Genomic DNA, 72,089 nt, shown 5'->3' on the forward strand with positions numbered 1-72,089 from the left:
AAGTGGGGTTAAATATTTTGCATTTACAGTGGTTGTATTGCATTTTCTCTTCTTTATATTTCTGTCATCAGAATCTGTGTGTGTGAGTGTGTGTGTGTGTGTGTATATGTGTGTGTGTGTGTGTGTGTGTGTGTGTTTGTGTTAACATGCACGCATCTGGGTATTTATGATCTTTCTGTATGCATTTTGTCACCGGTTCCAAACCTCTTTCCTATTCACAAAGAAAGAGTTTAAGAGTATTGATGAAAAGTTACGTTTTATAGCTAAAAATGTTAAATTTCTCAACATGCCAGATGAGAGTTTGGTTGACCTTTCTTCTTTTGTTTGCACTCCCTGCAGAACTGCTACTGTGGATGGTACCAACCTAAAGACCAAGTAGCTGCAGGATGAAAACATGGCTGCACCCCTTCTTCCTCCAGGACCTGATAGCTTCAAGAAGTTTACTTTGGAATCTTTGGCGACCCTTGAGCAGCGCATCGCTGAGGAGAAGAACAGGAAGCCTCCCAAACAGGACAGCAGCTACCGCGACGACGATGACGAGAACAAGCCCAAGCCCAACAGCGACCTGGAGGCTGGGAAGAGCCTGCCCTACATCTACGGGGACATCCCTAAGGGAATGGTGGCGGTACCACTGGAGGACCTGGACCCATACTACCTGAATTCTCAGAAAGTGAGTTTACAAAGACACACACACACACACACACACACACACACAGACACACACACGATGATACTAGAGATGTTCAAACGAACCGCAATACTTTTTGGTACCATCCTAAATGGGTCCATAGCATCGAAAGAGAAAGTCTACTTTCTTGATCAGATAGTGCCTAATTTAAATAAAAAAACTTACCAGTTCTTGTACGGCAGCTTGTGTTAAGACAACATTTAAGAACACATACCCAATACTACTTAACGTAAGTGTTGGGCATTTTATCGGCACTGGTATCACAGAATTTCAAACGATGCACAGCCCTATTCGCGATTGGTAGTTGTCCCTGTACCTCAGGCATCCAAAATGTCAAATTACGACTGTATGTTGTACCAAACAGCTCTAAAATAACCTCTATAGTGCAATTTGCAAGTTAGAATATGATTACATTGCATCACGTCACAACTCAGCTCTTGTGGCCTGTTTGAAATGCTTTAATTATGACAGTTGGTGGTGTTTCTTTTGAGATTTGGAAATAATTAACATTAATCACACACATGCAGACTGTGTGGCATCTTGACAGGTAACAAATATGTTATTTAGAACATTTTGAGCTCACAATGATTGTGATTTAAATTTGACCGCTACAGGAACATATTTTCATTTTATTGGATTATTTCATTTTCTTGTGCTGCTTTTGAAACTGTGGTAACAAGTAGTTCTGGTGATTTTTTTTGTCCCTAATTGATGAGCATACACTCCACTTTTGATGCTTAGACAGGTAGACTAGGTATATCAGTCGAGCCCAAACATACATACTAATATAGATGAGTATATTGGATGAGTAGCATCATGACGTCAAGATGAGTTGCACGTTATGGCTGGAAATATAAAATATAATAAATATAAATATATAATATACGCAGACAAAGCAGAGACCTGTGGTTTGTGGTGGTTGGCTTCCAGGTGTGCCGTGTTTACAGTTATTTTAATTTCATGATTAGGTTGCTTAATGTAATTGTGTTTTCCTCCTTGAAGACCTTTTGGCGAGTGTGAGAGTCGAGCTCTCGAGCTGTTGAGTGAGCCGTTGCCGTATCTCCGATGTGCTCACAGGGCTTTGGGGAAAAGGTCAGGAGCAGTAACTGTTGAAAGACTGTTGTTCCACATGACAGACTTTCCTAATTGTTTGAAAATTAATCTGTGGCAGGAGAGAAAAGCAGCAGCGGCAGCAGGCTGAGAGGACTCTGGTTGTCTTAAGAGGAGACACGTGTCTCTCTGGGGTTTCTGTCATGTCTGATGCTCAGTGTGACCTTGACAGTGTCTGAATGTCCCCATCATGTGTACCTGTCAACCAAAACTGTTAAAGGAGACTGCATTTATTTCAGATTACTGTGTCTTGCTCTTGTTAGACTAATCAGCCTCTGAATAAAAACAATAAAAGATATTAAAGCCCAGATGTTGATAGGGGGTGAGATGAAGGCTCAGGAAAGTTGAAAACTTCCTTGAAATTTGCAGCCGTTTTGGAAAATCTAAGCCACTGTGTACTGCTCCTGTACTCAGAGACATTGTTTTACATCATGAACCTGCTTATTCCTTTAAAAAGAAGCAAGAATACTTGATTATAAAATGGCCATCTTTACTTAAGCATTAATCGAGGTGCAAAGCACACTTAATGATGGTGTGTTTATAAATTGGACTGAGCAGTGAGGCTAAAATCTTCCACCATGGTAACGTCATTTGTTGTCTATTTTTAACAAAGAATTATGTAACGAAATTGGCATTTATTCGAAATGGTCTCCTCCAATCACATCGTATTTCAAATACAGCTGCACTTTTGACAACAGTGTTGTATAACTCGGTGCCCGTCCACACAGTATACCTTTAAAAGCTGGTCCTACCTGAAAAAGACAAGCGTGTGATAATCTGTTTAGTCATCAGCACCAGCTGAACAGATTTGTTTAGATATTGTGAGTGCGTGTGCATTTAGGTGCACAGTATCTGTCTCTGCGCTCGTCTCTCTCTCTGTCTGTCTCTGTCTCATACCTTCCTGTCTTTAAACCATGCACGCTGACTGTTATGTAACGCACCAGTCCAGTGCACAAGGAGGAGACACGAATCAGATGACACGTGGCAAACATGTCCAGCGATACGTGGGACTGTTGATCAATTCACTCACTAACACGCAGCTCACTTGTATTTTTTTTCTGCACGTCCATGCATTGCTTTCAAAGATGAATACAAGTTGTGCAAGCTTCTTTGTGCTTCTTGTGTTTTGCTTCCCGTCCCTGCGCCTGTCTCCACCGGCGGTCCTGTCAGCTCTCAACTTCAGGCAAATCTAATTATGGCCCTCGATCTAGTCTCGTTCTAATGCCAAAGGGAGCCGACGCTGCTTTGGTTCTGGCAGCTCGAACAGCCGTGACGTCAGATCAGGTGGTGACCTTGATGGAAGAACGCTGCTCTGTATGTCTTTGTCACTGACAGGCGGCAACCTGGTTCTGGATACATTCCTCTCAGGGAGGAGGGGGGTAATGGAGAAACATCCGTAAAGGAAAAGCTGTTCATCTTCTTCATCACAAATCTTCAGTTGTGGCTCTTTTAGATTGTGTCATTGCTGAGACAGAGGGCTGGCAGGTTGTTCTGGGTGATGACGGCCCAGCCCTCCCTGCTTAGCTGGCGGCCAGGGCAGGGCCGTGCCACGCTGAGCTGAGCCCAGCCGAGCCAGGCCAAGTCGAGCTCAGTGTCAATGTACAAGGCCGGCGAAACAGATCATTTCAAGGAGAGGGAAAAGAGGGAGAGAGAGAGAGAGAGAGAGAGAGAGGGAGGGAGGGAGAGATGAAGTGAGGACAGGGATGAAATGGACGACATGTGCAAGGATGCATGAGCACACTTGCTCTCCTTCTTGCTGCAGCTCACTGAAATGTGTTTTGCTGGGGAAGACCTGAAGGTGCAAAAAAAAAGAGAGACAGAGCTTCCCGAGATATTTTTTCATTTGAAGTATCAGGGAAATAAATGCTTTCCCCCACCACACCTGTGTACGTGTATCAGAGAATAGGCAACATCTGCTCGTCTGTCCTCCTTTGTATCGATTAAAGATGAATATTTACAGTATTAACAGACCATGATGTGAGGTACATTTAGTCTTAAAGAACACAATATGTACATCACAATGTAAGGAACACGTCAGCGTGTCTCCAGATCATTTGCACATTCATTGAAAATCATTTTCTGTCCCATCAAGAAAACCGGTTTTCCTTTAAGAACGTACACATATTTTTTTGGGGATATAAAATGGCAGTAACAGGGAAAAGGCATGGCAAGGAATACATGAGCAGGTTAGCACCTAGCATGGCAGCTGAGCCCAACGCCATTGTTGTATTAATGTGTGTGTGTGTGTGTGTGTGTGAGGCTCTCGGGCTATAGGACCCATAAATCGCAGTCCATTTACCATTTACCACAAGGGTTGAAGGAAGGGGGCTCTTTGAATGGCTTCTGCGGCCCCCGTGGATGCAGATGCTGCAGCCCTGCCTGATGGCTCGAGCTTCTGTGTTGAAGCCGCTCGCTCTCTCTGTCTCCCGCCCATCCCCCCTCCTCCTCCTCCTCCTCCTCCTCCTCCCTTCCTCTTCTCCGTCTTCTGCCCAGCTCCCTCGCTCTGGCTCCCTCCGCCCTGCTTCTCTTCAGCCTGCTGCTGCTACAGTTGCTGCCTGCCTGCCTGCCTCACCCGCTCTCCATCTCCCCAGTTTTCTGCCTCTCCTCTTTGCTCAGCTCTGGATTATGAAATTTTCAGTAGCTTTGCAGCAGTTTAGTCATGCGTTACAAAAAAAAGACTCCCTACATATATAGCAGTCATGTGTGTGCGTGCGTGTGTGTGTGGATGACGACCTTGGTTGCTCATTTCTGAGCTTTGTGCATGCTGGTATGTGTGCACGTCTTGTGCATTAGTTTATGTATATCGGTCATGCATGTGCACACAATGTGCCTGATGGTTGTATTCAACAGAAATGTCATGCTACCAGCAACTTGGACGCTTTCATGTGTGTCATTAAGGCTGACCTTAAAGCTGACTGGGGATGTTTACACTATATATGAGAGTATTAACACTCAGGCGAGAGGCTGCTGCTCTGACCCATGACAGAACTGCGTCTCGTCCTCCGGGCAGAAAGGCTCTTCACTTTGGTTCCATGTTCCTCCTAGAGATGTTTACGTTTCTTGTTAACAATATAATAATACAGATTACATGCAGTCATGTGACACCACCATGAGGCCTTTTACTGTAAGTTTCCCCTCCCATTCTTCCTCCTCCTCCTCCTCCTCCTCTCCCTCCTTTCTGACTCCACTGTCTCCAGCCTGCAGCTCTGAGATCTGCAGGGCTTAATGTAGTGAGGGATGCCTTGTTAAAAGCACAAGGGCTCATATCACTTGTGCAAATGCACAGAGTCTCATTAAAGTTTCATGCAAATCGCCATATTTTATTTAAACAATTATGAGGTTATCCACAGAAAGAGGCTTGCCCGCCCCTCTCGGTTTTTGCTCGTTTCCTTCCTCTTGAAACCACCAAAGCCGTGATGTGCAGGACGGCACTGAGTGACTGGGACAACATACCAACATTAGAAACATCCGGGCAGCCATTTTCACTCTGTTCAAATGTGTTTCAGTTCATTTTATGTGACAGAAGTACAAGTACAACTTACCACTTTATGAGCAAATGCACTTTTACATATTACATATCTACATACAGTACATATATGATTAATGTATACTGAGATATATATATGCATGCTCGCAATACATGAAATAGGATGATGTTTTTGTGTCAAATTCAGCTGCTTTTGGTAAATGTTTTTAAGGATCTATACTATTGTGCATTTACTGAAATATGTGTATTTTTATGCAATTAATTGATTAATATTCTCTCCCTCTCTGTTTTTTTCTCTCCACAGACATTTATAGTGCTAAATAAAGGGAAGACAATCTTCCGTTTTAGTGCCACACCTGCCTTGTACTTCATAAGTCCTTTTAATCTGGTTAGGCGAATAGCTATTAAAATTTTGATACATTCATATCCTTTGAAATGGTGTCTTAACAGCAGAGACAAAAGGGTTTTCTGTTCGTGTGTTTTATTCATGATGATATGTTCTGTATTTCTGTTCGTATTGCTGTTGATGCTTCCTGCGACTGTTACTACAGAAGATGGTCATGTTTTAGACATGGATGTCTTTGCATGGAGGAACATACAGGAAGCCATTTTATCATTGTCAGCGAAGGCTAGCACAAATGATGAGTCATCCTTAACAGTAAACCAGGATCTCCTCAATAAGCCTATTATGGTTTAACACGGTGCCATCCATTTCAGTACCCAGACAGGAGATTTGAAGGTTGTGCCCTTGTTTGTATAGAGAGCTGTCAAATGAAGACTCGGATTTAGACAAAAAAACTGCAGCCGATCAAAGCAATATTTCCATAAAGTAGGTCAAACCACGTGGTGAAACTAGATCCCTGATTGATACTGGAACCCATCCAGCAAATGTCCACTAGCTACAGTTATTAGATATTTGACCAACAACCAACAAACCCAAAAGAGGTTACAATACACAGACACGAGCCTAAAAGAGTGCTCCACCAATTTTGCACTGCATTCCTGTAACAGTGTCGAACTCGCAATGGAGGTATCAAAATTGGTGCAGCAGAACCAGAGATATCTTTTGTATTCCATTCTTCCTTGGTAAAACATGGCGCCTACATTACCCACAATGCAATTTGAACGCTAACAGTTAAGTAGCAGATGCAGGTGTGTTATGCTAGTAATGGCTAATGTAGCCTTGAGCTGCTAGCTTCAAGAAGATGATTTATACAACTTTTTTCCACATGTGCAGTAATACTTCTAATAAGATCTGTAAACAGACTTTGATGTGAAAAATCTGCAAAGTTCCCCTCAACGTTACGTATTGTCTACAGCTCAAAATATCATTATTGTCTCTAATATCAAGTCTTACGGCTCCCATTTTTAAATTAATGATAACACATCTCCTTTTACCACAAACCATCACAACTTGAGATGTTAAAGTCACAGTAAAACAGCAGTTAGGGTTTTTAACGTCCGTTATCTGACACATTTATGAGTGAAATAGAAAATATGTGCGAGGTTTAATTAATGAGAGGGATTTGTTGGCCTCTGGCCACACCTCCCCCGCCGGGGTTGTCAGATTAAGAGGAGGACAAGGAAGAAACACACACCTCCGTCTATGATATCGCTCTGTTAGCAGCTATGGCCAAGCTATTTGATAGGATAGATTTATGTCAACGTTTCAGTAAAACACCAAAAGGAAATTTGACTTATTCTAATTTTGAATTCTTCTGTAACTCAAATATTAATTTGATGTGCTTTATGTTCTAATACAAAGCCATTATCTTATCAAGGTTACTTTATTTCAGCTGGGGGGCCTTTTCCCATTTGTGACTGATCAGATAAAGCAATACTGGAAACAAAAACTTAACTAACCCTTTTTTATTCTGAACAATATTGATTATTGTTCTGTCCCTACATTTACCCCATTTCCTCCCTTCTTGGCCACAAGCCACAGCTATTACTGATCTCTGGCTGCCTTTAAAGCTAATTCTGAGGTTGTCCTTGTTTCCTTTGAGAGTAGACCTCTCTCCAGCTTTAAAACATACTATTGTTTTGGTCATTCCACTGTATTTCCACTAAATATATACCATTTCAATATTTAATGGGTAAACTAATGGCCTTTGTGGTAGTGAGCACACATAACCACCTCCTGTAAAGTGCTAACAGTAGGTTTTAACCCTTTACATGTTGAGGGCTGTTAAGGCTGCCTGGACCACAGAAATCACATTAGATGCATATTTTAGTTGCTATAGATGTTTTTATTGCTATGTTTTACATTTCAGTGAGCTTTATGATGTTTATGATGTTTGTGATGTTGATGATGTTTGTGATGTTGATGATGTTTGTGATTGCCTCTATAATCCATATTTTCCTTAACCTGCTCCTCACTCTTTTCAGCATGATCATTATGTGTACTATTTTGACCAACTGTATATTCATGACCTTTAGTGATCCTCCCGAGTGGTCAAAACAAGTAGAGTAAGTACACTTTTAATATATTCACTCACTAGTATAAATGCATGTTAACCGCTAGTTTAACCCCAGTTTGTGCCTCTGTATTACCATCACATTGCAGCACAGGGCTAAGCATCTGATTTTCCGAAAAATGAATGACTTTGAAAATCCCAGAAGTTCATTTAAAACTTTAAACATTTAAAAAATGTCTGAAGGTATTTCCTGAATCCTGAAAGTATTTTGTCCCTTACACAAAATGTTGAACTTCTTTCTCAAGTTGTTTTCTAATCCAGTGAACCAGAAATTATATTTTTTTAATATACTTTTTGTAAAACACAAGCCAAATTTAAGCACATTTTTTCTATGAAAATATGAAATATTGGAATATATGCCAATTTTTGGTTCACATTTTACAAATTGAGCAAGGACAAATTACCTTTTTGGCTTTCAGTCTACCATCTTTGTTTGGATTTGGAAATACAGCTGCAACAATGGGACCATCCTTTTTATTGTGCAATATTTTTTCATCCACATGGTTAGACGAATCTTTGAGCGGTGAGTTTTGTTAACCGACCTTCTGGGCTTTTTAGCCTTGCTATTGTTATGACATTTTGTGCAATCGTGGTTCCCAGGAGTTGAATCCTAATGCCTTTGGTGATCCCTGATCCCTAAGCAATGAAATTGGGTGCAGACATTTATGTCCCCCCTCAGGATGAATTGTAATAACTTTGGTGACCCCTAAACTTTTTTAATCTAGCGCCACCATCAGGTCAAAGTTTAAATTCGTCCAATACTTTATTCTATGACCAAATACCTGCAAGCAATACCATGGTTGTAGACTCTTAGTCTTGTTCAAAGATTGCTGTGTATTTATTTTTCGTAAAATCAGATGCTAAGTCAGCTTTGTGACTCGAATGTAATGATAATACATGAGAGGCACAAACTGAGGCCGGCTAACTAAATAAACTATCATCTCAATGGGATCAACCCATGGGCTTATTTAAAAACAATATATTTAACAATTTACCTGACTTAATCCAAATGTATCCTGTGCCCTGCTCTCAACCTTGTAATTTCCTGTGTGTTTCAACAGCTAACAAGGGTGCAGACACTTAGATATGAGTGAGGTTTGATCCAGCTCGGTGAGCTGATTCTGTCAACGCTTTTTTTCCTTTCAGGTACACATTCACAGGAATTTATACATTTGAGTCACTTGTAAAAATCTGCGCGCGAGGATTCTGTATAGACGGGTTTACATTCCTTAGAGATCCATGGAACTGGCTGGATTTCATGGTCATTTCGATGGCGTAAGTATTTTTCTCGTGATTCAGACTGTCCGTGAGTGATGAAATTAAATCTTGCACAAATACTGCCATTGTTTTGTTAAAGAGGGTGGGTAAAGAAAGTGAGCTTTCAGCACTACAGATGACTGTTCATCTTTACGTCTTTCTTACTTTTTTTCTTTCTTTCTGTCTGATAACCCATCTTCTGTGTTTCCCCCATCGATCTGAGACTTCCCCTGGTCTTTATCTTTGGGAATTGAAGGTTTCCATCCGACACTCTGCGGCCTCCCTGACAACACCCACACCTCAGTCCCCATTCATCCGATGTATCTTCCTCTTGTCATGTAACTTCTCATTCACCCTTTTCTCTCTCAACCTGCCGAAGTCTGCAACATTCAATTTAAGGCCCAGTGTCCTCCTGTCGACTACATGTCACCCAGTGGTTTATACTACAGATTAACCTGCTTCTACATGAGCAAATACATACCCAAAAAATACATCTTCATTGTCTGTAGAGCTGTCCCATAGCCCGTCTGTGTGTGAACTTATCTTTTCACCTCATATATGCACGTAAATAACGAGCTGTTGTAACTGTGGTTTGATCCTGCAGGTATATAACAGAGTTTGTAAACCTAGGCAATGTCTCAGCTCTGCGCACGTTCAGGGTGTTGAGGGCATTGAAAACTATTTCTGTAATTCCAGGTAAGACAGGATGGGGCGGGGGACGGTGGGGCGGGGTCGGTGTTAGGTGTGTGTGTCTTTCTTTCCTTTTACCTTCCACCCTTCTCCTCAGTGGACAGGCTCTGTGAGTGGCGTCGTTTTCCTCCTGGTTCGGTGGTGTTGTGCTCTTGGCGTGTGTGGTTTTTGTCATCGTGTTTGTTCTGTGTGTGATCCTTCCCCTATTTCAGATATATAACAGAGTTTGTGGACCTGGGCAATGTATCTGCGCTGAGAACATTCAGAGTTCTCCGAGCATTGAAAACTATCTCTGTCATTCCAGGTGAGACTCAGTTTAAACACTAAGGCTGATCCTCTCACCCTTTCTTTTCTACTCACTATTATTATGATTACAATTATGATTTAAGCAACAACAAAAGAATTGGAGACAACCATTTTTTGATTTATTTTTCCTCCAAAATTATCAAAAATGGTACTAATACATTTTTGATAGGCTTTGCAGTCTCCTCTAGGGCCCCCCCCCCCCCCAAGTGTCTGCACTCTCTTCTGCCCCAGTAGCACTCTCATTATGAGGCTTGTTTCCAAGGCAGCTGTGTTTCTCTTCAGAAATAGCTTTAACCCACTCCTTTCTCACCAGCTTTCAGAACAAGCAAATGCCTTGTTCTATAGAAAAGAACATTTCTGATAGCATAAAAAACGATCAGGTGATTGTATATGGTATTTATCAGCTAAGTATAGATCATAGCTTCTCAAATTTGCCAGAAATCCATCTAGTAGTTCTATTACAAAAAAGTGAAATTAAAAGATCAATAACTTTGTTGCACATTTACAACTGGAGATTGAATTGGAAAAAGAGGATTCCATGTTTTTTGGGATCAAAAACAAACCTTTGCAGATGATGTTCATATGAGAAATGGCATAGCTCTTAGAGAGATCCCACAGTATACACCTATTATTTATGTATGAAGACTGCCAAGCCTAGTTTGTGAACATATCTCTTATGCTGCATGATGCTTTCAGTCACTTGCTTTTACAATATAAGCCTACCTAAGAGCTTGGCTGACAAATGGCATTGGAAGTTTGATTTGCCCTCTTTTGTTTTTTAGTTTGATTATTGATTTTTTCTTTTCTCTCTGTTTTTACAACCTACTTGAATGGTATACCGCACAGAGAAAGAAACAGTGTGCTCACATTGTAGAGGTTGGGGATGCAGATGGGGATGGTTGAATGACCTCTTGACCTTTTTGAGTGACAGCGACCGCACATCCATCTATCTGTCTATTGATAGAGGATGTAGAACAGATGTTGCGCTCACTCAAAAGAACCACCATGGATGGCTTTTTTAAACAACACATTTGTTTGGAAATGTGAAAAAGGAAATCAAGTGCAAACAAAAAGGGATCATATTGTAATTTAAACTATATTTAAAAGGAATTGTTTGACATTTTGTGAAATACGCTTATTCGCTTTCTGGCAGAGTTAGATGAGAAGATCGATACCACTCTTATGCCTGGACGGTAAATACAAAGCTACCCGGAGTAGACAGTTAGCTTATTTTAGCACAAAGACTGAATACAGGGGGAAACAGCCAGCCTGTCTCTGTCCAAAGGTAACAAAATCCACCTACCAGCACTTTTTAAGTTCACTAATCAACATGTTATATCTCATTTGTTTAATTCGTACAAAAACAAAAAGTGTAAAAATGTCAGTTTGCCTTTTTTACGAGGGAGTTATGTGCCAGATGTTTCTTGGCAGTTGCCTGGCAACCGGTGGACACTCCAGAAAATGACTGGTCCCAGCCAATTATAGTCCGGCTCGTAATGCCCCGTAAAACAGCAAACTTTACATTTCTGTGTTTGTACGGATTAAATAAACAAGATGTAGCGTGTTGGCTCATGAGCTTTAGAGATGCTGTTGGCTGTTAGCTTTGGACAGAGCCAAGCTACCCCTGCCAGGAAGTGAATTAAAGTAATTCAATAACAATAATTTATCAAGGCCTGTAGGACTGGAGTGGAGAAAATAGTTTTTATGGTGTAGTTTAATCCAGCTGACAATATTTCATGTGCAGTGGATGGCATGATTTCAGAAGATAGTTATGTGGGTATTTTAATATAATACCCAATTACAATTGATATTTTAACACATTTTGTTAGTTTAATTTGCTTCATGAGATCTTGTCATGTACTTCAAGATAAGACAAGTTGTTTTGATTTAACCTCCTAAGACCTGGCATCCACATGCGTGGACATCACATTTTGGGTTATACCATAATACTTAATTCTGCTTATATTGAAATTCAAAATTGTCCCCGTATGTGGAACTACATCATGTCAACAGATGATGCTTAGTTTTTATACTTATCAGGTCCCAATAAGCCCAAATAGCAAAGAGAAATTAAGATAGAGCTTGGGTCTTAGGAGGTTAAAGTTCTTCTTAATTGACTCTGCCAAGCTAGTGGAGCTTTTACTAAGATTGTCCGAGTGTGTAAGCTTAAATTTAGACTATATTTTACAAGAAGATACAGTATGTACAGCTGGAAAAGCGCACTGTACCTGTAGAGACCAAACAGAAAAGGGAGGCCATCCTGCTTCCATGTTTGTACCATGAACGCTGCCAGAGGATGCCTGTCCGGAAGGTAAACCCGAATTTTGTCTTTAGTGACAGTGTGGATGAGACAGACTGCAGGGTCACTGTATGGGGAGTCAGTGCTTTTCCTAATGACACCTTATACAAGACAGTTCAAGAAAGTGCCCACCCTGGCACTGGCATTGAATTGCTCCTGTTCAGCCTTGGAGTTTAAATGACCTGCATGTGGTTTCCAGCCCCCCTGCCTGTGCCTCTGTTCTTCTCATGGCCCCTCTTTGTGCTGCTGTGCTCTCTTCCTTATGGATTTCCTCTCACTTTTCTACAGCCTTCCCCCTCTTTATCACTTTGTCCATCATTGGTAATGAAATGCAAATTCCTTCTATTAAAAATCCAGTTGTTTTGATTTTTGATTAGATTTCTGTTGCAATGTCTTCTGTCTGGATGAATATGAGAAGAGTGGGAAGGCTCCTAAATATTTCCTGTTTGTTTTGTTTCTAGAGATGTCATGTATGTAATCTGTCAGTTTTGTCCAAAATGTATTACTACCTAAATCCAAAATTTTAGAAAATATTCTCCAGTTTAAGTTTCATTCATATAAATCCACCCCTTTGTTGGGGTGTTCAGCACAGGAAGTCATTAAAATATCTCATATTAACCGTATTATAACATTTATAATTTAATATTAAAAAAAATATTTCCTTAAGTAGTTTAAATACATTTAATACGAAAACACTGCCACTCCCAGTTTTTTTTACCTAAATCCAGTCAAAACTGGATATTTCCCTAAAAGGGATTAGCATATTAACAGTATTAGTTATAAAATAATTTGTAGTAAAAGTAGACACTCCAAAGATTTGTACCATCAGCATCTCCTGCATCTCCTGCGTGGTTTATGAACGTGTGTGCGTGGCTGCCCTCCAGGCCTGAAGACCATTGTGGGCGCCCTGATCCAGTCTGTGAAGAAGCTTTCGGATGTGATGATCCTCACCGTCTTCTGCCTGAGCGTCTTTGCCCTCATCGGTCTCCAGCTCTTCATGGGCAACCTGCGCCACAAGTGCGTGATCTGGCCAATCAACAGCACCGAGAACTACCTGGCCAACGGCAGCAAGGGCTTCGACTGGAACGAGTACATCATGAACGACAGTAAGTAGAGGCAAGGCTTCGCAAACGGTGAGCTGGCAGCGATCTAGGAGTATGAGTCAGCCCATATGCTGGAGCGACAAAACAATATGTCATTTTGGCACCGGGCAGACAAAAGGAATTGGTTTGAAATGAACTGCACGGAATTGAAAATGCACAAGCAAATTGAAGTCAGAAACTGGTCTGGATGGGTCTACAGACCGTTGCAGAATAAATGACTATAGCTACGACAGAATTAGAGCGAAGTTACTCATTATGGCTGTTTGTTTTTTTCTTTCAGCCAACTTCTACTTCCTGCCCGGCCAGGTGGACGCTCTTCTCTGTGGGAACAGCTCCGACTCTGGGTGAGTTGCCTTTTCTGCTGCTGATCTTACCAAGACCTGCTCTAGCTCTTCTATCTGCCTGAAGTCTGATTCCATTGTAAGTAAATAGTGCTGAGTCATTTTCGGGGCGGGTGCCCCGTTCTCTCTCTCTCTCTCTCTCTCTCTCTCTCTCTCTCTCTCTCGTTCCACCCCTCAGCCGCTGCCCGGAGGGCTACACATGCATGAAAGCTGGGAGGAATCCAAACTACGGCTACACCAGTTTTGACAGCTTCGGCTGGGCCTTCCTGGCTCTCTTCCGACTCATGACGCAGGACTTCTGGGAAAACCTTTACATGCTGGTAAAGCTGATGTGTCAACAAGTTCAGCTTGTTTAATAGGAGGCATATACCCCATATATAAGTTCTCAATTACTACTGCCTATAAACAGTAAAACTGCTTAGTGCTGCTGATTAATTGATTGGTCGATTGGTAGAAAAGCGACATTTCCCGGTTCCAGCACCTCAAATGTGAATATTTGATGCTTTTCTCAGATTTACATCTTCATAAATTGAATATATGCTGGTCAGACTAGAGTAAATGTAAAATTGTTAAATTATAGATAGGTCATCTAATATTTTAATGTCATGCATGCTGTGGGTTAAACCCCAAGCCAAAAGGGACATTACAAAGAGTAGCAGATCCCCTGCAAAAAAGATGTGATATGATATCAGCTCCTGCGTGTCGTCATGTCCACAGTTTATGTGCATGCTGTAACTCCGCCTCTCAGACAGAAGATGGTTGATCATTCTGCCTCTAGTTTTTCCCTCGTTCCCACTTTAACTCTCCTCATTTGCGTACTGTAGCCGGGCCACGTCTGTCCTGTCTGTCAGCCTTTTCCATACAAAGCCTGTGGAGACGCTCCTGCCTCCACATACAGAGGCCGAGTGGAAGGAAGGAAGTATGAAATATTAACAGCTCAGGATTACAGTACGGCCAATGAGGGAGATGAGATCTGATGGGAGCATTCCAGCTCATACTCTTTGAAATTCAGCTGTGTACTGGTGTCTTTAGAATAAATGATAATGCAGCCATGTTTAGGTCTAATGTTGAATATTCTTTGTCAGATGTTCAAAAACGAGATCTTACTATTTGTACATCATCCCCAGTGTTGCCAGTGAGATTTTATTTTTACCTGCCCACATGAGATTTAGTGATGTGTGGGACTAAAAGGCGAAGATTTGGCCTCCTAATCAGCTTGTGCTTCTCTTGTTGGAAATGTTGTGTCACATACACTTCCCAGCACTACATGTCAACTGCATTCATAATTGATGTGTGAGGGAATTTCCTTTCACTATACCAGGAAAGGTTTTTGCTCCCTGAAGACAATAGTTCGCTTTTAGGAGAAACCAAAGGAGGCTATTGACGGAGAACACTTTAATTCACATTTGGGGTCCCTCTGTTACACTAAGAACCTCTTAAAAACCTCTGTGAACAAAACAAAATAAGAAACGTGTCTCTTTGCTTGTAGATTTATCAAAACCCTGGACTAAACCTGTGTTAAAATGAAGGTAGCCATGATGTACAAACATTTTTTCAAGATTTATTTTTTCCCCAGAACGTTCTCATTTGTTCTGCCGTGCTTATGCAGCTCAGGCTCCTCACTTCCCATCTCCAGTGGGGATAACATCCCCATCCATAGACATTGTTTGGCTGGTATAGTGTCCACAGAAAAGTAGGTCAAAATGCACATCTCATGGCTCTCCCAGATGAAAAACATCAACCTTGGGCTCATGCTGATAACCTTAAGGAGCACAGGGTAGGAGGTTATTCCTGTGCAGACCAAGAATAGCTGGTTGTGTATCAATGACAATTACGCTGAGTTGATTTTTTTGCAACCAGAAATGCCCAATCAGGCCAATGTGCCTCTTTTTCCCCACCAACAGCTGACTCTGTTTATTTCTGATGAGTCATTGTGGGAGACGAGCAGTGAGGTCGGTTGAGGTTATGTATCAGATGTCATGAGTGTCATGAGTGACTGTTTAACTCCTCTCTCTGAATGTCAGACACTCAGGAAGAGACTGGAATCCGTATCTGTATCTACCTCACCTGTTCATACACCACCTCACTATTTATTCAAAATGTTTAAGTGCAATACATATATAGTCACACACTTTAGTGCAACACATACATACATATACATTGTTATTGTATATATTTTTACCTCATTTCACTTAAATACTGTAAATGTGTATATTTTGTATTTTCATTTCATTTTTCATTTCACCTCATTTCACTTAAATACTGTAAATGTGTATATTTTGTATTTTGTATTTCTTATTTTTATATTTTGTACAAACTTTTAGTTCTAAATTATGCTACTTTCTACTCTTGAATGGGAGCACCGGTACTGTACAATTTCCCCCCGGGGATCAATAAAGTATTTCTGATTCTGATTCTGATTCTGATGGTCTCTGCCCCCCCCTCCCACCTCCTCTGCACTGCCTCCCAACAGACCCTGAGGGCGGCGGGGAAGACCTACATGATCTTCTTTGTGTTGGTGATCTTTGTGGGTTCGTTCTACTTGGTGAATCTGATCTTGGCTGTGGTGGCCATGGCCTATGAGGAGCAGAATCAGGCCACCATGGAGGAGGCCCAGCAGAAGGAGGAGGAATTCAAGGCCATGCTGGAGCAGCTCAAGAAGCAGCAGGAAGATGCCCAGGTCACCCCTCTGCAGGATGGAGCTTGAAATTATTCCTGAGTCATGTTAGGTCATTGTTCTGACTTCATTCGTGTGTTTGTGTATTTACAGGCTGCTGCCATGGCAACCTCTGCGGGCACAGTTTCGGAGGATGCAGTGGAGGACGACGGAGGAGGGCGTCTGTCGTGCAGCTCCTCTGAGATGTCAAAGCTCAGCTCCAAGAGCGCCAAAGAGCGGCGCAATCGCAAGAAGAAGTGGCGGCAGAAGGAGCAGGAGAAGGAGAAAGGCGACAGCGAGAAGTTTGTCAAGTCAGAGTCGGACGACGGCAGCAAGAGGAGCCGCTTCCGTTTCCCTGATAATCGCCTGGGTCGAAAGTCTTCCATTATGAACCAGGTGAGGAGAACAAGGATAATGTCTGGGCGTGTTTCGCCATTTCTCAGCATTGCTATGTTTTGTTTAGTTTTTGTAATTCAGCATAATTTAAAGGGTCAGCTATTCTATAATTTTGTTGTGCAGATGATTTAAGATTTCTGCCTCTGAATCTTGGTGACAGCGAGATTTATGGATCATCCTGAGTCACCAGGACATTGTCCCCGGAAATTCACGTTGCTTTTAAGTTTTTCAGTGTAAGGTTTGAATGCTTTGAGCTCCACACATAAAATCCTACTTACCTCCATTGTACTTGGTTGGTGGCAGAAATCTCACAGACAAAAACTCAAACCGACCTTTTTTAAAGCTTTTTAAAGCTCAGTGATAATTATTAGTGTCAAACACGAAGAGACCAAACAAGACCATAACATCACAGAACTACAATAGAGATGCTTGTTATCTCTATAAATAGAATATAGATGTCAGTGAATATTGTGTTTTTTCCCCTATTTTTTGACTGTCAGGTGAGGAATATTTCAAATTGAGAGTGCTGCTATACTGTACAGTGTGGTGTTGCACCAGCTCTTATGCAGAGGAGCATATAGTGGCCTGAGATATAGAAACATACGTCCAGGTCCTGAATTATTCACAGTGATTACATGAATGTTTCAAAGGGAGCAGTCCTGCCGCTTTGTTTAGGCCTCTCTCGGGCTCCACTGGCTCTTATAAGGCGTTTTGTAGTGTAGAATTTGCCAAATAGGGTAAGGAACACTGGCCTTATGTAACACTTTAAAATCACTTGTTTGATGTTTTTTACTTTACATTCACCATCTGCACAGGCAGAGGATTGTTGTCAAACAATGTGATTTCAGTTGAGCTACCATACTCTGTGTGCAACTGATGTAGCAGCTAGTAATATTCGGATCAATACTACTGTAGCAGCAGCCCAGATTGATGTTTGTCATGACTCATGCACCTCTCCATGTTGTTTCAGCTGCCTGTATATCTGTCCTGTGTGTGAGTGTGTGTGTGTGTGTGTGTGACCTCGACAGTGTATGATATCACTGACCTGATTATGTATTTCCCTTTTGTTTATGAAGTCACATGATTGCTCCAGCAGAGTATGTCTCCTCAGGGAAAAGCATCCTGGTTGCATTAGAATTCCCACTCCCCACAGATGTTGCCTTTCATCGTGACCTCCAGAACTGATGACAAACTGCCTAAAAATGATGGTGCAAATGTCTCCTTTCCTCATCCCTCTTCCCCCTCCAGTCCCTCCTCAGTATACCCGGCTCGCCTTTCCTGTCCCGCCACAACAGCAAGAGCAGCATCTTCAGCTTCAAGGGCCGCAGCAAGGATGTGGGCTCGGAGAATGAATTTGCCGACGACGAACACAGCACGGTGGAGGAGTGCGAGGAGCGTCGGGGCTCCCTGTTCAGCCCGTATCGGCGGAACAGCTACAGCGGCTTCCATGGGAAGAGGAACAGCACGGTGGATTGCAACGGCGTGGTGTCGCTCATCGGCCCTGGGCCCGGTGGACGCCTTCTGCCTGAGGTGAAAATAGATAAGGCAGCTACTGACGACAGTGTAAGGAAGTCAATGAGTAGACCTATCTAGGCATGGCCCCCCTCTCGTCCGTTCCTTTTCTTTCTTGCTCTCTATCCTCTACTCTGTCATCTTTGCAAGTCTGTATGTATCTCTTGGCTAAGCGCTCGCGCCTCCCCTCCCCCAGCCCCTGCAGTGTATGCTGCCCTCCGACAGTAGGCAAAGGATGGAGAAATAATTCAATTTTACAGTGAATATACTATAGCCAACCCTGCATTTGATAGGTTAGTGAAACTGGATCTATCAGTGACTTCCAGGCAATTTTGTTGTTAGATTTGAACGATGAATGTCAATGTTTTGAATGTTCATTTCAAATTATTTACTTATACATGCACCATACTCATACTCTCATGCAGGCACTAATCAAACAGACACAATTCTATTATTCTCCTGCGTCCCCATTGGCCCATAAGACTTTGTCACATATATCAAAAGCCTGATTAATATTTGATACACAACTTAATGTGTGGGATGTCATCAAGTTCCTGTTTAACACACTCTAGTAATAAAATACCACTTTTTCCACACAAACAGCATATAATGATGAGTTAACATGCTCAAGTGTGTTGATGTGTTCCTCCTCCAGGCGTCCAGGTCCTCTGCTAGCCTGTGTGGGTAGATCTACAGTAGGAGGCCGAGGAAACAGAGGGGACCAGCACTATAGAGCCCCAGACATTTTTATCTGCTGCCCTAATACACTGTTAATATCCCTGAGCAGATACACAAGTAACACACACACTATCCTATCAGGCATTAATCATATAATTTAAGAAAAAAAATGGAGGGCTGCTGTCCTTGTCTGTCTTTACCTTTCTCTGTTTTCCAAACTCTCCCTGGTCAACATTAGTGAGTTAGTTGTGTCTCATTCTAGTTAGCATGGTAGATTTAAACCCTAAATTAAAACAAGCATGACATAGTAGACTAGTAGAACAATGGCTATGGTGTCTGTAATTTCCTCTCCTTCTCTTTGACTTGGAGCATGCTCATGCATGACAACTGGATGGATCCGAACTACCTGCCTCCATATGATCTCTTTACAATGCTCTTGACTTGATGGTTGCAATATAAGTTGTATGGTTTCAAAGTAGGAAGATACGATAGCACCAATTATTTGCAAGTAAAAATGGCCAGATTTGGGAGACATTTTGTAAAATAACCTAATGATTATATTGCAATGGCAGCAAAGCCTCCATTATTGCATGACAGGACTGAAAATGCATTCATGCAGAAGCAGTTCTTGCACAATATCTCACAATCCATTTATTATTTAATCGGGATGAGATAATTACATTCAAACACAATTAGGTCAAGTAGCCCTAGACCACTGCTCCCACTTTGGCTGAGACCTGCATGCATTTACAGCATACACACATCTTCCTTGAAACCAGCATTGAGATAGAAAAGAATGAAACATTGATCTGCCCCCACCCCACAAATCTGACCCTCGACTACTTTTTCCTGCCAATGCTGTTGTGCACTTCCCTCCGCCGGCCACCGGTGGTGATGTGGGATGGTGTTCATGTCCTCTCCATGGGTGCTTGATTCTTCCTCTCCTCCTGACAGCCGACTACTGAGGTTGAGGTGAAGAAGAAGCTGTCGGGCTCCCTGATGGTGTCTGTGGACCAGCTCAATACCTCCTTTGGGCGGAAAGAGCGGGCCAACAGTGTCATGAGCGTCATTACCAACACACTAGTGGAGGGTACTGCCACTTTAACCCAGCTATTTAACCTGCTATCTCATTATTCTTTAACTAGGGCTGCTCTCATTGGTTGATTAGTTTGACATGAATTTCCTGCTTATCTGCTTTGCATATCCAACAGTACCAGATACATACAATGCATACAATTTTGTCTATCATTTGATACCACTGCATGCGGTATGCTCAAGCACGCAAGTATGTTTGGTTTTGATGTGTGATCCGCGCTATGTCTTCAGAACTGGAGGAGTCTCAGCGCAAGTGTCCGCCATGCTGGTATAAGTTTTCTAACACATTCCTGATCTGGGAGTGCTCCCCCACCTGGATTAAGATCAAGGAGATTATGAACCTGATTGTCATGGACCCCTTCGTGGATTTAGCTATCACCATCTGTATCGTCCTCAACACCCTCTTCATGGCCATGGAGCACTACCCCATGACCCCCGACTTTGAAGACATGCTGTCTGTTGGCAATCTGGTGAGTGGCAAATCTTCTTTGTTCTTTTATTTTCATCTGGTTCGCCGCTTAAGAATCTCCTCCGCTTCTTCTTTGCAGCTCATAGAGACGTGTTATTTTTGGGACTGTAATTGGCAGCTCTTTGATTGCTGATTCAGTGTTGAAAGGAAAAAAAACCCAGCATTCTCAAACCCCCCCCTGCTGTTTCCTTGTATCTGTGCATTTCTCATTTCTTTGCATGCACACACGTGTTCCCTGCCGTCTTCTTCTTCTTCTTCTTCTTCATCTTCTTCATCTTCTTCTTCGTCCATCTCTCTTTCTGTTCTCTGGTTGAGCAGAGCTGCTGTTTGCTTCACTGGGACCAGCCTACCTCTCTGCTGGTTGGCTGACTGGTGGGAGGCCTGCATTAATATTTCATGGAGCCTGATCGATGAGCTGCTCTAAAATGGTGCCTGAATCATGGCTTGGATAACTCAACCGGGCCATTTTCACATTTTTAAGGAAACAGAGTAAATCTGGCACCTTGATTGTTGTTTTACTTTTCAGTATCATATGTTGTGTCAGCGTCCTAAAACGTGATGTGTCTCAAATGACGCAGGCACAAGTCTTGCTATTGCAATGATGAACCACTCACTGTATGTGTGTATGTGTGTGTGTGTGTGTATACAGAAATATGGACAGGTATTCATTTCCAATTCAAACAGCACAGAGTTGTGTTATTTACCACTTCCAATCTGGTATTTACCACAATAATTTACCAGAAAATGCCAATGGGTGGTACAGGTGGACATTTCTAGGTCACCTTGATGAGTCATCGCCTTACACACAGTTACACACACAGACAAACCTTACATGTGCTTTATATTGTGCGTTATCAATTATCTGTATGTGGGCTCTATGATTGAGGATGACCCTCAGTGATTTATTAGAGCTGTTACGAGACCACAGAAGTGCCATTTCATCCTTACTGACTACAGAACAGCTGGCACACACACACACACACACACACACACACACACACACACACACACACTAACTAGATGTGCTGCCTCTTTAAATAACTGGATTTATCCAACTAGTAATTCATTAATATGAAGTTACCATAGGGGTAATTTATAACAGGATGGCTTTTTCTTTAACATCTGTAATGCGCAACTCAGATTCAGGTCAGAATAAATATCACAAATGTCACCACCCATCATGCTTCACATTCTCGTGTGTCCTGTGAAACATGGGGTTGAGCCAAATCCATTTGTTCAAAGCTGTTCTCTTTCCTACCTGCTAGGTGTTCACGGGGATCTTTGCAGGGGAGATGCTTTTCAAGCTGGTGGCTATGGATCCGTACTACTATTTCCAGGAGGCCTGGAACTGTTTCGACGGTTTCATTGTGACGCTGAGTTTAGTGGAGCTGGCTCTGGCTGACGTCGAGGGCCTGTCCGTCCTGCGGTCATTCCGATTGGTAAATGCTCACTTTTTATACGAAAACCAAATAGAGATAGCATGTGGAGTTAGCATTTTAGGATTTGGAATATGTTATATATGTTTATACTGTTTTTATTTCACTGAAGTGAAGCAGCATGTTAGTAAAGCCAAAATGTTGTGACTAAATCATATCCCTCCTACTCTTTCCACCTACCTCACTTCAGCTGAGAGTGTTTAAGCTGGCCAAGTCATGGCCCACCCTCAACATGCTGATCAAGATTATTGGTAACTCGGTGGGAGCCTTGGGGAACCTGACCCTGGTGCTGGCCATCATCGTCTTTATCTTTGCTGTGGTGGGCATGCAGCTGTTTGGCAAGAGCTACAAAGACTGTGTGTGTAAAATCGCTGCTGACTGTGAGCTGCCCCGCTGGCACATGAATGACTTCTTCCACTCCTTCCTGATCGTCTTCCGGGTGCTGTGCGGTGAGTGGATCGAGACCATGTGGGACTGCATGGAGGTGGCGGGCCAGGGCATGTGCCTCATCGTCTTCATGATGGTCATGGTCATTGGTAACCTGGTGGTGAGTGTCCAGACTGGGAGGGTGTGCAGGGTTTGTTGGCTCTCCAAACCATCTTTAAATAATAATAATGTGGTCAGAGATTGAAAAATTCTGATTCCTTATTCTGTGTCCGAAGGTGTTGAACCTGTTCCTTGCCTTGCTGCTGAGCTCATTCAGCGCTGACAACTTGGCTGCGACGGATGACGACGGTGAGCCCAACAACCTGCAGATTTCCGTCATGCGCATCAAGATAGGCATCGCGTGGATAAAAGCGAAGATGCAGATACTGATGGCCAGTCTGCTGAAGAAACCACCGATGGAGGACGAGCAGAAGCCTTTGGACGACATGTATGACAAGAAGTTGAATTGCATCGCTAACCACACCGGGGTGGACATCAATCGTGACCTGGACTATGCCAAGAATGGTAACGGCACCACCAGCGGTATTGGCAGCAGCATGGGCAAGTATATGATCGACGAGGACCACATGTCATTCATCCACAACCCGAACCTGACCGTCTGCGTGCCCATAGCTGTGGGGGAGTCTGACTTTGAGAACCTCAACACGGAGGATTTCAGCAGCGAGTCGGACAATGAGAACAGCAAAGAGGTCAGTGAGGGGAGTGCATATATTTTATCCACTTCTAATAGTTTATTGCACAAGAATTGAGGCAGGAAATGACAAGCATACATAACAATAAAACCATGTTTTCCAAGCTCTTACAACACAATTTAAATTTAAACTTTTAGAATATCAACATGTAAATATTGTGATGCTCCATGTGTTGTTCTTTTTGTTGTTTATAATCCTCAGATACTCTGTGCAGTTTCCTCCCTCAGCACAGTAAAACCATGTGGCTGGCTGCTCAGCACTGTTCAGACACTAATATAACTCAATTACTCAATGACGAAATGCATTTAGAAGACTTTCAGAGCAGACGATCTGCCATTTGATATTCCATTTCAGTGTTCGTGTGGATGATATGTGATGTTCGCGGTTGTTATGGTGTCCATCTCAATATGGAAAAAAAACCCTGTGGTCAAATAGTACTAATGGTTTTTTTCCTTTTAGAGAGCCAACGCAATTTGGAAATAACATGAAATTCACATTTCCCGAAAGTTCCATGAAGGCTTCATGAGTTCAGCTTTCTCCATAATTAGCGATTCCTTCATGTAAATCCTTTTCCTTGCATGTTTGTTTGCGTGTGTGCGCTCGTGCGTCATGTGTCTCTGCAGCTGGATGACACCAGTTCATCAGAGGGCAGCACCATCGACATCAAGCCAGATGTGGAGGAGGTGGTGGTGGTGGAGACGGTGGAGGAATACATGGAACCGGAAGCCTGTTGGACAGATGGTGAGACCACTGCTCCCATTGCACCCATTACCTCCACTCCACAGCGCAGAGACTCCCCAGGGCTGAGTGGAAATGATAGGGCGGCGGGGTGACGGGCAATTTCATTATGAAGGGTCACTCACCCATGGAGACTCCTTAACTATTTATCAGTCTGTCTGCCAGTCAGTCTGTCTGTGTCTATGATGCTTACACTTATCTATCTATCTATCTATCTATATATATATATATATATATATATATATATATATATATATATATATATATATAAAGCCTGGGTTTAATTCAGTAATAGAAATCATGAATATTGGTAACTTAACACTTAAAGGGAGGATTGTTTTCCTACTTTCCTAATGTCAGACCAACTTGTGGAAGTTATTAAGTATCTGTGTGCAGTTTGGTGATACAGTATGAGCAGTGAACTTAACTTAGCCTAGTTCAGTTCCACTTTGTCAATAGGATCTAGTAGCAGCCCGTCTCAAAAGTAGTAAAATCCACTTTTAAACTTCTCCTGATGCCTGATGACTGGTCAAACTGAATGGAAAATGTAGTTCGAAGCTGTCATTTTTTAGGATTTTTCAGGATTTTGTAGGTCAAGTCTTTGTCGAAACATTTGTCAGGAAAAAGAAATTGAGGCTAACAATACAAAGTATTAAACACTCAGCAGTGGAGAAGGTGTATTGTGGTTCTTCACTATAAAGATGTTAGAGCTACTTGATCCCAGAAGCATCCGGGATTTGAGCTTAGCTTAGCTTAGCTTTCACATTCACGCCAACATTCAGACGTCAGACTGCACACAGAGGCATGAAAATGGAAGAAAATGTTGTCTCTCCTCCTGTGTGTCCTCAGCTTGTGTGGCCAAGTATAAGTGCTGTTACCTTGACATCACTGTGGGCTGGGGGAAGAGCTGGTGGTACCTGAGAAAAACCTGCTACCTGATTGTGGAGCACAACTGGTTTGAGACCCTCATCATCTTCATGATCCTCCTGAGTAGCGGTGCCCTGGTAAGGAGGCATTCTGCATTCTCTGCAAACACAGAAACAGACCGCACAGTTACATAAAGCAACAACAGTTTGAAAAGCTTGAGACCACAAATTATATTATATCTTGAAATGAGACACACATTTTACTGACCGGAGAAAACACAAACTGGATAAAGATTGAATAAAGACGACTCATTAAAAATAACTACTATTTCCTACTTCCCAGGGATCATGTGTGTCTATGTATGGCAGCGAGGAGGTAAAACAAGTCGATCAATGGTGCCGTCAGTTTGGTTGCTCAGTCTCAGAGCTGCTGGGCTGGGGGAGGGGCGAGGGTTGCCTGTGATTAATGGACTGTACCATTTATCAAACAGGGGATCTTTTTCTTGGCATGGAGTGGGGCCTTGTTCTCAAGCATGTCAAACGCTACTAAAATAAGAGCAAAGACTGCTGCAAATGCACATTAGCCGTGGAGCTGTTTGAAATATTTCACGCAGAACAAATTTTTTTTTTCAAATCTAGTAAATCACTGTTGGTGATCAGCAGCGAGCGGGGCTGTAGTGCTGTACACAATTCCATTAGTGGAATCATAAATCATGAGGTGTAATATTTTCCTCGGCCGTGGTTTGATGCATGTTTCCTGTTTCTCTACAGGCCTTTGAGGATGTGTACATCGAGCAGAGGAAGACCATTCGTATTATTTTGGAGTATGCCGACAGGGTTTTCACCTACATCTTCATCCTGGAGATGTTGCTGAAGTGGGTCGCCTACGGTTTTGTCAAGTATTTCACCAACGCCTGGTGTTGGCTGGACTTCTTCATTGTGGATGTAAGTCCGGCTTTTGTTTCCTCTATGGTGTGTAGTAGACTCTGAGCAGTTACTTAGTCCTCAACCACACCCTGGTCCAACAGCAACAAACCGGTATAAAGATGCATACAGTCTATTAAACAGCAGAGCTAATGCTAATTTCTGCTGTTTTGAAGTAATAAATTGTCTTTTGCTTCATTAGATTGTTATGAACCACATCATATGCACTGCATATACTATACAGATACAGGATATGATGTTTTTATAGCTCTATTTAAGTGTTGCCCCTATTGTTGTCTGTTGGGTGTGGTTAGGTTTGAAAGGTCAGGTTATTAATTGAATATCTGCTTCATGGCATGCATTAGATGACAGTGCATGTTGTTTACAGTAAAGATGCCTCTATATTTCATTTACTTTTGCTATAAGGACAGTGTTTTACAAGACTGTATTGCAGTCTGTCCATTTCAGGTGCACACATGCCAGAGTCACCTTATGCAAATCCATCAAGCAACGATCCCTATTTTCTACCTGGTTTATCATTCTGAGATGCTTGAATATGAACAATTATGTGCTTGTGAATTAAAACACTTTTTTTTCTCGGTGTGCCATGAGCAAGAAGTGGTTTCATCTGTTTCCCTATTTTGATGTTTTGGAGACAGAAATGGTTCCAATTTGAACACACAGCTGTTTAAGCATGGATGCTAACACAAATTAGCCAATTTATCAAAAAGCAAGCTCACTGATTACAACCATATTCAAGTCATACTCAGAGCAATGGGACGTGTCAAAGATGTGTCTCTGTAAAGCTGTCTTTGCCCGTGTCTCTGACCTGTAAGATGTTTGATATGTGCCTTTGTCCTTTCTCTCTGTGTACTTCTCTGCTCCTTGTGTCGGTCAAGACTGAAAGATCAGAACAGGGAAAATTCTTCAGTCTATTCTTCGGTAGTCACACGTATTACCACGATTTAATCTTATTTTGTCTATATTTAAGACGACATAACCTTAGATTGTGAGGTTGCAGAGGTGTCTGTGAGGGATTCCAATGAGGGGAAGAAAAGAGGGGATAATTTTAATGACTAGAAGTTTAAAGCATTTGAATTTTACATAAATGCATAAATCAAGGAGTAATCTGCGGTAAGTGGCAGAATCGGATAGAATAAGAATTTCCCAGACTTCTGACTTTCTCCTTGAACTAACCACCTCTCTGCAGTGTCCAACACCTCAGCCAATACCCGTGAATGGACTCCTATCAATGGCCAGAGGTTGCCATGTTGATTCACTATAAGCTCCTGTATCCCAGACAACATGCAGCAAACACACACTTATTACACACCATAAATAATGTACACTTTCTTTTTTTCCCCCTTGCATTCTACATTCATGCATTTATACATTTTAGAGGTTGTATGTCTTAAAATGACACATAAGTATATAAAGACTTCCTAAAGATTCACTATACAGCTATTTTTAAACCCTACTTTCAAGGTTGACACTTACATCACACATAGAGCTTGTCGAAATTGTAACCACGCCACACTGTACTGATTATGGTTATTGCCATTGTAGACTCCTTCCCTGTAGGTGTGTTGTCAAGCCCAACACTTGGGACAGTGCAGGGCGCCACGTTCCCCAAGTTGTGGACATGTCACAAAAAAGTGACATCCCTCCTCCTCGTCTTTCCCCGTCCTCCTTCCGTTCCCTCTTGAAAGTGTAACCTCAGGAATGTGGTGATATTGTGCTGAGATGTAATGATGGTGGGTGACAGGCGGCCGGCGGTAAGTTTGGTCTTCACTAGCTCTCCCCCTCCAAAAAAAAAAGGAAAAAAAAAAGACTTGTGCCTCATGAGTCTGGGTTGTGTTGTGGCCTGACTGTGCCTCTGTGTTGTGGGGTGAAACCATTTCCATGCACTCAGACAGGGGGGGGCACCATCATTAGACCGGCCTGTGTTTTTCTGGATGTGCCTGACTCTTTGTGTGAGTGTGTTCCTCCTCATTTCCCTTGTGTTACTGCATCTTTCTGTTACCCATTTGATTTGTGTCTTCCTGAGTTTCATTATAAGAATGTTTTTGTATTATATTATGTATTTGGGTAAAAATGGCACCGGGCAAGAAATGTAATGTTAGAGAGTTTCGTTAAATCAATTAAGAAATAAACTTTGCAGCATCGTTACTGGAGAACCCGACCAGATATTTGCAATAAGTGAAGAAGCATATTTTTAATATTTTGCCTACATTGTAGGAATAAGAATCAATATCTTATATTAGCTGTTTAAAATGACAGCAAATAGCTAGAAAAGTCAATTCTAGTTTAAAAATGATACCGAGGTGTGTGAGTGTGAGGAGGATAGGTGTCATGCTTCATTCATCTTTCTTTTTCACTCAGATTATTATCATTGTTTTGTTCTGTTTTTTTTCCTTTGTTTTTAGTTTGTTTTATTTCTGTTTGGTTTGTGCTGTCGTCATCATGGGATCACAGCCCCAGATGTCATTGGCCTTGCCTTGCAGAGCTCTGTGAGAAGGACGTTGAGGCGCTGAGGTCACTCCCACACAGCTGGCCCAGCAGGGGGCCAGAGGCCAGGCACCCCAAAGGGGGGCTCTCCAAGGGGTCAGGCTGAAGGTGACAATTACCCCAAACACTGTAGTGTAGATAAAGGCAAAATCTTTATTTTACTGTCTCCCCACCTGAACAGCGGCTAACTTATTCGAGAGACAAGGTTATTGATTTAAATAGGGGCACGACCAAAGAGTAAGAACAGAATCTAAATGAAGGCCCTGTCTGGGACATCCTGGACCTGGTGTTTGAACACGGTCCAACATTCACATGTACAGTAAGAAGTCTGAACCCACGCTGCCACCTTCTCTGCTGTTCTTTCCATAGTTTCGATGCATTCCACCCTTAACTGGTTGAAAAGTTGGTCTCTAGTGATCTATGTTGATAACGCCATCAGTCAAAATGAAGATTTTGCCTGTTACAAACCTCCCTCCGTGACTTTGGTAAGCTTTGGATGTTGTGTACTTCTTGCGGTGAGTTTGACCGGTTGGTGTCGGTGGCTGGTTGGAGGTGCTTTCACATGTGTTCACTGTTGATAATTTTCCTTATTTGTAAGGAACTGGTACTCCCCCTCCCCCCGTTTCAGTCCTTCCAGCATCCAGACCGGGAAAATTGCTGTCAGGAAAAAATAAAAAGACCTCCTGAGGATACGATTCCTGTGATCATGGACAAATTCTTCAACAAATTTCTCTCTATTTGACTGAATTTAATATGTGTTGAGTCTAATTCTAATTCTAGATCTATTCTCATTCAGAATAATCTGCATTCAGCCAAAGAATCCTTCTTTACAAAGCCTCCCTGTGCAGCAGACAGGCCGTCTTAGCACACTTGAGGTGACTTCATCGAGACTAAGCCATTCCTTCACTTCTCACCAGCCCTCAAAGAACATTAGTGCAGCTTATTGACCACAGTCCCCACCGTCCATTTCCTCCGTCGTTAACGATGCAATACTGTATATGTGTCCAGCTATATGACCCAGAGCTATAGGGGATTCACAATTAACAAACCATCACTTGCCTACATTTACATTGATTTAATATGGCGATAAGACTTCTGTACATTTACAATGTTGCTGTGAATGGCTGTATATACAGTTTTGAGGATTTAGCGAGTGTTTTTAACTGATGATAACACCCTATGAAGCATTCTTTGGCTGTAGCAGTGCCTTGGTGGCTGCTGTCGGACGTGAGAGGGGCTGCACCAGTTTCTTTGAGGTTGTGTGCTGTTACTGTTAACCGTTGTTAACTGTGTGTAACTCGACTGTACTCTGTGTATTTTTGTCCTTTCAGTGCCATCCAGTGCTAATAACTATATCCGGTCTGCACCTTAACCTCCATCCCTGTTTCTTGTGCGTGGTTCATGTGACTGTGGCTCTCCTATCTGACTCTAAAATGCTGTGTGACAGTTTGATTTGATGTCTGAGAAAGAAAATGGCAAAATGACACACTTGTACATGTTTACTTGTATTCTTTCTCTTAGGTTCCGTTAGTTTGTCTGTCTTAAATTATATGGGATTTTATGCCTCAGCCCAAGAGCGACAAGGAGAGACAATGTTAGAGGGGCAAGGGTAAGGCTCTCAAGTCTGTTGGGTTTTTATCAGCTTCTACAGGGTAACCTCTCTCCTTCCCTCCCTCCCCAACTCCTCTTCCTCTGCTCTGCCCAGTCCCTTCACTTGTAACTTTACTAAATCATGTAGCACTCTTTTCTGCCTAATTTACCCACTATATGAGTCTTATGTCTCTATCTCCTCTCTTTCTCTCTCAACTACAAATTTCTTTGCAGGTACAAAGGACTTTTCACATCTCGTCAACTGCCCCAAAATAACAGACAAACAATCCCTATGGCCTACTGCTACTAAAAATACTACGCACATAAAACCTATACTAAACATTGACCTTCTCTCTCAGTGTATATACATGTATAAATGCAATATTATACATGCATATACATGCATAGATTTATGTGTGTATGTCAAGCAACTCTCCGCCTATGCCAGGGCCGTCTCTCTTCCCTAGTGAATATTCTCACTTCTAACAGTTTGGAACCTCTTTTGCTTCTCTGTTTTTGTGTAGGTGTCTATAGTCAGCCTTGTAGCTAATGCGCTGGGCTACTCCGATCTAGGGCCCATTAAATCACTCAGGACACTAAGGGCCTTGAGACCCCTCAGAGCCTTGTCACGTTTTGAAGGGATGAGGGTAAGATCCAAAGCTAAGCAGCTGATTATTCCGCATGCCCATTCAACAGTTTAAAGCATGCTAGAACTGATCTAAAAACAAACTAAGAGGACAAAAAAAACCTCTTTTTAAAACCAGGAAATGAAAGCCAAGAAGTCACCTTTCCATGCGCAATCCTGTACCATGCCTTTGTTAGAGCGAAAAGAACAAACAAGTCATGATGCAGCTGGGAGAGTAAAGTAACAGTAAAGTTGTATTGCCAGCAGAACAACATGCATTTCAATTGAATTTCTTAAACAAACAAAAAGAATCTACATACAAATTGATTTGTTTTGTAAGAAAGAAAATTACCCAAAGAGCAACAGAAATATTTTTTCACAAAGCTGCCTCATCACATAAGTGACAAACTAGAAATTCTGACTACTTCATCTTAGAGCATTCAAATCAACAATTAGCTCCTCATTTGGCCTGATTCTCAACCACTGCTTTTAATTGAGAACCCCCCCCCCCCTCCACATGCCCCCCTGTGCTCCCATAACCCCCCCCCCCCCCCCCCCCCCACATACCCCCCTGTGCTCCCATACCCCCCCCCCCCCCCCTTCCTCCCAGCTCACACCATCCCCTTTAATGCATCTGGTATTGAGAACAACCAGCAGCAACCGGGAGCAGCACACCAAAACCTCTGCCCAAACTCTGAATGCAGGGCGGCTGTCAAACAACCACTTAGAGGAATCTGTCCCAATTGACAGTACCTCTGGTTGCTTCAGCCGTCTCTTCCTAAAGTACACAGATCTGATTGGTCGTCTCTATGACTGGTGGTAGCGATAGGTTGCACCTGGTTGTTGTCATCCGTAGTCCCTCCTGTCTCTTTTCTTTCTCTCTCTAAATCTCTTGATCTCATCCTTTTACTACTCACTGCTAATGGACTGGTTGCCTTGTCTTCTAGTCTGAGCTTCTCCTCTTCACCTCAGCCCCTCCCCCCACCTCCTCCTCAGCCCCATGTGTGCAGCACTTTGCAGCACCCCCCCCCCCCCCCCCCCCGTCCTCCTCCACATCCTCCTCACCCCTTTATCCCTCCACTACTCACTCCACCTCGACCCGGTTCAGCTGGGCCGGACCGCTGGAGGGTCACCACACTCTCTCTCCTGCTTGTCCAGGATCTTTCTGCATCAGGGACTGAGACAGAAACCACACACTCACAGTGTTGTGGCTTTGGGAGGAAAATATTTGTTAAGCTTCTGCCAGTGTCAGCACTTTGGGTCGTACCATCTGATCTGCTAACGGTCCATTCTGGTGGCAGGTTATTACTGTAAATTTTAAAGACTTAAAATCATTTTTAGTGCCTTCCTTTGGGAATGCAGGCAGAAGCTTAGCAAATATAGGCTAGGCTGCCATTTCACACAAGGCATTACTGCTGTCATGTCATGGCACCACATACTGTAGCGCATACAGCAGGCCCTGGCTTCCTGTTGCCTTCCACTCCCACAGGAAGTGAAACTGGGAGGCAACAACCTGCCCAGTTGAAACTCTGACTTTGAGTTCTGGGTCCCATAGGTTGACTAGCACCACAGCGTTCGGACAACACTCTCAACCCTAGACAGACAATGTGTCGCCCCTCTTTTAGTACGTCCCAAAAATGACAGACCAGCAGGAGAAGAAGGCCTGTGCAATTATCTAGTGGGTGGATTGATTGTAAATAAATTGTGAGGTCTCATTCATACTAGATATCCAGCGACTAAAATGTGATGCCGTTGCACATGAGCAGACATCAATGCTTTTAGGCCCTGGATAGGCTTTATGGATGTTGTTGTGAATGTTTCACTGAAATTTTATAGGTTTAATTGCTAATTTTGGGATGGGAATAACTCACTAAGATTATGTCATTTTTGGGGATGGAAATCATGGCACATTTGCTTTAGTAGAGTGTATTAATGCTAGTACCAATGCCCCTATGAATGACCTAATTCACTGGGTGTATCTGGTAAGAGAGGTGAGGGTGGCCCAGTAATGCAAAGGGAAACAAACAGAGGACTTTGATCCTGCTGTATCAATTTTTTAATATTATGTCTTTGTTCATCAATTGAGTTACCAGTTAGTTTGAACTGAAAACGGAAATAATTTGAGGTCAAAGCAATAAATAAATGAATAGGGAAGCACATGAATGGAGAGATGACACCGTATGAAAGAGATTCTGGAGAGTTAGAATGATGAGAACTTGAGTGTCACAGCACGATGCATCGCAGAGGCCAACGCAAACCAACGGCGCCGAGCGAGCAGTGCAGCTTCAATTGGACACATTGCACTGCTTAACATGCAATGATTATGGGCTGCTTTGACTATGTACTTTGCTCTCTCTTTCTCTTAATGCTGCTTTGTAATCTCGGTCCTACCTTTTTGAGCAATGCATTGTACAGGAATGACAACATCTTTACCCCAATTTCAGTAAATCCCCTTTTTTTCACCCTTTTTCCTGACGAACCTGCTGAAGTTTAAGTTACAATAATTTTGGTAGTTTTATCTTTGCCAGCTATTAAAGGTATGAATCATCATGGGGCCTTTGGATGTAACCTCTGAACCCCAATCACTTTAACCACCTGTCTTCACTATGAGCAGGCCAACACATATTCCAGACCAACGTTGGTCTCTCAGCTCAGCCATATTGTGCTGTAGATATTTGTCAGACACCCATACAAACCATGTAAAAATCAGAAAGGCTCGTCAGACGCACAAGCAAGCAAAGCTTCAGCCATTATCTCTTTATCCGCTATCTCTCTATCCACACATTTCTCTATTTATTTATTTATTGATTTGAGCAGTTCTTGAGATTGCACAATGCCATGTAACACGCATGTACTATAACTGCCGATGCACATTATGCATTTTTGAAAGCCATTTTCCCTCTTTCTGAGAATGCTTTCCACACAGCATGGCCTAATTCTTTTCTTTTTAAACACTGAATTTTCGAAAGCGGTTCAATTGTACCTCAGATCGAGCAAAGAGTCATTCTCTCAGCGAGTGCAATGGCAACACTGTAGGAGAAAGACTTTAAACTGTGATTTGCTAGTTTTTTAGGCCTGTAATTGTATTTGAAAAATATCCTCCTAAAGCCATTTTACACACACATGAAACACATCATTCTACGTTCAACACGAGTCAGCCTGTGAAGGTCGTGCACACGCTGAGAGAATCCTGCTCTCGAGCTCCTCCCTGTCTGTCTGTAATGAGGAGGGAATATGGCTCCACAAAACGAGTCTGCCAAAGACATGCATGCTCAGCTGTCTGCCTGAGAGCTGCTGGTCGGCCTGCCTAACACTGGTAGTGAGCGGTTCACTATGTGCTGAGCTTATAACTGGCTATGATAAATCTACGGCAAATCAGGTTGGATTGCTAGACAGGCCTAGATTTTGGGGTGGTGGTGGGAATTTTTATACTTTGATTTTTTTTATTCTTACTGCTATTGTATTATATTGCTTGACTTAGTTATGGAAAAGGGCCAGTAAGATTAAGAATATTGACTGTCTGTGGTTGGGGTGGTAAGAGTGGACACTTCATAGTGGTATGGCAAACACTTATGAATCTTTTTTTACTTACATTGTAAGCTTTATAAAGTAAACACGTAGAAACATCTATTTTATCCAAATATTATCAACTGTGTTTCTCACGACACTGTCAAATGCTCCCATTATTATTTCATTTTTATATTGTTTATTTTGGATTTATATTTCTTTAATAAATACATATTTAAATAAAAGGTGGAATAATAACAGGAGCAGTTAACAATTTTGTGATTTTTTGGAGAGATAAACAACCACTGGGAAGCGGCATGTGTGCATATGCCTGAGACTGTGAGTTTAGTGTGTTTGTGTGTGTACAATTGCTACAGTAATTTACAGTACATGAACTCACAATGTCTGTTTTTTCTTATGATTTATAGCAACATATAGCATATTTTCTTCCACATTGTATTAGTTCAGCACCACACTCTACATGTCAATGACAATAATGTCAGGTGCAAAATAATATGTACTGTTCTACCATGTGTAAAACATGAAATAGTAGTCTGCGTTGTACGAAAGTAGCTCTTGAATTCAAGTTTTATATAAAAAGTTTATAAATTGTTCATTTTACATAATAAACATGTGATTCTTATAGATTTTTTATGTTGGTATTTGCCTTGGTGTGTGTGTGTATGTGTGTGTGTGTGCTTGCGTATCCCTTCAGCAGTTCTAGCCGCACGCTTCAACAGATCAAAGAGCATCTCAGAGTCACATCAGTGCTGCTCTAATTAGAACGGGACTGATACAGATCTTCTTTCCCATTAATTCCCCACACTTCAGTATGTATATCACAGTGGTGTGCAGCGCTTACTTTCAGCTACATTATATCATAAGAGCATTGAACTCCTGCTCCTAAAGCCACCTGACACAAAGTGTTGAATAGCTTTTTTAAGTACTTAGTGTAACGCCATAACAGTATGTAGTGTCTTGTCAGAGGGGTTGAATGAGCTGCGTTAGTTTCCTGGTTCTCACTCTGTCATATCCTGTCTTCCCTGGTCTGGTCTAGGTGGTAGTCAACGCCTTGGTGGGTGCCATCCCTTCCATTATGAATGTGTTGCTGGTTTGCCTCATCTTTTGGCTGATTTTCAGTATCATGGGGGTCAACTTGTTTGCGGGCAAGTACTACTACTGTTTCAATGAGACTTCAGAGGAATACTTTCCCGTCGATGTGGTCAACAACAAGACCCAGTGTGAGGCCCTCATGAAACAAAACTGTACCGAGGTCAGGTGGAAGAACGTCAAGATCAACTTTGACAATGTGGGCGCCGGCTACCTGGCCCTGCTGCAAGTGGTGAGAGTGTCACTCCTCCTCTCCTCTCTTTCTGACTCCATTTCTTGTTTCATGCTAACTTGTTTGTTTTATTCGCATTTTCCAATGCACTTTTCTGTTTTTCTTTTCTTTCTGTGCGTCACCTGAGGGTCTGTTGTTGCTTCAAACTTGTTTTCACAGTACTCTGATGCTGTCTATTGTTCATTTTCATTTTGTGTATTTGGTGTTTCTCCATCTACTTTTTTCTTTCCGTGCACAAGCTGTACCACAGGACATGCATCAGTTTCGGTTTGAGTTTGAGTTTCTTTGATTTCAATTTTAGAATGTTCTTGGTATATTACTTGTTTTCTACAAATGTATTTAGTCATGTCTCTCTTTTGAAAGGCCACATTCAAAGGCTGGATGGACATTATGTATGCAGCTGTGGATTCCAGAGAGGTATATTCATTGCTTCTTCAATAAATAAAGTAATGCTGGTAGGCAGTTTTTGTTAGCTGTGGACAGAGCCAGGCTAGCTGTTTCCCCCTGTTTCTAGTCTTTGTGCTAAGCTAAGTAAGCCAGGTGCTGGTGGTAACTTCATATTTACTGTACAGATATGAGAGGGATATCGATCTTTTCATCTAACTCTTGGTGAGAAAGTAAATAAGCATGTTTCCCAAAATGTTGAATTGTTTCTTTAAATTGTGTTAATAAAACACAACATGTCCTTCAACCTCCAAGGTGGAGGACCAGCCCGACTATGAAGTCAACATCTACATGTACATCTACTTTGTCGTTTTCATCATATTTGGCTCCTTCTTCACCCTCAACCTCTTCATTGGTGTGATCATTGACAACTTCAACCAGCAGAAGAAAAAGATAAGACCCGTTTTGTCTCTTTATCCCTTGTTTTGCTTTAGGAGTTTCCATTTTAAAGAATATGATTATAACCATATCTTTGTTTATCCTTTTACTTTGGGGGTCAGGATATCTTTATGACAGAGGAACAGAAAAAGTACTACAATGCCATGAAAAAACTGGGGTCCAAAAAGCCACAAAAACCTATTCCTCGACCACAGGTATGTATTTTCTCAGGGTTACACCTGTTGAGTGTTCAGATTATTCAACATGTGATGCTTTTGGTTGAAACCTCAGCAAATCCCAGCTTCATCCCTCTCTGTGTCCTCTCTCCATTTAGAACAAGATCCAGGGCATGGTTTTTGACTTTGTGACGCAGCAAGTCTTTGACATCTCCATCATGATACTCATCTGCCTCAACATGGTCACCATGATGGTGGAAACAGACGATCAGTCAGATGAAACGGAGCTCGTCCTCTACTGGGTCAACTTCATCTTCATTGTAGTCTTCACCACGGAGTTTCTGCTGAAGCTCTTTGCCCTTCGCCACTATTACTTCACCAATGGCTGGAATATCTTCGACGTGGTGGTGGTCATCCTATCTATTGTCGGTGAGTGAGGGAGGTGGAAGACTGGAGTAATGAAGGAGCAACTTGAGAATGTCACCTCGAAAAGTTTGTTGTATTCTGTAATATTCTCTTCCTTTCTTTTCCCCTTTCCTTTCTCTCAGGCATGTTCCTGGCTGACCTCATTGAGAAGTACTTTGTGTCACCGACCCTGTTCAGGGTGATCAGATTGGCTCGTATTGGTCGTATCCTCCGTCTGATCAAAGGAGCTAAGGGAATCCGGACATTACTCTTTGCTCTGATGATGTCACTGCCAGCCCTGTTCAACATTGGCCTACTGCTCTTCCTGGTCATGTTCATCTTCTCCATCTTCGGCATGTCTAACTTTGGCTACGTAAAACACGGAGCGGGCATTGACGACTTGTACAACTTTGAGACCTTTGGCAACAGCATGATCATTCTGTTCATGATCACCACGTCAGCTGGGTGGGATGGCTTGCTGCTGCCGATCCTCAACTACCCACCAGATTGCGATCCCAAATTGGAAAACCCTGGCACATCCGTGAAGGGCGACTGTGGTAATCCCTCAGTGGGAATCTTCTTTTTTGTCATGTATATTATAATTTCTTTCTTGATTGTGGTCAACATGTACATTGCCATCATCCTGGAGAACTTCAGTGTGGCCACAGAGGAAAGTGCTGATCCACTCAGTGAGGACGACTTTGAGACCTTTTACGAGATCTGGGAGAAGTTTGACCCTACTGCCTCTCAATTCATTACTTTTGCCAAGCTGTCTGACTTTGCCGACGCACTGGAGCACCCACTTCGTGTGCCAAAGCCCAACACTATAGAACTAATTGCCATGGACATGCCCATGGTGAGCGGCGATCGCATTCACTGCCTGGACATCCTGTTTGCCTTCACAAAGCGAGTGCTGGGTGACAGTGGTGAGTTAGACATGCTGAGGCAACAGATGGAGGAGCGTTTTGTGGCAGCCAACCCCTCCAAGGTGTCGTATGAACCCATCACCACCACTCTTCGCCGCAAACAGGAGGATGTCTCTGCCAGAACTATCCAGAACGCCTACCGCATCCACCTCATCAGGCGCGGCATCATCTTCAAGCGCCATACTTTTACTAACAATAAGCTTGAGAACGGCGGGACCAACCAAGAGAAGAAGGAGAGCACACCATCCACAGCCTCTCTCCCCTCTTACGACAGCGTGACCAAACCTGACAAGGAGAAGCAGGACGAAAACAAGGAGGAGTGGGCCAGGAAAGAGAAGGACAAAAACCAAAAAGATGAGTGGGAATCTAAGTGTTAGGGTTCGGTGACTCTCGAAATCCAATAAAACACAGTGAGATGAGACTCTGAGCCCAAACCCAACAAATGTAGAAAAAGTGATCATTTGCAAGTAAGAAAAAAACCCAACAAAAACATACAAAAAAATGTTTACAGACTCAAATACTACTGAGGCAATGTGGTTTCTTATGTCGTCAAAGACAGCTGAACCAAACACAATCAGTTTACCACGGAACTTTGCTGCATAGTGACCATGTTCATATAAATGAGGAACAAATGCAAAATGAAAAACAGTGACTCACAGTGTGCTGGCCAATGACACACATTTCTTTGGGGACCAACTGCCAAGGCACAGAAATCTCTGCTAGATGAAGAATTGCAAAATCCCTGCCACCACCGAGTGTGGACCCCCGCAGCAAAGCTCCAATGCTACGGGACTGGATCATACAGATCCCACTAGAACTGTATTAGCAGTCTAAAGGAGAGTCTGTAACACCGCGTTTACCATCTTTATCAAGAAGAAAACAATAATCAACCAAGCAAGTTTAGCTAGGAAGGAAACACTAGCGAGGGAGGGGGAAACCCAGAACCGTAGACAAAGAATTTTTTGTTTGTTTGTGCTGAGTATACTTGCATCTTTACATTATTTGAGCAGCAAAAAAAGATAACATTTAGCCCATGTCACTAGTCTTTTCATCTCCTATTTGTTATACTGACATTGAAAAAGACATTTTCTACATGGGCTTTCACACTGACCGGGTAGGGGTCATTAGTCATTGTTTTGACTTGGGCTGAAGGAGACTTGCTCAGACCGAGTTCCAGATAAATAATAATTATTTTGCTCGTTCAATGCATAGAAATGACTTGCATGAAGGCATGTTTTGATCAGGAATCATGCATGAGTAATCATAGTCCACAAGACACTAATTCTCAGACCACTGCAGTGGCTTGACTATAGTTCGAGGCTGTCCACTGGGGAAATTACGAGAACTATAACTGGAAAATGAAGATTTTGGATAGTGATTTTGGGGGAATGATAGTCGTATGATCCTGCCCTTCACTAGTTTCGTTTTTCAACTGACAGATCTTTCAATTAAGCCCTTCATTAAAATTTCAGGTGAATGAAGGATGTAAGCACTCAGAGGCAAAGTCTCAGTCGGATCAGCCGACAACACAAAGGAGAAAATGTTTTTTTTGCTGCTCTGAATGTTAGTAGTATAGAAAGAGTGTGGAGTGTATGAGTATTAGGAATCAGAATATCCTCACGTTGAGAATGCACAGATTTTGAGGGCCATGTTAGTTGTTCTGAACCAAATCTGGGGCTTACATGTCTTTGCTTACTTACATCCATCATACGGTCACTTTCCTTACTTATCTGTGGTCCCAGTTATGGTAGTGAGAGCAGGTGATGTTTCACGCCTAGGAATCCATATCTGGCATCAGTAAGTGTCTGGTGTGCTCAAGTGTCAATAGGTATCCCCTCTACTGCTGTAGTTCCTGGAGAAGGGATCAAATTATGTTTTTACTTTTTGTTTTCTTTTGATATTCCTTTTGTTGTTTTGTTTTGGGCTAGTGGAAGAAGTGAAAACCACATTTAGACAGTACTCTTACTGATTCATTCATTTCAAGTTCCTCTTTTGTACTCTGTCAGACCCACATCAGAACTTCCCCCATGAGTGATGTCTTTAGGTAGTGCATTTTCGGACAATTTGAGTTGCCAGCTTTAGAAAAAAAGCCTTGAAGTCCTTCTCTGATGTCCTTGTGATGCAATCATTCTCAGAAAAAGCTTTGATCAGTGAGAGTGACACTGACCACCTGATACAGCAGTGTTAGCCGAGAATTATCACAAGGACATGCCTTGTCGTGCCTAGCATGTATGGGAAGGTGGATGGCCATGAAGGGCTTGTGGTTTGGACTGTCGAATCAAATGCATTTTGTCTTGTATTTCAGGGAGGTGGATAGGTGATGAATAACTCAGTTTAAACGTGGACCAATAAATAGGTAAAGCCCCTCCCTTCAGGGTTTTAGACTGACTGCCATGAGAACAAGAGAGAAACAGGAGAGCAGAAGAAAAGAATAGTGCTTTGGTCTGAGTCGGAGTGCTGAAAGTCCCATGTTTGTCAGTGTATCATTGTGCTTTTGTGGGACCTCTTAAAACACTGTGTGGTGTTGGACCCAGGCTCGCACCATCTATTCACGTACTTGCAGGCTATCAAATACACCCTCTTCAAAAATAATTTGAGATGGGGCCAGAGATGGAGGTGAAAACGTGAAAACTTGATGAAAATTGACATCAGCAGGCCTCACATCGACGCAGCTACGTTGTATAATAAGCTTTGTGGGTGTTTTTCATAAAAAAAAAAAAAAAAAACCTGAGGCTTTGTCAAGTGGTAGACAAAACACAACTGCCTCCTTAGGTGTTCCTGCCATTTTTTTTCTACACAGGAGTGATGGTCCTATTTGTAAGCGGATGACTGGACATAAATCTGGCATCCATCGTCACACCACTAATGCCATTTGGTGTGTTTAACACTGCCTGTACCAGAACCCCCTGTCTGTAACAATAACTGAGGTCTGTTTACAATATGAGGTCTCCGAATCAGTTTGGCTGCTGCACACTAAAAACCAAATACATTCCCAATGAGAACCACAGGAGGAGTGAGTAATGTCATTCAATTTACCCATGTTCATCTTGGATGTAATGTTTTAGAATGATACATTCACACTTGAAAAAAAAAGGGGAAAAAAAGGAGAAAAAAAAGACAAAAAAAGAAAACACAAAAACATATATATGTACAGTGCAGGCTATGATGTAAATGGCACAATCGCTGAAAAAGAACGAACTTTTTGAGAGAAACTATAAATATTGTATTATATTCTTTTATTTTATCCGCATGCTTTGTTGTGTTTTTTTGTAAATACGGAATTTTAAAAATGTTACTACTAATAATCAAAAAATGAATAATAACAATAATATAGAATGGCTTCCAGCTATGCCCTTTGTCACATTTGTTACCTTTTGGATTTTTTGAGACACTTTTCACTTTGTTGACGGAAATTGAATGAAATATAGATATTATATAATACAAAAAGATAAATACATGTATACATATGTGTCTATATGTATATACATAAAAACAGAAGAACACTGTTTGTCACATTTGATTTATGTGCAACACGTTCAGTGGATGTCTAAAACTGGTTGTTTCCAGCACCCTTCTATGTTGGGGAATAGCTCATGTGCGATGTTACTGGAGCTGCTTGCCATGGATTGTAGCCTGATCATGATGAAAGGATAATGTTACCAGCACATTTCTCACTTACTGTCATATCTCTCACCTTCACTGAGTATACAGGACACAAACACACAGTCACGGACACAAATACACACACGAACACAGGTGACTCTCCTCACTGCCCACCAACTTTACCAGTGATCTCTTCCCAGAGGACGTCAGCTGGTGTGACTGACTGCCTCGTACAACCTGAGACGGTACCTACCCCAGGGCCTTTTTTTCCCATACCCACACATCAGTGCCATTACAGCTCAACATGCATACAATCATGTACTTGCTTCTCATCCTCACATTTCTTTCGTTGAATGGTTTGTTTCTAGTGTTCCACTCAATGGCATGTGCCTTTTTTCTGCTTTTTCTGCGAATTTGGATGTTGATGCCACACTGAAAAACAAAACAAAAAAACAAAACAGAAAAAAAAGAAACAAAATATATGTTTCCAACCTGTGGAGGATGGGGGTTTGGAGGGTGGGGGGGTGAGCACAACATTAATCAGGGATGTCGAGTCAGAAATACTGCCGGAGGATCATCCAGACACCCCACTTCATCTTAATATTCAACAGTGTGTGATGTTAACAGAAAAACAGCTAACTCAAAAATGTCCTGTTCTTAGTGCTATGTGTGTCACCCACTTGGCTTGTGAAAAAGCAGCTTGCCTTCTATATTTCTGTTTTATTTCTTCAATATTTCTGTTTCCATCTGAAATTTATTTTTGTATCAATATTTGATTATAGGACTCATTCTTTTTTTAGCATGGTTTATTATGGGCGTTTTTTCCTTTTTCGCTGAAAAATTAAAAAGTGCTTTTCAAACTGTTGTTATCATTTGACACCGTGATAAAAGAGGATATACAGTACAATATGATGGTGTGTTGCACAACCACTTGGACTCTTGGTAAGAATATATGAAAGATTGTCTTCATTTGAGCACGAACCTTTTTATTACCAATAAAGCAGCCTTCCAGTTACAACTTGTGTGTGTTTTTTTTTTTTTATTAAATGTGAAGTTTTGCTAACTAAAGATATTCATTGCTTTTTTGAAAGAGGTGGAGTGCAGGCAGAGCCTCTAGATTTCCTCCTCTACTTTCCTTCAGGCTTATTTCAGATTCATTGTGTCCACTTTAAGTAGTGGTCACCATTTTGTGGGGATTATTTCACTTTTGTGGTGCTGTATGTGGATGCAAGCGGCTTACAAAACATCCTGTGAAATGGAGCTGAGTGGCGCTGTGGTAACGGGGTCGTGAAAGGCAGCCTTTCAAATGTAATGGACTTATTGAATTTGTTAAGAGCCCCGTGTTAACATCCCCCTCACAGGCAGAAGATGGACTATAACCCTATTATTATGCAGTCCATCTGTACTGTGATGCTCTTGTTTGTGGTCCACCGTAAAGTAAATAGCCTATAGGTATGATGTTACAGTCCTCATTCCCCACAACCTCACAACCTCATGAGAACAGGGCAGAAATGGCCATGTTGGGGGGGTGATATTGATCTGTTTGTGCTTCCCCCATTGGTTTGCAGAGGGCGGAGGAGGGTAAGAAACCCTTTTTGGAGAGTAGGCGTAATTGTATGTAAATGATGCATGGAGTTGTCCTCAGACAGTGTAGGCACTGAATAGATGGCAAATTCTCCACAGAGTACCCACCCTTCCTGCTTTCTCTCCTTTCATTCCCTTTTTGTCACATTACAAAATTAGTCTCCCTTGCTCCTTTCCCTCCCTCAAGTCACATGGACTCTTTTCGACTCTCAGCATCTCCCTCCTCCCCCGCCCTTCCTCCATCTCCCTGGATTTTTGGATGATATTGTCAAATCTATGTGTCTCTCTGTTATATATCATCTACACATGTAGGCAATGGGAAGCTGCTCCTTATTGACTATTGATCACCTCTCTTTCTCTCTCTCTCTCCAACTGGTTTCACTGCTATACTCCAGGGTGGCTGTGAGAGAGTGCAGTGAGGTGGGGAGGAGAGAGAGAGAGAACCAGGGAGGGAGGGGGGAGGTAAGGAACAGAGAAGGGGAAGGGAGGTGGCGGAGCACTGCAGTGCAGATAAATGAATGCAGCAGTCGAGGCTGAGTCAGCAGCACACTCCCAGTTTGGCCCAGTGCCTCCATCAGTTTGTGCCCATGCACGGCTGCCTAGGAGACCGGCTCCCACGCTCAAAAGGAAGCACACCAAAAATAAGGACATTTCATCCTAAAATTAGGCTCGTTAACGACATCTGAGAGCGGTAAAAAGCGCCGAAGGCAGCCGAAGGCAGCCGGTGTTGCCGGCGCGCTATGCAGAGGAGCTGTCCTTGGTGCTGGAGGTGCTACCGCGAGGACGAACACGCTCTGCCCGGCTCTGAGGCTCCTTGGGTGGGGTCGCATGGGAGGAGGAGAGCGCTGGTTGGCGTGGAGCTAAACCCAGCCATAAAAATGTGTTTAGTGTGCGGAGGAGCTCGACCTAATTCGGAGACAGCCACACCTACACTCCCCTCTCCTCCTCCTCCTCCTCCTCTGCTCGCTTTCCTCTCATCCCACCTCCCTTCCTCTGTTGCCACATAGCATGTGGTTTCTCTGTGGGTAGACCTGAACGTGGCTAAATATAACGATTAAACGTGTCACAGCATGATTAGCTTTTTATACACGTGATAATGCCACTGAAGATTATTATAGTCCTTTAATCACTAATGAGAATTATTAACAAAGACTCTTCATCCATTGCAATACATTGCTTGGATTATATTATTCATTTCTGTCCTACTCTTGTTCCATTTCCTCTGCCCCATTTTGCTGCAGTCCTGCTGGTAAATGTCAGACAGGCAGTAAGCGTGAATAGCCAGCAGTAAAAGGGGGTTTTCCTACTATCTGATCACATTTCAACCCTTGACTGAGATCAGAGGGTTGTGTTTGTGCTCTGCTAGTGTTCCCGCCCTCCCCTCCTTCTCCCCTCCTACCCTGGTCTCCCTTTCTCCCCGGAGAGTCAGATTGAGGAGGGAGGACGGAGCCCAAAGAGGGAGCTCTCCATCATGGCTATGGCCAGAAGCCAAGAGCCCCCACTACAGCTGCACCCTCACACAACTCACATTTCTCAATGAGAAACGAGGCAGACACATAACTAACCCCCCCCAATCCATTCCCAACACACACACACACACACACACACACACACACACACACACACACACACATAAAAACCTACACCACCACCAGCTAAAGCCAACAGTTTCTCTCCACCAGCCCCTTCTTTCCACTAAATGTTAACTCCATTACTTACTGTATTTTTTTCTGCCTGCCTCATTGCGTAACCTTATTGTGCAACAATGTAAATTTGTGTGAACAAAGTGCGTGCTATATACAGTCTGCACTGCAAAAGGAAACAAAACAGATGCCTTTACACCCACACACTGCCTTTTTTTAAGATTTCCCAAATCAGCCTGAGCTGTTTGGCTGCCTGATCTTTCCAATTTGCTGAACAACAGCACCAACCTCTGGTCAGCCCTGTGTATGTGTGAAATGTGTCCCTTTTTTATACAGCTCACTAAATACTGCCCCATCTATTAATTTCCTTTGGTTAGCATTGTCACAACCTATCATCAGTCTCCAACGTCAATACAAAAACTTTGCCACTTTATGAGATTTTATTCTAAAATCTTAAATAATTTGAAAATACATTTGTGTGCATCACAACATCAAAGGCATCCAGGTGAAATGCATTCAGAATATACATTAAATTGATTATCTGAAGTAATTTTTTTCATCTTGCATCTTAGTTTATTCATAGAGCAGAGAAAATCCAAATTAGACGCAGAAAAAATAAATGAAACCTGCATTCTGAGTGAGACATGGGAATCTGAACATGACAGTGCATTTTCTTCTGAAACGAAAATGAAATAACAGTGAGCCTGTAGATTGACTCTGAAGGAATCAATACTGACATTTCAAAGTAATAATAAGATGAGATAAGTTGAACATGTAAATCTTTTTTTTCACTTTCAGCAAAGTGCAAAATGTACCTTTTATTTGAGAATACTGCAGAACGAACAAAATGACCAATGTTTTCTATGTTGCTGCAGAGGATTCATCTTCTTTCATGCTGCTGGATGATGTAAAGCAGTATCACATGTAATCCGGGCTGTCTTAAACTTCTGCTGCAATGTGGAGCAGGTCTTCATGACATCTGAAAGTAAAATATAAGGCTTTGAAGTCACACAAAACCAAGATACATCCAATGTAAAATACTGACACAACATGTGAACAGTTTATACAGAGAAGTTCAGTCGTTCTACACTACTGGTACAAGAGGAAATATTTGACTAATATGACATCTTAATGAATTTAACTGACAGAACTGCTCTCCTATTGCTCTTCATTTCTATGCAAGCTGCAGTAAAACACACACTGACTTCTGTATTGACCTCCTACAGTCCGATCACACCGTCACCAAAGAAGCAGCTTTGGTATAAGTGTTGCTTTTCAGCTCACCCTTCTCGTTTGGTGCTGGCCAGCCACTCCACAAAATCTTTAGCCTTAATCTTGTCAAGATAGTGGGTGAAGTCGCTGGTGAATGTCCCATCTGAATGCCTTTTGAAGTTTTGGATGATGTTTTGTCCTTTTTCCATCTGATTTGAATGCAATCTGAGAAAAGAAGTGTTGATTGAGAGAAAGTTCTTTCATTTATGGTCAATTTCACTGCTAAACATATTTCACAACAGACTTCAACTATCTCTGACAACAGTATATTTATTTATTTATTTATTTATTTATTTATTTATTTAGCTACACTAAATTTATAGAGACAAATGTATTGAAGCTTTCATTTTATCAAGCCAATATCAAATCATGCCGAAAGAGACTTCACACATACCTTGCCGGTCTGGTTTTATCCACAACCATCTCTTTACTGCTCGAACAGAGAAACAGGAACAACATGCACCACACGAGTAGGCTCATCCTCACCTAGTCAACAAATAACCAAGAACACAAACACAGTGTTTATCCTGCTAAATTACATAAGAAAACAGGTAGGTTTAGATCTTAATGAACAAACTCACCTTGTGGAACCTTGATACGTGTCCAGCGAAGTGCTGTACTTTCTTGTCTGGAGCACATGCAGTGTAATATTGATGAAGCCACAGAGAACAGCACCTTGAAGATAGGCTGGGGGTGGACTAAACTGCAAAGACTGATTATTTCTGACGCTTTATAAAGACAGCAGGTGTCCCAGTGTGACATATTGGTCACAGGTGACCCTCTTCCTCATTACTGTAGTCTGGATCATAACTTATCTGAACTAGGATGGCGTGTGCTCGCCACACAGGTCAAAGGTCAGAGCCCACTCTCACTTTCTCAGACAGTAGCAGGTGTGAAGAAATGTTGTTCTGGTGTCTGACGTCAAGAACACGACTCCTGAACTGTATTGTTCACTTCTTTACTATTTGAAATCTAGGCTATTGAGTGTATTCAGCTGCAGCATTTCAGTCCTCCAGACACTCCATACTAATATTTATTTTATTAATTTTATAGTGTATAGTTGTATTGATGAAATGCAACATATGACTTTTAAAAATACTTTACTCAAAGGCGCTCTAGCCCTTAGGGTAGGGTAGGGCCTGATGTAGGTTTTCTTTTTTTTTTTGCTTCATTATGAGACCAATAGGTAGATTTTTTTCCCTGCATCTGTAAAGTGGTCATCCAGAGGTGCCTCAAGTGGTTTATTGACCCAATAAGGAACATCAATTGTACGAATTCATAGCACAATTTAGATAGAAGATATAAGGCAGGGCAGCAGTTATTGTAGATAATGAAGTCATTACACATGTTTACATTGGTGACAATTTCGGAATGACAATTTTTTTTTTGCACGAATCAATTTCTATGTGTGCAATAAGAAGAGGAGGAACCACCACAGACACATGCAGCTAATTCACATGCTGAAGTGTAGCTATATAAAGCCATTTTACTGGCGATTCCAGCTTACTTGAGTTGTTGGAGAAAACCAAAAGAAGTTGTTTTGAGGTAGGTATGCTTTCTACTGTGTCCGTATCTAAATGCAAAACAATGTTACTAGCAAGCAAATAATGCTACAGCTAGCCAGCAGCACAGTTAACCTCGCCGAACTTTTTATAGCTAGCTAACGTTAGTGTGATACTGTAGCTAATAGCTAGCGTTAATGATGCTAGCTAAGCTAGCTGTTTGTTAAGCTACATGTATGGGGTCTACTTTGTGAGCATTGAAATCTACCCTTAAACCTTAAGAGTAAGGACACCATGGTCTGATCCCCGACGATTCTTTGATCCTGTAACATTTTCACTAAGGCTAGCAAGGTAGCAAACATGTATAAGTTAGCTAGCAAATGTTATAGCTAGCTAATCCTAGTTAAAAGGTTTGATGGCATTAGCTAGTTAAGAAAAGGAGGACCGTACCATCAGATTAATGACAAAGTAATACAGATAACACTTTGGCGTGGATCTGAAAAGATTAGTTGTTCGATTTGCGTTAATTGATTAGTCGATCATTAATGATTGATTAATTGTCCAATGAGAAATGTACTAGTTTTCTCTGTTTTATGCTTATTGTAAAGTTAATATGTGTTTTAGTCAGTTGTTGAACAAACCATCTGAAGACATAACCTTGGGCTCTGGGAAACCGTGACTAAACGATCAAGTGATTAATCGAGAAAATAATCGTCATGTGGTTATTTGCAGCCCTGTTGTGGTCCTGGCAGGTGCCCCTTAATCAGCTCTGTTGGTTGAAGTTATCTAAGTAACCTAGATTCAGTTGGACTTGGTGGGTATGCAGATTTTGTATTTAATAAGTAAGTTACAAATATACTTGTTATAAAAGACAGACTTGACACTGTGTTGATATACAGAATTAATGACACCATCAATTCATACAAGCCAGGATTAGAGTGCTGGTTTATAGATTTGCAAACAACAGAGGAAGTACAAAAATAGGGAAGCAGCTTTTTTCTCAATCAAATCTTCAAACCATCATTGTCTACATCAAAACTCATAAATTGGTGACAAAAACATAACTTAATACTGGGGAAATCAGAATAAATACAAATTAAATAATCCATCTTGCCTTCTCTTCCAGACCTTTGAGACAAAGTTATCAAACTTGAACTTCACCCAAATCACACAGTTCACACAATTGGTTTATCTCCTGAATACTTTTGAATTGACCAGAGGAAGACATATGACATATGATTCAGGACCACACTATTGACCAGAAACATTTTCTGATGCGCAAAAAAGAAGATCTTTAACCTGTTGCTGTTGTATACCTTGTAGGACAGTTTAGGATGATGTTATTTACTTGATATTTTGGTGGTTACAAAATGTTTTAGGCAAAGAACTGGATTCCCCCTCAGATCTGCAGCCTGAGCCCCAGTGAAGATGTTCAGCAGAGTACAGAACTGGGATGACATCCCTTCTCCAGCCACCAAGAGCTTCACTCAACCCAAGCGAACCATGTACCCATGTAAGTACAAACTATTCGCAGTCTTTCCCATTTTGTCTTTGTTTGAGTGCTTTACTTCTTACCCTTCACATTGTTTACATTTAAATCAAAAGACAAAATCAGGCACCAACTTTACTTGCACTTGTACTCATGTAAATGACGATCTCTAGCTCTGGCTGCATCATGTATGATTTGAATTTAACCCATAAGAACCCATGGTGACACCAGTGTAACACACACTTCAAAGGCCCCAGAATCTTCTTTATACAGCTTTGTGCTTGATCTTAACTCATTAAGTCCCTAAGCCACATATACAAAACATCCTGGTGTGGTGGTCATATCACAGTCATGTGACTGTGACTGGTCGGGACCTTTTCAAAATGGTGGAGGAAGCAACTCATTTCAAAAAGCCTGTATTTTGATACTAAAGGTAAGTTAAAACCCATTTAATGATTCTAATGCTTTAATAGTGTGTCCTGTATACAGTCAACCTGTTTTGACCATATTTCTTGAGCAAATTAATATAAAACAATAAAACTAGTGAATTTACCATAAACGCCCAATGTAACGTATATGTACCATCACAGATCTTTGACATTAAGGGGTAGTATAAAAAAAACACATCAGAAATGTCTTCAGTGTGGTCCACTTGGTCTGTGGTGTATTCCCATAATTTTCCTTTTAAGGGGAAATGGGTCTGGGTTCTTATGGGTTAAATTCTCACACAGTAGAGAGAGTTTGACTTTTAATTTTAGCATCATCACTGCCTTTGCTGTATAGTCTAATGTGAAACGTGTCTCTTTTCAATAAAGTTATAGTAGTTTTGATGTTTGCAAATTACCTTTCTGCCTTCTGTTCTCTGTTCAAAACAGACTAAAACTTAAGCAGTAGCCACAATGACAAAGTGATCCATTACAGATTTTTGTGTTACTTCATAGAGACTATATCTTCTTCAGTGTTCACAGTTAAACAGAGGTTAGCCTGTGATGGCTACCTGATGACTGACCTTTTCCATCGCAAGGTAAGATTTCTGTCCACAACAACTTAAACCTTCAACTTGGTCATGTTAAAGTCAAAGCGTAAACAGTTATTCAAATCCTGTCACGGTACTCATAGTCATTACTGTCTGGTGGAAAAACTCCAACAACTAAACAACACCAGGAGATGGAAGAAATAATCTGGAACCCATAAATGAAGGTCTAGCTGAAGATAGTCTGTTTATTTTATTAGTGGGCTTGACTTCATAGATATTTTAAAGTCTTGCTTTGAATGTTTCTATATGTAGTGTACTTCTAGGCCCTGGCCACTAGGTGTCAGACTTGACTACAGCATTGCAGCAAGGTCTCCTGTGCTGAGGAGCCTCTCAGTGTAGAGTCCCTCAACCTTTTCTGAAACCAAGATCTGTTTTTTAGGTCTCAAATTCTTATAACCCCATCAATTTGAACAACTTGACAAGTCTTTGTCAGTTATAGTCTACTTTCAGGAGAGCTGCATATGGATTATACAAAAATGTCGATATATTCTCAACATTTATTTTACTTTTATTAAAAAGAAAACAAAGAAATATCCATATTCCACAAGGTCCTGCTTAGTACGGATGGTGATTATAATTTGGACCTTTAGATGCCTGACAAAATGAGATAAAGGCTCGGCTTGTTGGGATGGTGGAGGAATATAGTATTCATAAGGAATGTGCTGGATCCTTGGAGAAATATACGCATACACACACATACCTCACAATTTATACTCACTATTCTCCTCTGGCATTACCTCTGGGGAGGAGAGGTATAAATGTTTGAGTCTATATTCGATATATATATTATCACTAAGAGAAGAAAGGGATCATATAGCTGAGGGTCATGCTTACAGGGGCTGCAATGCTGTTCTCTCTGCTGCTGCTTGATAACTTGGTGCTGATTGATACATTAATATTGCATTGATCCGTGCCTTTTCTTACACACAGGGGCACTCTGTTACATTGCATCCCGTAAAAGCTAGGTGAGGGGGAGATCTTTGGTGCCGCATCAGAGTTTCCCAGTGTATTTAGTGGTACTTTGTGCTTGTTCTTGCACATTAGGTTAATTTCCTGGAAAAAAAAATCTGATTCAGATGGGAACCCTAGTCATGCAATAGAAACAGAAAGCAAATGATTAAAGGCGTGACATTTTCTCATTATTTAAATTCTGGGACATGAGCTACATCTGAATGAAAAGAAAAAGTAATGGGTGGATGTTACATAAGATGTAAGATTAGTTGACATTGAAGAGAAACTCCCACACAGTGCTCTTATATGGATCGTGCCTCACTTGGGGTCTGAGGGCAATGTCTGTGAATCACAGTGGACGCTACACATTAGACAGTTTATCTGCAACAACAAACACCTTCTCTGTCGAGGTCTTTGAAACGCCACAGGAGACAAAACAATAAGGCTATCACATATAAACATCACGACCGAGGGTAGTGCTTTAGCCTGAGATGTCTTCCTTCAATTTATTTGGGCTGTTAATGATAGGCTATCAGATTCCTATCTCCCTTTCCTGCTCTCTCCCCTCTTCTGCTCCCTGCTGTAGCCTGGAGGACTGTTTTGGCGAGCATCTGGAGGCAGGCTGTTGAATAGGCTCCATTCTTGAAGGACCCTGTGCTCCAGCGAGCACACTCAGGGCATGGACGCCCGGCCACGGCCCACAGAGGAGGCAGAGCCGCCTGTGGGGGTGGGGAGGAGGGAGATGTGAAAGGAAGGCTGCAAGAACCCAGCAGCTTATGTTAGTTGTGAATTTTCTCTGTGCATTATTTGCTTCCTTCCTCTGCGTCCCCACAAAGTTCCTGCTACCTCCCATTTTTCTTTTCCTTTCCTCTGTCTCACATTTCCCTGCAAATGGAAATGGAGGAGAGGCCTGGTGGTCGTGTGCCATCTTAGACCAGAACAGGAGGAGTTTGATTTCTTTCTGCCTTATAACAGGATCTTAAATACAGAACAATACTCAGGCCTTTTCTCTACAGGGGGAATAGGTGGAGGGGGTGGTGTAGCAGTCAGCCTGGGTGAATATGGTTGTAGAGCAGCTGAGGAAGTCTATTTTCAGCAGTTTTGGAGGATGCTTGTGGACAACTGTGGTCTCAAGCCTCAAGTACCAAGTGATTGCCTTTTACTCTTTTATAGCCTCCTGTTATTTCCTTGGGGTAAAGAGAGAGCAAGGGAGGGTATTTCAGAACAATGTTCATCTTTATATTATTCACTTTTTCAATTAAGTCTTTATAATTTGAGGATTTGAAAACATCTGCCTGTCATGACAAGAGTGTGGAGAGATTTTGTTAGAAATAGTTAAGTCTTTGTCATGCATCAACACACATCTTTTCTGACAATCATAACTAAAATTCTCGTGTTATCTTTGATGACAACATTTATATATAACTTGTTCGGATTTGCTTTGAAGACTCTCGCACTTCCTTCCCTATTGATTGTGTGGCTGTGAATCTAGGACTTCTTGTGTCCGCCCTTGCTGTTTGCTGGTTCAGATGTTGGATCAATGTGTTTGTGTCTGTGTAGGGAGGCTCTGGCTTGGGCTGATCTGTACAAGGTAATGGGATTGTAAGTGTCTGGCTGAGAGGAGGAGTGCTAATGAAATGAGGGGCCAGGCCTGTCAGAATGAGAGATTTTAACTGACAGCCACGCGCATCAGAGGAGACACTCCATCTAGTGCGTCGTTTGTGTATGTTTTTTCACATGTGTGGGAATGTGTGCATATGAATACATGTGTTTATGCCCGTGCAGACACAGTGCTTTCACACACTCACTTCTCCTGCTGACAGTCAGGATCACATGAGTTAGTGTTTGCTAACTGTCATTAGCTCTGTAGGTTTGTAGCTCTGCCGCAGTGATAGATTGAAACCTCAGGATGACAATGTAACTGCAGCCTGGTACAGCAGGGGAAGGCGTGACCAGCTCCTGCATTTCCTACTCTGCTGATAGTTCTTATCTCAGAGGCCAGAGAAATAGGGTAATGCTGTCCCTGCAGCTGTCAAAACAGCCATTTTCTGTCTGTTACATGTTCCTGGGAGATAGAGCTGTATGAAAGAGGTTATGGATTGTCATAGTACAATTTGTACTGGATTCTTGTAGGAGGCAGTTACCATTTGGGCTATCTAAACAAAACCAAAAAAAGCATTTCATCTTGTTGTTGTATCATGTTCCTGCCAAATCCTTGCAAATACTCCCCTGGCCATTCTGTGAATCGCCCTCCTTCTGTCCATGCTTTGAAATCATCATATCAGTGCATAAGCCCTATATGTATCCCAATGTGATTTGATTTGGAGAACAAAAATGGCAGATTAGTCTTAAATCCGCCCAAGTAGATTATCCACTCATCTCTAAAGCTCATGCATTGAGGGTTCCTCATAATTGCCGCTTGCGGTTGAGGGGGCAGGAGTGCCCAGCTTACCCGCGGTCAGGAGAACGGGACCGATCTGCTTCCACAATGCCGTCCATGTCTTCTTATTAAAAGTGCGGTTGACCCTGGTTTTTCCCCCATGTGCCTCTTCCCATTGTGTTCTGTCTGATTGATGTTGACTGGGGTCACCTAAACCCATGCAGGGGATCACGGCACAGTGCGCAGGGGGCTAAATGTTTACATGCATTCATTTGACTTTACGCAGGGGTCTGCTGGCTCAATCCAGGCTTGCCCTGTGGACGGGCAGGGTAGGCCATATGTCATGCTTTTCTTTACCACTGGATTTTATGGAAGCTTGTTAGGAAGAATAAATACTCTTTGTGGGCGAGTCCTTACCTTGTATTTGGGCTCTGAGCTTTCAGCTGTGACATCAGACGCGGGTCTTAACATGAGTGGGTTGAGGAACATGTATGACACTAATATTATGCTTCTCTGTTGACGTTGACTTGACAGACATGACGGAAAAATGAGCCAGTATATTATGCATAGTTTGTCAGTCATGCACTTATCTGGAGCCAAATGTGACAGTGAAGAACCGAGATGAACAAATGGTGAATAGTTGAGTTTGAAAAAGAGAATACAAAGAGCTCCAGGGGTAAAAAGTTAGACTGCAAAACAACAGGACTGACACAAACTGATCTGTTTTCAGCTGTGAGGGCAGAGGTGATAGTCAGTAGACAATCCTACTGAAATCACTGTAACTATTAAACACATAAATACACTCAAAAGCAGAGTGAAAAGCCAGCCGTCATAGAGAGTGGGGAGACGCGATATTATTTCAATATAGGGATAACAGCACATTTTCAGACAGTCTCTCCTGGAAGGCATTCATAGTGTTGCACTTGGTTCACATAAAAGGTGAAAGAAAGCTGCTGACCTGTCACAGCTGTAATCTGATGTCAAAAAGGTGGATGGGAGCAAATTAATGAAGTGGTGACGATGTTTTCTTTTATTTGCTTGTGTTTTTTTTGTGCTTTTGTTATCTTTAGTTGCAGTCCAATTGAGTTTTCTTTTCCGTATGAAACTCCTAGCCTATCCATTCCTCTCTAATTCAGTGATACTTCGAAATTTGTGACAGATTTTCCATTATAAAAAGATTTTCTTTCTTCTTTCTGAATGAAAAGATTTCAAAGCAAAATTCATTTGAAAACCCTCCTGAATAGTTTTATTTTCATTTCACCAGCATCTTAACAGCACAAAGCACATTAATTTTAGTATCTCCTGTTCAAGTCCGGCCGGGAACCTTTGTTGCATGTCATCCCGCCCCCTCTCTGCCCTCACTTCCTGTCACCTCTGTACTATTGCTATCAAATAAAACAAAAATGCCCCAAAAAATACTTACAAAAATTGAGATTGTAAACAGAGATGAGGATTACAGAGGTCAAGTAACCTCACTTCTTTCTGACTCCATCTTGAGCAGCAGCTCCCTCTGGAGCCACAAAAGGCTTTATACAACTTTTATTTTAACATATGCAGTAATACTCCCCGAGACCTGTAAACAAGCTTTGATATATAAAATCGTTGGAGTTCCTCTGTTGAGCATCTGTGTCAGAAGGCAGTGTGTAGAATATTTGGCTTATATTTAGGAGTTGCATGTGTATTGTTCATAATGACCTGGAAATGTCCCCCGCGAGTGGTAAAGTTGGTGGTTTTGTGCTGATGGGGTGTTTAGTTCGGGGCTTTGGACAGCACAACAGAGAGTTCCCGGGTGTTACAGCAGCAGCCATTCCTCAGCACTGTTATAATTCACCAAATGATTTAACAGCCAGCCATTGATCCACCTGGTAAACATTCATTGCTTTCAAACTGATTTTCCACTCAGTGTAGAGATCTCTCTCTCTCCCTGTCACTCTCTCGTGCTTATGCATTGGAATGCAAGTGTGTGTGTGTGTGTGTGTGTGTGTATGTGGGGTGTGTGTGTTTTTGAAATGAATGTTAACAGGCGGGCGGGGGTGGGGTAACTGATTGGAGTCTGAGTGAGCGAGTGTTGGTAGAATGTGGTCGAGACTAAAGAGAAGAATAGGACAGAGAACAGACAGTGCGGTAGTAAGGCATAGAAATGAAGGATTGTCTGCTATTTCTCTCACCCATTAACCAGACATGGCCATTGTTGCGCTCACTTCCCACTGGCACACTGTTGCTGTGACTGACAGCTCGACAAGCCGCCTCTGTAGGTCTGCCACATGGTGGGCCGCTGAATGGGGAATGCAAAACGTCACTGCTTTGTAAAAACAGCTTACCTCAACTCTTTATGTTGTGAAAAAAAGCTTTCACCTGCGCTTCACTTAACACTTTAGTAATTGCTTTCCCTGCACAGCCCTGAGGCTCAAATAAAATGTGAGTGCTGTTTTTACAAATGCAACTGATCTTATTTTTATTGATTTCTAAGTTGGTGAATGTCAGATTTCATGTAGTGGTCTTGGTGACTTATGTAGTACTAGTGATTTTTTTGTTGTTGTGCATACATAACAGCTGCTCTGTATTTAGTACTGACTATATATTTATACACTCACATGAACACGTCTTGGTGAGGGCAGTACCGTAAATGACAAGCCAGTGGGAACAGCAGTGGCACTACAGCAGTAGTGGCACTACACGAAGAACCCCTCTAGAGGAGCGTAGCCCCATCCCCACCTTGAGAGTCTTCGTATACACCCACTGCGCACGGCCAGGATGGCGGCGGGGAACGCGGAGCAAGAGACGAGGCGTGTTGAGCGACTCTCACAGGCGGAGGGTGTCTCATGGAATTCCAGAGCCGGAGCAGGAGGCAGAGAGGAGGCTGCTGGGAAACAATGGCCAGGGACATCTGTCATGCGTGGCTGCACTCCCCTTCGCTTACAATGGGTCCGGGGGACCAGCCAGTGGTGGCTTTCTTTTCTCTCCCCTCCTTTCCGGGGACACTTCTGTCCCTTACAATGGGCCCTTTGTCCCTTCCCCGCTTTTTGCCAACGTTTAACCCTTCGAGTCTGCTCCCTTTTCTGCCTCTTCTTTCTGTCTCCGCTAGAAAACAAAACATAGTTGAAACCGCGACTATTCATTCACCTCCCTCTGTTTCTGTATTTCATTATGACTTTTGGCTCTGTCTCTAGCTGTGCGCTGCGCTCTTTGCATGAATGTGTGTTTGTTAGAGCAAGTGAGAGGCAGACAGAATGGAAACGATTCCTGCACTCCTCATCCTGCTCTGCATATGGGGCTAAGATACAAGCCCCACAGTCCAGCGCTCTCTTGGCACCCCCACAGATCTGATTTCGCCACATGTGTCGATTGGCTTCAACACAACATTTCAATAGCCTCTGGCACCTGAGACACCATCCCAGCTCAATATGCTCCTTAACCCCAATGGTGTCCTCTTCCCACCAGCACCATTGTGTTTCAGCCAGGTAGCCACGTTTCCAGGAAGCCAGGCCACTAAGAGGTTGTCATCACACACTTACTGCCCGTTGATGCGACACAAATCACTTCCTCTTTGTGATACATGGCAGCGTGGTGAGCAGTCTGTACACATGAATGACAGGAGTTTAGGTACTGTGGGTTCTACTCAGTACCATTGATTATCAAACCCATGATGATGTTAGGGCCACAGCTCTGCACTGACTAGGATGTAATTATACTTGGATCCTCAGAGCTGTCTCTTTCTCAGTGTTTTCAACACTCATCAGCCTGATGTAAATTGCAAATTGATTTTTTCCCCAGCCTCTCATTCTTAAGGACTTAAGGGGTTCAAGCTGGTCTACAATTGATTGGTCAGATTGCAATTTATTATTGCTGTCAGCAACAAGACTTTTCAAGGGGAAACTTGGCAGTCCAATGGGTAAACTGAACTCATCACCTCTGCTGTGCCAGCTTGACAAAGCAAAAACCAGCTGTGTATGAAGACCAATCTCCACAACTATATACACAAAATCCCCTGTAGCATAATTTGGGTTGAATAAACATGTGTTTTGCCCTGCTTTGGGTGTGACCAGCGTTGAAAAGTTTCCAAGTTAGGTGTGCATGGTTTGGGAATAGAGATTCCACAGCATCTATCACAGATCTAATTTACAGCCCCCGGCGCTTGTGATTCCACTCCCATGCTGCACCCGGCCCTGCCCCATAATGGACTGACTGGCAAACTGGACTGCTGTGTCCTGTCCTGGCAGCTAATTGCTGCCAGCTGCTGGGGGTCGGGGAACAAAGGGCTGTTTGAAAAGGTGATCTGTTGATTGGAGAAGCTGTCCACCCTCCATCAATGGGATGTGCTTCACATGAGATGTGGCGTCTGTGTACAGTGCTGCCTCATTCTCGTACACATGCTCCCGGGGGGGCCCAGTGCACTGTAACACCAGCCCATCTGTGTTTTGCAAGCAGAGATTCAAATGAACTCAAAGAGTGAACAACAGGACAGAGTGTGCATGAGTAAGGTGAAGGTGGTGCAAGTCACTTCACGTGGTTGGAGAGAGGAGCTGGAAGGTGTGTTTTAAAATCTTATTGGTGTCATGATTCCTGCCTTGACATTTTTGCAAATGTATGAAAGCATACATTTGGGGCCATCTTATCTGCGTTCTCAATCTTTTCACATACCTTTTTAACTATCTCAAAGAGAAGGTGAAGGGGCTTTAGGAAGCAAATGTTTCATGTAAGTGGCTGAGTCAGAGCATGTGGTGATATGGAAGCAAGTCTTGTTGGAGATAACATTCTTGTCTTTTCCCTGTCAGCATAAATATTTAAGTAAACCTGTCAGTGGTGCTCCCTCCCTCTCGGTGCTCTCTCGGAGGAAGGAGAAAACAAGAAAGAAAGAGGGGGGGAAAGGACAAGAAAGAGAAAGATAAAGACCTCTGACTGATGGCTGTCTGTCAGCAGGGCTGTACTCTGTGGCTATAACCAGGACCACTCACATGCAGAGAGGTCCTGTGTGTGTGTGTCTAACACCTCTCAGAGCTGTCTGTCTGATCGAACGGCCCTCCAGGCGTCCTGTTATGACAGCTCCCTCTCCGCCTTGAGAGACCTCATCTGGGGCGTGTTCTGACAGGGCGGCCGCTTGGAATAGCTCTGATGAGAGGCGAGCGCAGACCTTTATCATTCTGCTGCTGCTCCCTGTCACTCTTGCTTTCTGTCTTTGTTTCTGTGTGTGCCTGCCTGTCTGCTGTTGGTTTGTCCTTGTGCAAGTGTGATAGCATGTGGAAAAAATGCTGTTTTTATATGGTAACAATGTTTACATGCACCCAAATATATAGAAATAGACTTTCACTGCAGTAATGAGAAGATAAAGCTGACACAAGTTATGGTAGGTGAACTGCAGTTAAATTGTGTGATTTACCAGCAGATTAGAGTATGGGATTAGGATGATTTGCCTTATGTCTGTAACTTTTATTGCATTACTGCAGTGCCTAAGTAGTGAAATGCAAAAGAGCTTGCTATATGTTTTTAATATATATACCCAGGACTCCTTGGAAAGCAGTATTGATAGTGAGTGGATTTTCCTGGTGAATTAAAGTAACGTAAACTAAACTATCACTAAAATCTTTTTTTACACACACATTCCTATTGTATGCAATGCGATATAAATCAGTGAAACAGGTATCAGTGAAGTATCTATCCATGCTCACTCTCTGCTCTTTTTTTTGAGGCAGTGGAACAGTTAAAAATATTATGCAAAAAGATGATATTGTTTAATTCCATATATTATATTTTTTCCCTGCTCTCTACTCTCAGCATTAGCCTGGGATTGGAGTAAATCTGCGCTCAGTTCAGTGTATACAGTTGTGTATGTTTATACCCTCTGACTGATTACTTTCAGCCTTGCAGCTTTTAAAAACAATGGGAATTAAATGACTGTGGTTCATGATCAGTTCATTAGAATAAGAATACGAGTAAAAACAATCAGATTGTGGCTTTTGTTGAACAAGATGCTGTTTTCCACTAGATTTGATGAGCCACTTCATAATACATATTTATGTGGTGCTGCCATGACACTGTAACTGCTCAGCAAAGAAAATAACACAAAAAATGGAATGAAGTACACATAAAGTCATACCTCTGCAGGACTAGTTCTGATTGACATTGTGAGCTTGAGATAAGGAGATCAGAGCAGTAAAAATGTCCTTGACAGAGCTCTGGCCTGGCCATAGTTAACAGATCAACCAGCACCATCTGTGACAACCCCAGAAGCAATTATCCCCTATCACATCCTAGCTGACCATCTATATTAAAACCTGCTCACAACACCTGAGATTAACCCACACTCACACCTCTCCTGCCATAATCTTGCCTGTCCACCAGCCCTCGTTTTTCTCTTACGTGGCTGAGCCAATCGTGTGGGGGCTGGTTCAGGGTCAGCCTGCACCTTGTTCTACGTATTCAGCCATGCCGCTGCTGCCGCTGGCCTGGCCTACAATCATAGCTATGGCTGTCATAAAATGTCCTATAGCTGAAAATGACTATAAGCCATGCTATTACAGGCAGAGGTAGAGAGAGGCAGGGGGGGTTGGCTGTAAAAGTAGCATCATGGACTTGTCCCTCAAATGGCACCTGAAGGTCAGTGACTATCCACAGTGATCCAGCTGTGCTCTAACCCTCTCTCAGAAACACCGCCAGTTGTGTTTGCTTTGCTTTTCCCTTTATGTTTGATTAATTCCCTTGTTTACATGTTATGCAATGTCAAACAATTGTATGAAGCTCAATTTCTAAACATATTTTACATTTTTTATAGTGGTTGGACTTTAATTTTCCTTGATCCTGATGGCAGTTATGATGTTGTGTACAGTTTTATAGTCACCCCATCCAATAGGTTAAGTGTAATATGTAAATTAACTGGACTGTGAGGGCCAGAGGTAGGTCAATGTTGGTCTGCTGTGCCCAGGAGGTCCAGGACATGCTGGAGGGACGACATCTCCCAGTTGACCTGGGGGCACACAAAGGCCCTTTTGGAAGTAGGACACTGCAAAGGAAAATGACGGCTGAGGTGCTCTGCGCCTTATGGATAATCATTTAGAACATTGGTTCTCAAAGCATTCACTCAGCAAACCAAGAGTAAATCAGTCCCCTGATTAGATGGTCTGAAAGAAAACTAGCAGAACTGTGGTATTTGAGGTCAAGAATTGAGAGCCACTGGTCTAGAAAATAGCTGTCTGTGTTGGTGGGCAAAGGTAAAGCAATGTATTTGAGAGATTTTGCTTTATGAGAATAGTACCACACAGGAGCACTAGAATAAATCAGTTTGGAACTTTTCAAATACACGTTTTTCAACACGCTGCAAAGTCTTGCAGTTGGAGGGATTTTCATTCCTTTCCAGGCACAGCAAAATACTTACTGTCAGATGGAAAGATCAGTGTGTGCTTGGCCGCTCTTTGTGTGCTGCGCCTTCAGCCTAGAAAATGAACAGACCTTCAAAGTGCAGAGGGCCACATAGACGGCGTGCACACTTGTGTGATGATGTCAAAGTGAAAGGTAGCGAAATAGCACTGACAAAGAGCAGAGCTGCCGCGCCTCAATGAGAATTAGAGGTGAATAGGTAGATGGAATTGAGTCCAGGCTCGTGCACACAGCTGGATTGTGTGAAATGTTTTTCGCTCGCTGCTAGACAATGCTCAGGGCTACAGTCTCCTTGTATGCTGTCCTTGTGTTCCTAGCTGTGAAAGGTACATCCAGCCAAGCCTGCTGAATGATAAAGAGAGGAGAAAGGGAGTCAACATACTCCTTCCACACAAAAAAAATAAAACATGCTATCCCACGTTGTTTCATTGTGACAAGCAAGCCCACACAACACCTTGAAGCTTAGCCTGAAGGACTTGAATATGGGGAATATGACTTAAAAGCTCCCTGTCTCTCACTGCGTGTTTTCCTCTTTGCGGGGGCCATTAACCTATCAAAGATGTGGCCTGTGAAGAAATGAAACATTGTCCAGAGCTGGAGAATTCCTCTGAGCTGGGGGAGGACAGGGAGAGAGAGTGGCGGTGTGTGTGTGTGTGTGTGTGTGTGAGAGTCTATGGGGGGGATTAGAGGAGGTTTGGAGGTGGAGGAGAGGGGAGACGATGATGATGGACAGACACGGGGGAGCCCCCCCAGTATCAAAGCAGCAGGAATGTAGAGCGGGCTGGTAGGACCTGGAACGCTCTTCTAAACCTCTGATCTGATGTGATGTGTGAAGTGGAGGGGTGAGTCAGAGCTTAGCAGTGCACACAGCACACCGAGATACAGAGCAGGGCTACAGACATACAGCTGGTTACCAGATTCAAGCCAGCATTACACAAGCAAGAAGAATGAGAAAAAAAGTCACTTTCATGGAGAGCAGTCATTAATGTTTTGCTATGTGGACGTGTTTTGTTATGTGAGCGTTTGTTATGCTTTGATGAATGCCCTCTTTTTTGTGTTTTTGCAGAAAAGCACAATACGCCTCAGAACGTCAATAAATCTTTTAACCTTGTGATACCTCTCCTCAAAATCCAAATCCCATATCTATTTAGCCAGAAAAAAAACCCTGTTGGTCAATGATATTTTCCATTTAACCTGGTGTGATGATCTATGGGCACTACCATCTGAGTCTCACTGGTGTTTGGTGGTTAATATGTATGGAGGAATCAGAGCTCTGCCTCCTAATTGACCGGGGCAGCTCTCCATCGCTGCACGGGGTCATGGGCCGGCTGGAGACTCCTCAGTGCCTCCACCCTGTTTATATTTCCCACTAATAGACTAAGCTTAACTCTTTCTCCAAGTGTTCAATCACAAAAAGAGAGATACACATGGAGTGTATGACTCATATCCCTGTGAGCACATGGACAGAGACAGACAGAGAGGAGGAGGACAGTGCTCTCTGTGGTTAGCCATTACAGAAATGCCTAAAGCTTTTACAGTATCGGGCTATACATCCGCATCTGCTTAAGTCCATTTGCTTTTACTTAATGCCCCAACAATTCCCTGATGCTTTGTTCTTTACTCTAAATACAAATCTCTCTATCCATCTCTTTTTCTCTCTCCCCTTTCGTCTCCAGGCTGAGTGGCTCCTTGCCCCCTCTCTCCACCTCCCCACTGACCATGTAAGCTGCTTCTCACCACTGGCTGCGGGGTCATTAGCCCACCGGAAATTTTGGCTTTGTTTCTCTTGCCTTTTTTTTATTTATTTATTTATTTTTTTTTACCTTCGCCTTGAACAAAGGGAGAAACATTCAATAGTTATTGATTTGGAGACGTACAACTTTTACTGGAGATCCCATTTAATCACAAAAGCTGATTTATTGTAGGCCCTCTGACAATCCCATTAAATTGCTGTCTAGCTAATCAAGTCCATTCTTTCTCCTCGAGGACTAATCTTTTATAGGGCCAGCAGAACAAATCCCGGCAGTAACAGGATTGGCGGGGAAATGGAGGGTTCAGGGCTGCCTCATCTTACCGTAAATGAAAGAAAATCACACAAAATGATGAAAAATATTCACCCTTATTCACAGTTGGTACTGTTTACCTACTCTGCTGAACAATTTGGCTTTACTGGTAAACGAAACAGAAGATTAGTGATTCTCTCTTCAAGTGATTCTGTTTAGAGAAAGACATTATTTTGCGGGGTACGAAGTTTATTACTTGTAGTTACATGTCACATAAAAAACCTCAGATAAAATTTTTAGTTTTGCACCTGCTAGATTATCCAGTGGCCCAGTGACAAACGTTAAGTACTGCTAATAGGATGTTAAACTTGACAAGTTTGTTCAAACATTGTTGATCTTTGTTGTCTTCATTTAAGACTTAGGAGAATCCCACTATGAACCACTGCTCATTGCCTTTTTCTTTACAATCAGACTGAGCTCACCACTGTGTTTTTTTCCTTTTTTAATCTGGATTAACTGTATTTCAGAAAATGCATGTATTTATCTGCAGGTGTTGTCTCATGTGCAGCTTTTCTTTAGATTTGAATGAGGTGATCCCAGACACAGCGGGCCCTAAAGCCTCTCATAATTGAATTGTTCTAGTAAACCTTTATGTTTTTCCCCCTGCATGTTGTGTGTGTACATCCCTGCTTTATGAGTCACTCACTCATTGGGCTCCAGCCCATCCACTAAATGAAGTGGAAACCCAAAAGAAATGATGATGGAAACCTGGAGACACATGACTGAATTTTATGAGGCGCTGATAAAATTTCACTAGCTCTTGTCTCATTGGATAACCCCAGGTTAGATACAACTGAAGATGTTATTGCTTTATTTTCTTTCATTTCATGTTGACACATCCAACCCCTCTTTGTTGTTTTTACATCGATCTTTAAACTGTGTGTATTTCCTCTTTGCATAAATTCAGCATGACTCTAAGTACAGCACTTTTCTCCTTGCGTGGCACAGCAGATCGTTGTGTTGTCATTTTGTCGGAAAATGTCAGTTGTAACATTTCCATTAGAGCAAAATGATGTTATTTCAAATTGTATGTGAGAGCTGTAATTGCTTGCTGTTGCAGTACCTTTAGGAATTCAATACTGTCAATAGAGTGCAATTCTGTGTCATTTACTATTAGTCCTTTGAGCATGTTCCTTTTGATTGTCGTCTGCAGTGAAACGCTAACTGGCCTGCAGGGTATCCACCTGCTTTATGTTTTCAGTTATGCTGCTGTCCCCTCAATATGATGAATTTATGTGTAGCCCCATCCTTGTGTGTAAGAGGGTTAGGGTTAGACAACAGAGACATTTACTCCAGCCTGCTTCTCTCAGCCAGTCAAAGATCCCAAGGTTAGAAGGACAATGTAGGCTCTTTTGCACAAATAATGCTATGTCCACAGTCCTATTTGAGCCCACGGATACAGTCAGAGACCGTTTAGAAAGGAGACGGTGTAACGTAGAGTCAGTTCCTGTATCAGTGTCAGTGGGTTTCGCCACTGCCCCACCCATTTAGGAGACCAGCAAGTCCTGAGTCTGTTCACTCCAATGGGAGAAGTGAACGTGATTACAGAGTATGACCGATTCTTTCACCCCACAGGCACCGAAGTAAATATTGGACCCATTTTTCACGAGCCACATATCTTCCAAACATTGTGACACTAAAATGGCATTTTTGGACGGACAGATCTGGAGAAAATGAACTTTGTTCGAAACCTGTCTCTGTCTCAGCAACGTACTCTCGCGTAATCTGACAGCACAGATATTACTTCTCGCTACTGGTGCTGAACTGGCAGTTCAGTTAAAACTGAAATGAAACGTGTGTTGCTTAATAACACTGTTATCGCTATTATTTAACGTTAATTTATTTAAAGTTATTGTAGGGGGGGGGAAAGATAAAATTATTAAACGAATAAAACAAGCAGCAAAATAAGGTGGTGGGGAGGTGACCATGCTCACTTAGGAGACAGGAAGTGTATACTATTTCATGCCATTGGCGCAGCTTGGAAAGCATCATCTTCTGTTATAGAGTATCTTTGATTTAGTCTCTGTTACTAGGGTCAGGTGTTTTCATATATGGCAGCATATTGCCACAGAAGACCCTTGGCCCTAATAATAAGATATCCAGTGTAGATCTAGGCCTGACACACCCAAGACAGACACAGGACAGAGTGCTGCCTCTGCAGGCCGCTCCAAAAGTGCAGCTCAGCACCTCTGGACCTCAGCGGAGCGACCATTGATTTGATCTCCTCACTTATTCCTCCATTGACATAGATACACTGTGTCAGAGCTCCTTGACAGAATAAATCTTAGTCAGTCTAAACAGGCATATTGTCAGCAGACATTTTAAGGTGTTTCCTTTGGTGTTTATGGAGATTTTCAGCACCTTATTCAATAGGAGCACTTCTTGCCTTTAGATGGTGATTGCATTTCTCCCCTCTCATCTGCATACTAAGGGTGGGTTCTCACTGGAAAGATCAAGGCAATCTATGTGTGGCCAATGCTGGGCTACTGCCAGGAAGACTCTGTCGATTCCATTAAAGGTGGGGCCAGATGTTTGTCATTACCTTTATTGATAACCACAGGGTCAATACTGTGATTTATTCTGCTGGGATCGGACTAAGCTTTAGTCACAAGTTTCACCAGGGACTGATCAATAGTACACAATGGACAAGTACAACATGACCACACATGAACTGAGAGCATCAGCAAAGCTGTAAATCTTATCGCAAAGTTTTGTGGTCATGTGCACCTGCTAACTGCAGAGGTACTGCAGGGTGTGTTTCACGTCTACTTCAAAGTCCACAGCCCTTGACTTATAGCACAGTTGCATTTCATTGTGAAATAATTATAGACAGTGTGCAGTTTACGTGTGTGTATGTGTTCCTACAAATATTCTGTCATATGGGTCCTCTCAGAGAAAATCGAAAGTACACACCCACCACAACATCACTTTCTGTCACGAGACAGTTCTCTCGCGCAGCCGTAAAGGCTCATATGTCTGTTCCACCCTGCTAGTTAGAAACTGATTTAGAGCCGAAGCAACTCAACTGACTGCATTCATTTTGTATTTTCACATGACAGAGAATAGTTTTAAATTTAAGTCTGGATGATTGTTATGTAATTGTTAATTTTTGGCTTATTATTTTCTATTTTTCCACTTATTAATTACCTGAAGTAACATGTAAAGCCTCTGATATCTATAGAGAGAAACATAACTAAGGTCAGTGCATCGAAATAATTCAGATAAAGTGAAATTTACTAATAAAGTTCAAACATGAAAGTCCGCTTCTGTAGCCTGTAAAGTGCAGTGTGTCCAGAGCTGGACATTCCTCTGGTGGCTGTGGTCTATAGGAGGAGGGCACTGACAGCACCTTCTGAATAGACGCTGAGTCGCCGGACTGGACCAAAATGTAATTACCTCTCCCTCACAATGTCACACTGCAGACCTGAGCCTGACAGCAGCCTCAAAATGGAACACACTGGGATTGAATTAACCTCCAGCTGGGAACGGTGTTGTTGTGTGTGTTGGTGTGTGGTGTGAACCACACCTACGCCTTCTCCATGCCTGCAATTCACAGAATTTTCTTGAACCCACGCTGTCACACTATTATACAGCACAGAATCGTTTTTCTAAACTTGCTTGGGCAAGCAGCGCTGTTTTGTGGCATTTTGTGACTTTTGGCCCAACCAGCCAACCACAGGAATCGGTTCAGACCAGTGACTAGTGTAATACACTCTCACAGTGACATACTTGGCTTTCTGCTTGTGAAAACTGGTAGCAGTAACACCAAGAATATTCTCCCTCCTTGAGCTTCATAGACTCGTTGCAGTGATAAGCCAATAGCTTCAATAGCTCCAGAGCTATTAGAGTCAGTCTATCCCTGTGAGTGACAGTAATTTGCTGCTCTGAGTATAAACCTTTGTCATAGTCTTTAACATCAAACAGATTATGTGAAGTCACTTATTGAGATTGATTGATATTTTCATGATGTGATTTATTTGCTGGGAGAGTACAGTATTCACTGGCTGACTGGGCTAATGTAATGTAATGGGGACTTAAATGAACCATTAATCTGGCATACCCAAGGGTAAAGGGACGGCACAACAGGGATCCTGGGAGCATGATGTAACCAAGATATGGGGGGCTGCAGATGATCACAAATGATGTTTGATTTCATACTCAAAAAAAATATATATATTAAGAAGTGGATGGTTTTTATGAGACTAAATATTCTTTCAAAGCATTAGATCTATCAAAGGTCTAGCACACATGCATCACTCCTGGACAGAGATTTTTTCCCCTCAAAATATTCCATCAAATGCAGTTTATTCATGACACAAGGGTGGGGGCAAACTGAGGCTTTAAAGGGGGATACCAGGTGCTCCAAGATCGGAAATTGAAAATGGAGATAACACTGTGGAGGTGGTGATACACAATTATCTATGGGAGGCGTTAGGTATTATAAATGACCCTGTGAGACCAGAGAGGGAGCGAGCTGTCGGGGGCTTCCTGGCCGTATAATTGAAAATCATTCAGACAGCTGTACAGTTTAACCTTGGAGGACTATGGTCTTAGTCACTAATTGATGGGTTGGCATGCACCGGCAATTGAAAAGTGAGGAGTATGTAGGTAGACTTTGAACCCATGTGTGTGTGTGTATCTTTATGAACATGCTGCGTGTCAAGAAAGCTTTACAAAACACCTTAAGACCTTCCATAAGGGCTTTATAAAAGTGCTTCAATATCTCTCTGATGTCCTTTGACATTTTTTTTTAATCTTCTCTATCATCCAACCACACAACACATTGCTGATAGCGCTGAATCATTGCATTGTGATGTTTGTAACATCGATACGTGGGCTGATTTCTGAACATCTCTATGTTTGTTTTGGACAACAAAGTTTTCAGCTCTGCAAACCACCCACCATCATGACACTGTCTGATATAACATCTTAATCCCATCTCTGAAGTAGTTTGTGATACAAGCCAGAGAGTCTAGTGAGCGATCTCCAGGAAGTAATAGATCTCTCCGGCCAGTCGGAGCAGAATCCTGTCTCCTTCCTCCATGCAAAGGGCCGGAGCAGCGTGGTCGTCTCTTCCCTCATGGAACCAGATGCATTATTGATGGATGGCTGATTGGGAACTCAATTACACAGAGATTACTGGGCTGGCAGACAGTGGGACACCGCTACCCTGTCAGAACGATTGAATTAGAGCACAGGAGAGAAGGGAAAGTGTCCTTCAGAGACGCCTCTCCTCTCTCTGCAGACCTCCTGGGGATGCCAAACGGCCACAGCCTAGTTCATTCTCTGACAGATGACCTTCCCAACAACTGTAGCCGCAGCCAGCTGGCTTGATAGTGCTGCACAGAGCAGCGGGGAGAAGCTTATTACAGCCTAACTGGTGTCTGGACAGTATGGTGCAGTTGTACATTTCATGGCTGTGGTTTGTGAAGGATTTGAAGTGTTTGTGCATGCGCGTGCACATGTACCTGTTTGTGTATTCCTCCATATAATTTGATGTATCAAATGACAGCTGCTCTACCTGCTCTCGTACTGAGGTAGATGCAATGATGAGAAAGACTCTGAATGCGAATGTATGTGCATAAATATTGGCATTTCACCAAATCTCATTCATATAACATGGCCCACCTGAATGAGAATCGTGCCTTGCAGGGTTGTATGCTATTACAAGTTTAATGTGAAATCTGGATCGAAGAAGATGAGAGAAGGGGGCCTCGGTGTCTGAAATGGAAGCATTCATCTTCCTTTTCTGTTGGTCAGCAAATGTGTTCAAAGGAAAGGAAAAAGGCAAGGAGAGAAAAGCTGATCTCGAAGAAGAGAAATAATTTTATACCAGACTACACGGCGAAGCCTATTTCACCCTTTGATCTGGTACAACGGGCTATCCTAGGCTTCTGGTTATTGCATTCATTAGTGACGATATGGAAGACCAATCTTATGTGGCTTCGCATTTCTGCTCCCAGAGATTTTTCTTTGAAAAACTCTTATTTTTGACATCCATTTACAGACGCTGTTTTCTTCCTGTATCATCTGTGAAGAAAACACATGTGTGATCATGGACAAGGTTCCCCATTCCTTAAGTGTCTTCTTCTATTGTTGCAATGTCAGTGTGTCAGTGAAGAGAACGACTCTTGAAAGAGACCATTGTTCGGGTTCGCGTTGTCAATGGAGACGGGGCCATAGCTAGGATTAGGTGGACAACAGGCAGCTTTCACCAGGCTCCTGCTTTGTCCAGGTCTTCTCCAACAGGCTGGACACTTTAGAAAAGACACCCCGTTGAGCCATGCCCCGCTCTGTTGCCCCTGTTTCCTTGAACACTGGGCACGAGTTAGACCCTGGAGAAAAGGTTTAATAAGGAGTGGAGAATAGCCATTAGCTCCCTACCAACCTCTGTTGATGGAGGAGAAAATAGAGGGACCAATAGACCCACAAGAACTATTGGAGTCTGTGACAATCAGGGAAGGGGAAACTAATTCCTTTTCCTGAGGTTGAGCCTGGCTGGTCCACCAATTCTGAGCTGAAAATGTACTACACCAATGACTTGGCCTCAGTCGTTACAAAATTTAAGAAGCCTGAGTTTAAAGAAAATTGGAGTGATTTATCCAATCTAATTCAGCAGACAGCTCCTCACTTATCTAGAGCTGTGTGTGTGTGTGTGTGTGTGTGTGTGTGTGTGCGTGTGTGTGTGTGTGTGTGTGTTTGAGAGAGCTTCTTGATATTGTGCCTTTGCTCATGTCTCTGCCATGCTGTGTGTGGTCTGGGTTGAGCCCCTCTCCTCTCTTTATTATCACTCTTTATTACACTCAAAACTTCCATGCACATGCGGTATGTACATGCGCACACAAATGACCACTGTCTCATTTATAAAACTCATATTTCCTACATTCATCCCTGTGAAGTCATAGTGTTACTGGATGCACTTGCTCACACTCTTCTATTTTGCATGCAGATGGCAAACATTGATTTCCCTCATGCTTGCCCAGCATGTATTTGAATTGTCTTTTCAAAATGTAATCAGTTTTCAATCAATTGCCTTGTAGTCTTTTCTGCCACAAACACGTCTATCAATAGCTGCTGGTTTGAGAGGATGGCGACTGAGCCATAATTAAGTGAGATTTTATTCACACATACCTATACTACTCTAGTGGTCAGATAGAGGTAATTTGATCAATATCCTATAGATTATTTTATAGAAAACAAGCCAGAGGTTCATCTCAGTTAACAGTGAGGAACAGCTGTTGCTGGTAGGTGCTTGTCACTAAAGCCGTTTCCTTTGTCAGTTTTCAATATCAGCTTGCCAATGTACGGCTGCTATTTGCAACATTTCTGCGACTGTGAATAAACTCCAAGGATAAAGTTTCTTTTAACCAGCTGAGTAGGCTGAAAGTGCACAGGGCGCTCCGTGAGTCATTGCTAAGCCTAATGCCAAAAAGAGCGAATCCATTGGAAGATATCTGAAATAATGAATACATTCATGCAATTTGCAGCTGACCTATTCACAGTGAATAAATGCATGCCATTATTTAAGGAAATCATCTTCATTAAGTAAGCATTTTTGCAAATTAATGTCAGTGACTTGTAGCATCAAGTTACAACCTTCCTCAGTAAGCAAGGTTCTGTTTTGCATCAGTTATCATTTTTGATCAACCTGCCCTCATATGTAGGACATGAAGAGAAGTGTGCCTCTTGTATGTGTCAGTAGATATCAGTTATGTTTGATTTGATTAAAAGCATGTCTTTGTGGATTCAAGGGGAAAATGGCGGTTACGCTTTACACAAGCTGGATTGAGGGAACTCTGAGGTTAAATCACGTTTAGTTTAGTGTCATATTGATAATAACTAGTGTTTGGTCCTGCAGCTAGAGGATTAGCTCACTGTCATTAGTTACAGCTTAAAGTTGTCTTGTCAAGCTGAAAGGATGCACACACACACACATACGCTTTAATAGGTTTTAATCTACTGTTAATAATCTTACGAGCTCACTATCTACACTATAATTGCTTTTCTTTGCTCTTGATTTTAGCTCATTTCATTTCAAACCAAGGCGTGAAAGGCATTGAGAGCTATAGTCCAAATGCCAACAAACACTATAACTGATCAACAGAGCTGGTGTGAAGATGCCCACATCTGGAGTTAATATTATTATATTATATTATATTCCCGTACAGATTGTAATTTGAAACAGCTAGAAGCACATTTAAAATCTAAATTCAACTCCCTGACCTCCATATGTCCAAAGACCTGTTTCTGTGCCCTCAGACTGCATGCCTGCATGGCGAAGAAAGTTCAGGTTTCCCAGTTCCCAGTGTCACATGTCCCTCTCCAGATTAACAACATGCATGGACGTGACAAGAGACCCTCTGACGCTACAGGCACATGCCAACAGTTGATGTAACAGAGAAAGTCCATGTGTGCAAAGGATGTATTGAGAGGTGGATAGCCAGTGTTCCAACGTGTTCAAAGCGACTGTTCGGCTGGCTTTCTCTTTAGTTCCTCTCTGGTCCCAGGTCATGATCAGCAGCATTAAAGGCGAGGTGAAAAGAGTTTCTCTGGAAATGCTACAAATACCGAATTGTGTTTGAGGCTTTGCAGAAACATCGCTCTACCTTGAAAGAAGAAACTCCATAGAATTCCAACAAAACCTCAAGCTTTTAGCAGTCGACAAACATAGCCTCATGCTTTTCAAACGCTCACCCACGTCTGAAGTGTGAAGCTATTCATCGACCTGTGAAGTCTGTGAGTGTCTTATCACTTCAGAGCGGTAAATCTGATGTGTCTGTTAAGTTTTGTGAATGACCTCTGGTGTGTGTGTGTATGTGCTGCGTCAGTATCTGAGAGTGCTGTCAGTGTGTGGAGCCATGCCACAGGGTTTAACCCCTCCGCATTGATCCCCAGGTTGCTCAGGGCTGCCGCCTAATTCTCCAATTTTCAGCTGTTAGAGATAGAATTGGAATAATAAACAGCTGAACCTCCCACTAATAATCCTGCTGACCCCCCTATCCGTCTCTTTCTTACACACACACACACACACACACACACACACACACACACACACACACTTTTTCCCTTCCTCCACTGCTTTGCCATCCCTCTTAAGGCAACTAGGGCCGGGTAGAGTTTCTCACTCTGCCATAATCTCGGCCAAAGCCCCAGCGCTCGCTCCTCTGCTCTAATGAAATGATATCGGCCAACCTTGGGAGCCTGGAACTGATTATCACTAGCAACACACACACGCACACACACAAGGACATTTGTGGATTGTTTGTGGATACGTAAAAGCACACACAATTCTTACACACACTCTTACACTCTTACTCTTACAACATAGATGAAGTGTGCACACTCCACTTTCAGGAGTGTCAGTGGATTACTTTTCAACATCTCATTGTTTCCTCAAACACTCGTGCTTCATTGAGCTTTGAGATGCTGTCACAGGAGGGGGAATGCAGGAAATTACATGTAATGTGTGTTTTGAAAAACTAAATGTGCACAATTTGTGTGGCACCAAGGCTAACGTGGTTGAATTTGGATGTTTAGTTTCCCTTAGTGCTTTCGTCTGGCCACTCCGTACAGTCCTGGAAACAATTAGTCTCCTGAGGTCAGACCTTAAGTCTCATACCTGAGGTC

At 42.4% G+C, this 72,089-nt stretch overlaps 2 protein-coding genes across 5 annotated transcripts in view; both read left to right on the top strand.

The window, feature by feature from the left end:
• The first annotated feature begins 394 nt into the window (after positions 1–394).
• scn8aa (sodium channel, voltage gated, type VIII, alpha subunit a) lies at positions 395–37,945 on the top strand. Of its 4 annotated transcripts, none has more exons than XM_070911195.1 (26): positions 395–670; positions 5,590–5,708; positions 7,665–7,754; positions 8,909–9,037; positions 9,624–9,715; positions 13,199–13,420; positions 13,698–13,761; positions 13,937–14,078; positions 16,232–16,438; positions 16,529–16,810; positions 18,059–18,340; positions 19,955–20,090; positions 20,327–20,565; positions 21,830–22,003; positions 22,191–22,547; positions 22,663–23,136; positions 23,763–23,880; positions 24,727–24,881; positions 25,515–25,688; positions 30,290–30,412; positions 34,955–35,239; positions 35,603–35,656; positions 35,939–36,076; positions 36,172–36,276; positions 36,396–36,666; positions 36,786–37,945. In XM_070911195.1, the coding sequence occupies exons 1-26, from the start codon at positions 395–397 to the stop codon at positions 37,943–37,945; spliced, it is 5,868 nt and encodes a 1,955-aa protein (XP_070767296.1). The 4 variants fall into 4 exon arrangements, with proteins under 4 accessions (XP_070767296.1, XP_070767295.1, XP_070767299.1 ...); XM_070911194.1 differs by lacking the exon at positions 9,624–9,715 and adding an exon at positions 9,922–10,013; XM_070911198.1 differs by lacking the exon at positions 30,290–30,412.
• A 10,655-nt stretch (positions 37,946–48,600) lies between these two features.
• fignl2 (fidgetin like 2) overlaps positions 48,601–72,089 on the top strand; it is a 41,642-nt gene continuing 18,153 nt past the window's right edge. Inside the window, exon 1 of the mRNA XM_070909827.1 lies at positions 48,601–48,685. Coding sequence (XP_070765928.1) covers positions 48,601–48,685 — 85 coding nt within the window. The remainder of the gene's footprint in view (positions 48,686–72,089) is intronic.

This window comes from Enoplosus armatus, chromosome 8, assembly GCF_043641665.1.
Source record: "Enoplosus armatus isolate fEnoArm2 chromosome 8, fEnoArm2.hap1, whole genome shotgun sequence".
Lineage (NCBI taxonomy): Eukaryota > Metazoa > Chordata > Actinopteri > Centrarchiformes > Enoplosidae > Enoplosus > Enoplosus armatus.

Coding starts and splice junctions, on each gene's coding strand:
- scn8aa (XM_070911195.1), top strand. CDS start 395: ATGGCTGCACCCCTTCTTCCTCCAGGACCTGATAGCTTCAAGAAGTTT. Junction 36,077..36,171: donor TCAACCAGCAGAAGAAAAAG/ATAAGACCCGTT, acceptor TTATCCTTTTAC/TTTGGGGGTCAGGATATCTT. Junction 36,277..36,395: donor AACCTATTCCTCGACCACAG/GTATGTATTTTC, acceptor CTCTCCATTTAG/AACAAGATCCAGGGCATGGT.